The 72089-nt window shown below is 37.6% G+C and overlaps 3 protein-coding genes across 3 annotated transcripts in view; 1 reads left to right on the top strand and 2 right to left on the bottom strand.

Moving 5' to 3' along the window:
- LOC140827619 (pollen-specific leucine-rich repeat extensin-like protein 3) overlaps positions 1 to 1762 on the bottom strand; it is a 2759-nt gene extending 997 nt beyond the window's left edge. Inside the window, exon 1 of the mRNA XM_073190372.1 lies at positions 1 to 1762. This exon is cut by the window's left edge and continues 997 nt beyond it. Within this exon, the coding sequence (XP_073046473.1) occupies positions 1 to 1536 (1536 nt within the window). The 5' untranslated portion in view covers positions 1537 to 1762.
- Positions 1763 to 29720: 27958 nt separating this feature from the next.
- On the bottom strand, positions 29721 to 30841 carry LOC140814315 (uncharacterized). Its single transcript, XM_073173262.1, has 2 exons — positions 30485 to 30841; positions 29721 to 30253 (listed from the first exon to the last, which is right to left on the bottom strand). Exons 1-2 carry the CDS (start codon positions 30675 to 30677, stop codon positions 29721 to 29723), a joined length of 726 nt encoding a protein of 241 aa, XP_073029363.1. The 5' UTR covers positions 30678 to 30841.
- Positions 30842 to 43099: 12258 nt separating this feature from the next.
- On the top strand, positions 43100 to 70080 carry LOC140827610 (allene oxide synthase 3-like). The gene is made up of 2 exons (XM_073190361.1): positions 43100 to 43103; positions 68484 to 70080. Exon 2 carries the CDS (start codon positions 68495 to 68497, stop codon positions 69920 to 69922), a length of 1428 nt encoding a protein of 475 aa, XP_073046462.1. The 5' UTR covers positions 43100 to 43103; positions 68484 to 68494; the 3' UTR covers positions 69923 to 70080.
- The last annotated feature ends 2009 nt before the right edge of the window (positions 70081 to 72089 follow it).

Genomic DNA, 72089 nt, shown 5'->3' with positions numbered 1-72089 from the left:
TGGCCGTGAAGGCGAAAAAGGCTTTGGTTTTGGCGTTGGCTTAGGAGTTGAGGTTGATGGGGCATGTTTCGGTTTTAATGGCTGAATTTTCGGAAGATTGACAATCTTTGGTGGTTGTGGGGTCTCTGATTTGGGACCCTTTGAAATAGTTGGTGCAGGGGAAACCTTCGGTGAAATGGGTCGAGGTTTGGGATTTGGTTTTGGCTTTGGTGGTTGTGGTTTTGGTGTTGATGGAGTGGTCATCGATGGCGTATTCGGGCTAACTTTTGGTGGAGGTTTCGGCTTCGCGTTTGGTTTAGATGGTGTTTCTTCTTTCGGGTGCTTCGGCCCTTTTCCCTCATTCGAACCTCTGCATCCCGTTGAGCTGCAATCAACCTCCTCACTCAAGGCTGCTTCGCACTCCTTTTCCGATCTCTGCTCCAAGTCCTGAGTGAAACAGTTTTCCTTTCCATTGACCACAAGCCCCGGCATCACATTAGGATTGCATTGTGGATCCTTGGAATCAAAATAATTGGAAAAGAACGTAAAATTCTTCAAACTTGGTAATGTGCACACACTTTCAGAGACCTTACCCCTCAACTTATTCTTTTCAATGTTGAATATTTCCAGGCTTTGCAAGTATTCCATACCTTGAGGCAAGTCTCCAACAAACCTATTACTACTAATGTCGAAAATGGTGGTGGTGTTCAACAATGTGATTTCTTCTGGCAAACAACCAGAAAGATCGTTTTTCAATGCAATGAATTCGTCTAATTTTCCAGCCATCTCGCCGATGCTTTTTGGAATGCATCCCTTCAGCTTATTATTTGAGATCACCAAGACTGAGGCCGGGGAGTTGCCTATATTTTCCGGGATGCTAGAATAGAACCGGTTGTTGTTCAAGAAAATCGCATCGAGCTGCTTATCAAACAATTGTGATGGCAATGCGCCTTCAAAATCGTTGAACCTCAGATCAAGATACTTGAGGTCAGGAAGCTCCAACACAACATCCGGGAAAGGTCCCACAAATCGATTATTACTCAAGTCGAGCTCGTGCAGAATCGACAACTGTTTGATCGTAGGGGGGACAATTCCACAGAACCTATTTGAGTTAAGATGCAAAAGGCTGATATCTGCCAAGTACCCCAACTCAGCCGGCAAGTGTCCTGCAATGTCTGCATGGTTCAAGTCGACACCAGCAACTACAGTAACACTGTCATCATCGAGCGCCTGTTCGCAGAAAACACCGTTGTAAGAACATACATCAGGCCCATCCCATTTACTGGTGAAGTTGAATGGGTCGGAATAAATAGCATTCTTCCATGCCTGTAGAGCGATATAAGCCTTTTTGAGCCTAGAATTGGCGAAAACGAGGCCGTCGTCAATTTGGAAATCATATTCAAAAGAAAAACCGCTGCCCCTCGACAGAGTCAAAAGCTGCCGACGTGCAATGTAAGCCGCTTCTACATCCGTTATGGCCTTACAGAACGACACGAAATAGACTAAGGAAATAAAAAGAACGTAGCCGAAAGCGTTATTTTTTCGAGGGTTTGCCATTGCTACCCCCTAGGACATGCCCAAAGGACAAAGAAATAAAGGTTATTTACACCACCGCTGGATTTTGTGGAGGCGTTAGGGTGCTGGGGATATCATATTTTACGGGGCAAATTTCTTTTAACGCCTCTGGATTTTGTGTAACTTTTGTGCACAAAATGTAGGAGGCTTTGCATGAATTTCGATGGCTTTGTGCGGATGAATGAGGCCAAAAGTGCTAAAAATAGAGATGGGAGCTCATTTGTCGGAGTATTTTGACATTGAATATCATTATAAATTCGTGGCTGAAATATAACATATACATAAAATATTGGAATAAAATTTCTATCAAGCAAGCACTAATGGAAAAAAAATGAAGTAATATCAAATATACAGTCAATTAAAATCCTGCAAGATTAATATTATTCTTAAAACTAAGGTAGAGACTCAAATTCCAACCATTTCCTCCTCGGCCATTATTGAAAAGTAGGATTCATCCAGCAGATTACTAGTAGTTGGCAACAAATGAGAGAAAAAAGTGAACGAGGATTCCAACTTGGTAACATGTAAAATTTGTACGTAGAAGTTATGAAAAACTGGTCACGACAGAGTATAATGTGAAAAAAACTAATAAAAACTAGTTACTCTATACACACGATGCGCGTGTATACAGTCTTTTTTGTGATAATAAAACTTCTAAATCATTGGCTTTTCTCACTAAAAGCTTGGCAAAATATTATAGAAATTGAAAAAAGAAAGAAAAGTATTCGAAATTCAAAAATTCGAATGATTTAAGGAAACACGAACTCGCGGCGAATGCATCAGACCGGAAAAATGAGAACCAAGTAAATTTTATTATTTTAAAATTTCAAGATTTGTGGGACGAATTTTTATTTTATTTCCAAATTTTTATTTTCTGCACATTTTTATATACTGCACTTTTTAGGTTTCCCGGTAGGAATTGATTGAAGTATATAATAAGAAATAAGCTCGAGTGGAGAGAGCTAGAGACGTGTGATATTTCTTGAGTTTTAATTATAATAATAATAATTGTTATTGATAATTTCGTCTTCTAAATTTATATTTTTTGAGTTTTAATTTCACTCACGCGAAACTTAAGGAGATTGACTTCTGTGAGCAAAAGCAAGGCTTTGTTCGCCGGTTAGTTTTTAAAATGATATTACTTTTTCCTATAAAACTTTTAATTCAATATTTAATATTTAAAAATATTGTAGGAAAAATTACATTTTTTCAATAACAGTATTTTTTCATTTTTTTTTCATGTTATCAGAATTTACGGTTTGCAAATTTTTTTTTCAATTTCAATTTTCTTTCACCTGAGTGCTAACATAACATCGAACACATCATCATTTTTTTATTTTCAAATCATGATGTTCATATAGCTCAAACTAAACAAAACTAAAACTAAAAAAAACAAAAATTAATAAAATAAGATCGTAAATTGATCAACAAAAGACAGAAAATATAATTATCTCAAATATTATATATTGTCTAACAAAAAAAAAAAAAAACTATTTTAAGTTTTGGGACAGTTTGAGATAAGACCCTAGTCAAATATATTTTGTAAAGAGAAGCAATAGTTAGGGGGCGCCTAGGATTTTTCCCGCGTGACCCCTTGACACTCAAGTCAGGTCTCGACTCAAGGTGAAAGGGAATCAATTAAGTGCGGTATGTAAAGTAGTGCTAAGTGAAGTAATGTGTGAATGAATCAAACAATTAGCCATATCTGGGTTATTATATACGTTGAGATGACTAGTTATAATACCGAGAAAAAGTCGAACTTACTTAGGTTTCCTATTTAAAATTCTTATCAAAGCCCTGTAAATTAAAATATATCCTGAATATTTTGGTATATATTTAATCACATCGCTAGATTCTCAAGATTTCTGTCACGCCCCGGGACGGGGGTTGGTTGACACCGGCGTTGCTCTCAAATATTCATTTGAAAACAACAAGCCTCAGAAGTACAGAATCTCGTAAACCAGTCTTTTATTCATAATACGAAATAAATCAATTGTCTGTTACAACTCGAATACTGATGTTTTACAGCGGAAATGTAAAACCAAATATTACAGTATCTTAACAGATGCAGCGGAATAAAATAAACATAAACTGAGAACAACAGTCTTCTTCACCAGCCCCAGAACTGGATCTGTTCCTCTTCTTCTAACATTTCTTCAGTACTCTTATCTGAGATGGGTTTGGTGGGTGAGTGACTCAGTAAGCAGGGGCGGGAATAACTCCCAGTTTTCGAAAATCATTTTAATACAGAACAATATTTCAAGAATATACAGAAACTCTTACTTTCAGAACAGGAATCAGTATTCAGAAATCAGTAATCAGTAATCAGTATTCAGTAATCAGAAATCAGAAGTTTAACAAGTAAGCACTGAGCACATTCGTGAATTTCATGGCTAAACTGATATCAGTCCCCTATATGTTCTCTCCTCTAAGGGGTGAGGCCAGTAATCAGTAATCAGAATTCAGTAATGTTCAGAATATATATTCCTACCATTAGTTCACTAAGTTTCAGTGCTTCAAAATCAGAAATCGAGAATATACTTTGCTTTAAAACAGAAATCATCAAACGGGTTCTAAGATATTTATATATAAGCCCACTTACCGTAATTTGCTAAAAGTATTTCGGTTGAAATCTGAAGTCTGCTTGTTCTTGCTACTGGTTTCTGCTGCTCGAAAATCAGCACTCTCTTAGCTCAAATATTTCAAGTGACAACTCAAGATTTTGGTAAACCAATTCAGGTGTTTGAGGGTGATATTTATAGGCAATGTTTCTGACTGTTAGACTCTCAATTAATGGCCATAATCTACCATTAACAACCTTTATTCCATGTTAATGCTTCAGTTACAAGTCTAAGCTGAATCAGTAACTGTCTGCTGGAATCTTGCGCTGCTGAATTCTTCTGCTGCTGGATTCTATATGCTAGAATTGTGTCTGCTGGAAAAATATCATCTTCTGAATTATTGACTGCTGCTGGAATTGTTAGCTTCTACTGAAATTTTCCATTGCTACTGAATAATGCTGCTGGAAATTCGGGTTCTCACATCCCTCCCTCCTTATGAGAAGTTTCGTCCTCGAAACTTGGCTATACATGATTCTCAAAGATATGAGGGTATTGAGCTCGCATCTTTTCTTCCAATTCCCAAGTAGCTTCTTTTTCGGTGTGATTGGACCATTGTACTTTGACATATGGAATAGTTCTTCGTCTTAGTACTTGGTCTTTGAAATCCACAATTCGAATCGGAATTTCTTCATACTTCAGCTCTTCATTTAGATTGCTCTCAACCAGAAGTGGTCCAGCTTCCAGTATGTGACTTGGATCAGGAATATATCTCCTCAGCTGCGAGACGTGGAATACATTATGAATTCTTGACATGTCGGGTGGAAGTGCTAATCTATAAGCAAGCGTTCCCACTTTCTCAAGAATTTCAAATGGTCCGACGTATCTAGGATTCAATTTCCCAGCCTTATTGAATCGGATTACACCCTTCATGGGTGACACTTTCACATATGCCTTCTCTCCAACTTCGAATTCAACAGGTCTTCTTTTCCAGTCAGCCCAACTTTTCTGTCGATCTTGTGCAGCTTTTAGTCGCTCTTTGATCATAGCAACTTTATCCACTGTTTCTTGGATCAGTTCAGGTCCAACGATGGCTTTTTCTCCTACTTCATCCCAATACAGTGGTGATCGACATTTTCGTCCATACATAGCTTCGTATGGTGCCATTTCAATGCTGCTGTGGTAACTATTATTGTATGCGAACTCGATTAAGGGCAGATGTTCGCTCCAATTACCACTGAAGTCCAAGGCACATGCTCTCAGCATATCTTCTAGAGTTTGTATTGTCCTCTCAGTTTGGCCATCAGTCTGCGGATGGTAGGCCGTGCTAAGAGTAACCTTAGTCCCCATAGCTTGTTGAAAGCTCTTCCAAAATCGAGATGTAAATCTAGGATCTCTATCTGACAGTATGCTAGCTGGAACTCCATGCAATCGTACGATCTCATTCATGTACAATGTGGCTAGCTTGTCCAAATTATAATTCATGCGGACAGGTAAGAAATGTGCAGATTTTGTGAGTCTATCCACGATTACCCATATTCCGTCATGACTTTGTCTCGACTTTGGTAAACCAACTACAAAATCCATGGAAATATGTTCCCATTTCCATTCCGGGATTTCTAATGGTTGAAGAAGTCCACCAGGTATTTGGTGCTCTGTCTTGACTTGCTGACACACGTGACACTTGGAAACAAATATTGCCACATCTTTCTTCATTCCACTCCACCAAAAATTTTTCTTCAAATCTCTGTACATCTTGGTACTGCCCGGATGGACTGAAAATTTCGACTTATGTGCCTCAGACATTACTTCTTGTCGAAGATTATCGATGTCTGGTACGCACAATCGTCCTTTCATCCACAATGTTCCTTTGTTATCCGTCTCGAAATCTGGTGATTTCCCTTCTTTAACTTGCTCTTTTAGTTTCACCAAAGCGGGATCTCTATCTTGACTCATCTTGGTTGTCTCTCGAAGACATGGTTGTGCTGAAAGTGATGTCAGGATCACCTTACTCATATTCTTTCGACTTAAAGCATCTGCTACTTTGTTGGCTTTGCCTGGATGGTAGCTTATTGTCAAGTCGTAATCCTTCATGAGTTCGATCCATCGTCTTTGTCTCATATTTAGTTCCTTTTGAGTGAACAAATATTTGAGACTTTGGTGATCGGTGAAAATCTCACACTTGGCTCCATAAAGATAGTGTCTCCAAATCTTTAGTGCGAACACCACTGCAGCTAATTCAAGGTCATGTGTTGGGTAATTCTGTTCATACGGCTTCAACTGTCTTGACGCGTATGCAATCACCCTTCCCTCTTGCATGAGTACACATCCTAAACCTTCTTTGGATGCATCACTATAGACGGTGTAGTCCTTACCTTCCATAGGTAATACTAGCACTGGTGTGGATGTAAGCTTCTTCTTCAAGGTCTCGAAGCTTTGCTCACATTTTTCACTCCATTGAAACTTAGAGTTCTTCTGTGTGAGCTTGGTGAGAGGTATGGCTATTGAGGAAAATCCTTCAACAAATTTTCGGTAATAGCCTGCTAGTCCCAAGAAGCTTCGTACCTCTGTCACATTCTTTGGTGTAGGCCAATCCGAGATTGCCTCCACTTTCTTAGGGTCCACAGATACTCCCGCTGCTGATATTATGTGTCCCAAGAATGCGACGCTCTCTAGCCAGAATTCGCATTTCTTGAACTTGGCGTATAGTTCTTTTTCTCTCAACTTCTGTAGGGTGAGACGAAGATGTTCTTTGTGGTCTTCTACACTTGACGAATATACTAGAATATCGTCGATGAATACCACAACAAACTTGTCTAAAAATGGTTTAAACACTCTGTTCATGAGATCCATGAATACTGCCGGAGCGTTTGTTAATCCGAATGGCATCACTGTGAACTCATAGTGTCCATACCTTGTTCTGAAGGCTGTCTTCGGAATGTCGTCTGTCTTAACCTTGAGTTGGTGATAGCCTGACCTTAAGTCGAGCTTGGAAAAGACTGAAGCTCCTTTGAGTTGGTCAAACAAGTCATCTATCCGTGGAAGCGGATACTTGTTTTTGATTGTGATCTTGTTCAGCTCTCTGTAATCGATACACATCCTCATGCTTCCGTCCTTCTTCTTTACAAACAGGACAGAAGCTCCCCACGGAGATGCGCTTGGTCGGATTTGCTTCTTGTTCAACAACTCTTGAAGTTGCTCTTTGAGTTCTTTTAACTCTGCTGGAGTCATTCGGTATGGTGCTTTTGAGATTGGTGTAGCATTGGGCACTAGGTTAATCTCAAATTCCACTTCGCGATCAGGAAGTTCGCCAGGGAGTTCTTCTGGAAAGACATCTGGAAATTCTTGTACTACTGGAATCTCTTCAAGCGTGAGTGTTGTTTCTTTCTTTACCTCGCTTAGCATAGCTAGGTAAACTTCTTCTCCACTTTTCATGGCTGCCCAAGCTTGAGAAGCAGAAAGAAGAGTCTTTCGTTCTTTGGTCTTGCCATGAAATAACAGTTTCTTTTGGTGTGGAGTTTGGATAGTTACCGTCTTTCCATGACAGTCTACTACGGCATGATTCTTGGCTAACCAATCCATTCAAAGAATTACGTCGAATTCCACCATGTTTAGTTGAATCAGGTTTGCCTTGAAATTCTGATCTTCTATAAGAACACCAATATTCCGATATAGAGTGCGAGTTTTTAAAATTCGATTGGCAGGAGTTGCTACTCTATATGGTTCTTCTAAGTTATCAGGCTTAGCTCCTAACCTCTTGGAAAATCTCTTAGACATGAATGAATGCGTAGCACCACAATCAAATAACACATAAGCAGATATATTATTGATTAGAATGGTACCGGCTACGACATCATTTGAGTTGTCCGCCTCTTCTTGAGTTATAGCATAGACTCGAGCATTTGACTTGTTCTCCTTAGGCTTATTTGGAGTTGCTCCGCCTGCTGGACCATTTCTCGGATCTGGAAAAGGGCATTGAGCAATGCGATGACCCATCTTTCCACAACGGAAACAAGCTCCCAAATTCTTACGGCATTCACCCGTGTGAGTGAATCCACAATTTTGGCACTTGACTCCCTCTTTGCTTGATGGGGAAGAAGTGGTTCCTTTGGCTGGATCACTGGTAAATTGGTTGCTTGAAAACCTAGGCCTTTTGAATTGTTGGCCCTGTTGGTACTGACTTGACGGAGGACGTTTGAGTTTGTTCTCGCCTTCACGCCTCTTAATATCATTCTCAGCCCTGATGGCTGCTCCCATCAATTCATCAAAACTGTTGGGCTCGATAACGGCAAGGGCAGATTGAATACGGCTGTTCAATCCCTTCTTGAAGCGATGCATCTTCAAAGCTTCGTCTCCCATGATGGTTGGGGAGTAAGTTCCCAATGAGTGGAACTTGGATGAGTACTCCACCACTGTCATATTTGGTTCTTGCACCAAGCTTTCGAATTCTGACAGCTTCTGCACTCGAACTGCTGTCGGAAAGTATTGCCTCAGAAATGCCTCTCGGAACCTTTGCCAAGTGATAGGTCCCGCCTCTATCATAGCTGGTGAGACTCCTTCCCACCATTTGGCAGCTTTATCCACAAGGAAAGGTGTAATCACCTCTACTCTGACCCTTTGGGGAACCTCAAGTAGTCGAAGATGGTTTTCTACTTCTTTCATCCAATTCTGTCCCACTTCTGGATCGGTGCTTCCATCGAAGTTAGGGACTCTTGCTCTTCGGAGAGCCTCATAGTGCTGCTTCGTTCCATTCTGAGCTGGAGGTGGTGGCGGTGGTTGATTAGCATTTGGGTTGACAAACCCTTGCATCGTAGTTGCCACGATCGTGGCTATGGCCATCAAATCGGCCTGACTGAGGCCAACTGCTGGTGGTGGTTGAGGTGGTTGTTGTTGTTGTGCTTCCTCATCGTTGCGGTTATTGTTGCGGTTGCCGTAACGAGGATTGCGATTGTTTCTAACTGGTCTTCCGTCCATTTCCTACAGTTATGAAAGTTCTAAGATTGATGGCAGAATAGAGACTAAACAAAAGAAACACAATGTTTATGTAATTTCCCGAGAATTAAATATGAAACCAATTGATCGAAAGAGATTTCATTAATTTCCCAAGAAATTGCAATTACAACGAAATATCGAAATTGTTAACAAGAAGATATATGGAACAAGTGTTATTACAAAGAAAACAACTACTGATAAACTAATCTACTACTTCTCCTAATCCCAAATCCATAAGATCCTCTCCAACTTCTTCTTCCTCTTCTGGTTCTTCTTCAGGTTCATCTTGGTTGGCTATTACTGTTTGTAGATGTTCAATATGACCATGCAGAACTGCATTCTGGTCGCTAAGAACTTCAACAGTACTCTGCAACTCATGAATTTGAGCATCGGTCTGCTCACTATACTGATTATGCTGGTGCACAAGTTGGTGATTCTGATCCTTGAGTATTTGGATCTTGTCAACAAGTGTATCACGTAGCTCGATGAACTCTGCCACAGTCTCTTGGGATATTTCAAACTCCTCTTGAATCTTCCAATTCCTCTCTTCTGCTTCATGCATATAGTGAGCATAACGTTGAACATCACCCTCTAAGTGCTCTGCTCGACGCTCTAACTCATCTTTGTCCAACTTTAAACAGTAGTTATTCCCCTTGAGCTTTTCTAGTTTCCTTTCTAAGCTCTTAATGTAGCTACTTTGGTCCGCCATATCCTACATCCAAAAGCATAAGGGTAAAGGTTCAGAAATGATCTCAAGAATATAGGTCGAGTTATAGACAAATACTGGAATGAATAGAGTCAGTAAGCCTATAACATTCAATAGCAGAAAAATAGCTCAAAAAATTTCGGTCTCAGAATGGCGTGAAAAATTTACTAAAAATCGTTCACATCAAGAATATGAATGGTACCAAGTTTGGTGCAAAAATACTAAGCCATTTGGAAATGAAAATTCCTCAAAGTTTCGAAAAGTTGGAAAATTTTACGGAAATGATGATATCACTATCTAAACGATGGATTTTGGGCTTCGTCGGTGGTGCTAGAACGATGGTTGGTTGACACCGGCGTAAATTAAAATATATCCTGAATATTTTGGTATATATTTAATCACATCGCTAGATTCTCAAGATTTCTGTCACGCCCCGGGACGGGGGTTGGTTGACACCGGCGTTGCTCTCAAATATTCATTTGAAAACAACAAGCCTCAGAAGTACAGAATCTCGTAAACCAGTCTTTTATTCATAATACGAAATAAATCAATTGTCTGTTACAACTCGAATACTGATGTTTTACAGCGGAAATGTAAAACCAAATATTACAGTATCTTAACAGATGCAGCGGAATAAAATAAACATAAACTGAGAACAACAGTCTTCTTCACCAGCCCCAGAACTGGATCTGTTCCTCTTCTTCTAACATTTCTTCAGTACTCTTATCTGAGATGAGTTTGGTGGGTGAGTGACTCAGTAAGCAGGGGCGGGAATAACTCTCAGTTTTCGAAAATCATTTTAATACACAACAGTATTTCAAGAATATACAGAAACTCCTACTTTCAGAACAGGAATCAGTATTCAGAAATCAGTAATCAGTATTCAGTAATCAGAAATCAGAAGTTTAACAAGTAAGCACTGAGCACATTCGTGAATTTCATGGCTAAACTGATATCAGTCCCCTATATGTTCTCTCCTCTAAGGGGTGAGGCCAGTAATCAGTAATCAGAATTCAGTAATGTTCATAATATATATTCCTACCATTAGTTCAATAAGTTTTAGTGCTTCAGAATCAGAAATCGAGAATATACTTTGCTTTAAAACAGAAATCATCAAACGGGTTCTAAGATATTTATATATAAGTCCACTTACCGTAATTTGCTAAAAGTATTTCGGTTGAAATCTGAAGTCTGCTTGTTCTTGCTACTGGTTTCTGCTGCTCGAAAATCAGCACTCTCTTAGCTCAAATATTTCAAGTGACAACTCAAGATTTTGGTAAACCAATTCAGGTGTTTGAGGGTGATATTTATAGGCAATGTTTCTGATTGTTAGACTCTCAATTAATGGCCATAATCTGCCATTAACAGCCTTTATTCCATGTTAATGCTTCAGTTACAAGTCTAAGCTGAATCAGTAACTGTCTGCTGGAATCTTGCGCTGCTGAATTCTTCTGCTGCTGGATTCTATATGCTGGAATTGTGTCTGCTGGAAAAATATCATCTTCTGAATTATTGACTGCTGCTGGAATTGTTAGCTTCTACTGAAATTTTCCATTGCTACTGAATAATGCTGCTGGAAATTCGGGTTCTCACAATTTCCCTGGATTTAAAAGATCAAGCATGTATTCTACATCTGATAAGGTTCTTAAGGTAGAACCGAACACTTATATCAGTAGTGGGTCTTAGCTTGTAGCATCGCCCTATATTCAATCATTCTACTTGTTGTGAAAACTTGGATCCAATCTCAACTTGATTTGAACTAAGATTTGGCCGTGAATCGAATTAAGAGCAAAGCACAGAAGATTACCAAAACAATAACAAAAGAAAAACGAACACGAGATTTACGTGGTTCGATCAAGAATGTGATCTACATCCACGGGAGGTGATTTTCATTGATGAATCAGTATACAAATGAACAATTTGAATTGCAATCGATTTCCTCCACTCCACCGTTTTTCTCTTCTATGGATTACAAAGAAAAACCTCTCGTGCCTAATGTGTGAAAACGTGTTGCTTCTTGTTCACTTTCTTTTCTGGATAATCCAACTATCTGTTTGGGCACTCCACCTGCATCTATATATATATGCACTGCTATGAGGCAACTCTCCAGTAGGATCTCTTTGGTGACCGAGTGAATATCTCTATCTACTCCACCTTATCCAACTAACCGATAGTTGTATTAACTGATTCTTCAACTGCCAACTTTGAGTACAGACTTGGTTGCTGAAATACTACAATTCTCCACCTTGTCTGCACCCAAGTTTTCCATGAACACACCTCCTCCTGCCCCTTATCTTAAGGCAGCCTGCATCTGGTCACATTGACCAGCTCTCTACACTTCTCAAACTTCTTTGTCCCTAACACCTTGGTACACATATCAGCCGGGTTATCTTCGGTACTTATCTTTAGCACTTGAACATCACCACATTCTATTACTTCACGAACAAAGTGTAACCTTATATCTATATGCTTTGTTCTCTCATGAAAAACTTGATGTTTTGACAGATGTATGGCGCTTTGATTGTCACAGTACACATTTACAGACTTTTGCTTGTAGCCTAGCTCTTCCATGTAGCCTTTCATCCATTTAGCTTCCTTAAATGCTTCAGTGACTGCAACATATTCTGCTTCTGTGGTTGAAAGTGCTACCACTGGCTGTAGGTTTGCCTTCCAACTCACTGCAGTGCCATTTATTGTGAAGACATAGCCAGTTAGTGACTTTCTTGTGTCAATGCTACCAGCATAATCAGAGTCAACATATCCTGCTATCATGTTATCAGCATCTCTTGTGTCTTTGAATATTATACCGGTGTCAATGGTTCCTTTGAGATACCTTAGAATCCATTTGACAGCTTTCCAGTGCTCTTCACCAGGATTTGCCATGAATCTACTCACTAAACTTACTGAGTAAGCAAGGTCAGGCCTGGTACATACCATTAAATACATTAGACTACCAACAGCACTGGCATAAGGTACTTTCTGCATGTATTCTCTTTCTGTTTCTGTGTTTGGTGCTTGGTTTATTGAGAGTTTGAAGTGATGAGCCAATGGTCCTGCTACTGGTTTAGCATTTTCCATTTCAAATCTCTTTAATACTTTCAACACATAACCCTGTTGTACCAAGATCAATTCCCTGTTGTGTCTGTTTCTTTTGATTTCCATGCCCAGAATTCTTTTGACTTGTCCCAGGTCTTTCATCTCAAATTCCCTGCTTAATTCAACCTTCAATTATAGAATTTCATTGATATCTGGGCAAGCAATTAGCATATCTCATTGTATCCACAAATACCGAATAGGTACTTGGGAGGGCATTTAGGAGAATAATGGATTTGTCTTCTTCCTCAATTTCGATTCCAATGTTTTCCAAATCAAGAATGAGTTTATTATATTCATCAAGATTTTCACAGATAGTTTTCGAGTCATCCATTTTGAAAGCGAAAAATTTACCTTTAAGATAAATCCTATCTTGTAGCGATCTTGTCATATAAAGTGATTCAAGTTTTGCCCAGATCCCTGCGGCTGTTTTCTCTGAGGCTACTTCGCGAAGAACTTTATCACTTAGGTGGAGAGTGAGCGAACTGAACGCTGTCTCCATGATATCCACCTTCTAATCAGCAGTGAGAGATTCTGTTAGAACTTTTTCCCCGCCTAATGCTTTAGCAACTTTCTGTTGGACTAAAATGGCATGCATCCTTCTACGCCATAGCAAGAAGTCTCCAGTTCCATAAAAGCGATCAACCTCAATCTTGGAACCCATTCGAGAGTTTCTTGATAGCCAAGAACCTGGCTCTGATACCAGTTGTTGTGAAAACTTGGATCCAACCTCAACTTGATTTGAACTAAGATTTGGCCGTGAATCGAATTAAGAGCAAAGCACAAAAGATTACCAAAACAATAACAAAAGAAAAACGAACACGAGATTTACGTGGTTCGATCAAGAATGTGATCTACATCCACGGGAGGTGATTTTCATTGATGAATCAGTATACAAATGAACAATTTGAATTGCAATCGATTTCCTCCACTCCACCGTTTTTCTCTTCTATGGATTACAAAGAAAAACCTCTCGTGCCTAATGTGTGAAACGTGTTGCTTCTTGTTCACTTTCTTTTCTGGATAATCCAACTATCTGTTTGGGCACTCCACCTGCATCTATATATATATATATGCACTGCTATGAGGCAACCCTCCAGTAGGATCTCTTTGGTGACCGAGTGAATATCTCTATCTACTCCACCTTATCCAACTAACCGATAGTTGTATTAACTGATTCTTCAACTGCCAACTTTGAGTACAGACTTGGTTGCTGACATACTACACTACTTATACTTATACAATATTTTATTACATACACCTGACACCTCCAAATCTAAAGCCCGAGGTAGTGGGGCTTCGTACGTAAACATCGGGCTATATCGAAATCAGATCAAGTACATGGCTAGGCTCTGCGTAAACGGGACTCGACTGAGTAGGAAGGGCCTCGACTTAGCCGAGCATGGCTCAGGGTCTCGATAATGGTTAAGTTTTGGGGAATCAAAACTTTATTCATGTTATGAAAAAGTAAAAATTTATGGTAAAAAAGTAAAAATATCAAACTCTCAAAATTATCAAACTACACGCTTTATAATATTTTTCTCTCAATTCAATTATGAATTTCTTCACAAATGGTGAGACTATTTATAGAATTTCTTAGGTAATAATCCAAAAAATAAATTACATCATTACCTTTATCATCACATACAAATTTCTATTTTTTACAACTCTTATTTTCAACATTCAAATATTCAATACACCTATTATGAATATTAATTTTCAACACTCCCCTTGTGATGATGATCATAATGATTGTCCTCATTACGTGTTTTATACTACATCGTTAAAAACCTTACTAGGAAAAACCCATTGGGATAAAAATCATAGTAAGGGAAAAAGAGTGCAGTAACGTAAAATCCCCCCATGTTGACACGAACAATTCTTCACAAATTTCGTAGATTGCACATCCCAATATTATATATATGATTTCTGAATATTATCGTAAGAAGTGTCTTTGTGAAGAGATCTGATGAGTTTTCACTTGATTGAATGTGACGAACATTAATATATTTATTCTTCTCAAGCTCCTTGGTGAATGCGAAGAACTTAGGAGGAATATGTTTTCCGTCGTTTTTTTTGTATCCTTCTTTCATTTGAGCAACACATGCAGCATTATCTTCATATAGTATCAGAGGCTTCTCGTCAAATGATAATCCGCTGAGATTTGGTGGATATGTTGGGTCATTGATTTTAACCACACACATTCACGGCTTGCTTCATGTAGTACAATAATCTTGGCATGATTTGATGAAGTTGTTACGAGTGTTTGTTTATGTGAACACCAAGAAATTGCAGTGCCTCCACGAGTAAATACATATCTAGTTTGGGAACGTTTCTTGTGTGGATCAGATAATTAACCAGTATCCTCATAATCAGTTATACTTGGATTAGCATCTTTTGAATACAAAAGTCCTAAGTATGTCGTTCCTGTTAGATAACGGAATATCTGTTTAATTCTGTTCCAGTATCTCTTTGTTGGATATATGCTAAATCTTGCCAATAAATTTACGACAAAAGATATATCAGGCCTTGTACAATTTGTAAGATACGTAAGGGCACCGATAGCACTCAGATATGGTACTTCTGGACCAAGAATATCTTCATCATCTTCACATGGACGGAATGAATCCTTTTCTATGTTTAATGATCTAACAACTATTGGAGTACTTAAATGATTTGATTTATCCATATTAAAACCTTTAAGGATCTTTTCTTTATAATTTGTCTGGTGAAAAAATATTCTACATTCTTTTTCATTTTTCTCATTTTAGCTTTCGAATAAAAACTAATTTGTATCCAAGAGGTTTTACACCTTCAGGTGTAAGGACTATAGGTCAAAAACATTACGTTTATTTAGTGAATCCAATTCAACCTGGATGACATCTTTCCATTTTTATCCAATCCTGCCGATTTTTATATTCACCAAAAGATTTTGGTTCATGATCTACATTATCATTTATGATGTCGATTGTCACATTATAAGAAAATATTTATCAATTTTTTCTATATCTTTTCGGTTCCATATTTTTTCAGTATTAATATAATTGATAGAGATTTCCCGATTCTCGTCACTTTGTGGTTCTGACAGGACATTTTCATCATCGTGTGTTTTTTCAGGAACATCATTCTCTATTTTGTGATCATCGTGTTTCTCTATGAATTGTTTTTTCAGGGATTTTTATCCTTGGAACCGACTGGTCTTCCACGCTTCAGGCGTTTTATTACATTATGAGTTTTTTCAATTTGTTTCTTTGGAATTTCAATTCGAGCAGGAGCATTTACATCATGTATATATGATTTAGTTACCTTTTTTGCATCTGTAAATGGATCTGGTATTTGATTTGCTATTCTTCGCAAGTGCATATTTTGTTGTACATCTTTTTTCACATTGCTTTGTTCTTGGATCCAGATGTAACAATGATGATACATATCATGTAATTCCTTTACAATATGTTTCTTTTCTCTCCCTAATATTGGGAAAATTTTCTCATTAAAATGACAATCAGCAAAACGTGATGTGAACACGTCGTCTGTCTGAGGTTCAAGATATCGAATGATTGATGAACTATCATAACCGATATAAATTCCAATCTTTCTTTGAGGTCTCATTTTCTTTAATTGAAGTGGTGCAATAGGCACATACACCATACATCCAAAAACTCTCAGATGAGAAATGTCTGGTTCTTTACAAAATGTAAGCTGCAATGGGGAGTATTTATGATATGTACTTGGTATGATGCGAATTAATGCAGCGGCATATAAAATTGCATGTCCCCATATAGAAATAGGTAGTTTTGTTTTCATAATCATTGGTCTTGCTATCAGTGGCAGACGTTTAATCAATGATTCAGCCAATCCATTCTGTGTATGCACATTATCAACATGATGCTCAACAGTGGTTCCCATAGACATACAATAATCATTGAAAGTCTGGGAAGTAAATTCACGAGTATTATCAAGTCTAATTTTCATGATTGTATGATCGGGAAATTGATTCCTCTATTTTATTATTTGAACAAATAATCTTGCAAATACAAAATTTCGAGTTGACAATAAAAATACATGTGATCATCTGCTGGAGGCATCAATCAATACCATAAAATATCTAAATGGTCCACATGGTGGATGAAATGGTCCACAAATATCACCATGTATACGTTGAAGAAAGATTGGTGATTCAGTTTGGATTTTGGCTGGTGATAGTCTTATAATAAGTTTTCTAAGAGAACATGCTTTACATTGAAACTTATTATTCTGAAAAATCTTCTGGTCTTTCAGCGGATGACCGTGTGTATTTTCTATAATTCTTCGCATCATTGTTGAAACAGAATGTCCTAATCGATCATGCCAATTGGTTAATATTGAAGAATTATCAACTGACATGTTTGATTCAATGAGACTTATATGTGTATAATGCAATCCAGTAGGGAGCATTGGTAGTTTTTCAATCACATATTTCTTGATTTATATGTGGTAAGACACACATATTTCTCATTCCCTTAATTCATTGTTTGAGTATCATAACAATGTGAATATATATCATTAAGATTCAACAAATTTCTTTTCGATTGTGGTGAATACAAAGCATCATTGATCAAAAATTTTGTACCATTAGGTAACAAAAATTGTGCTTTACCACAACCTTTAATCAAATCTATAGAACCTGATATTGTATTCACCAATGTTTTTGTTGGTTTTAGTTCCAAGAAATATCTTTTATCTCGGATGATAGTGTGCGTTGTACCACTGACAGGTGTGCAAACTTCAGCTTTGTTCATAGCATTTTCCATGTTTGAACTTAAAAAAAATGCAATGAAATAAAATTACTGACAATGCATTTATAAAAATAAAATTTAATACAATACACATAAAAAAATATAACACACGATAAAACATTAACATACGAGTACATGGAAAAATAAAATATTTTACATATCTATTACACCAGAAAATTGATCATTGTCCGAGAAATCAATCAGAAAATCTACAGTATCAAAATGAGTTGAATCACTTAAAGGTTCACTGTGTTCAGTGAAGTTGGTCTCCTTTTCTTTGCTCTTTATTGATTCTTTATAAAGTTTACAAAAGTGCTCAGGAGCTCGACAAATACGGGACCAATATCCTGGAGTACTACATCTAAAACCAGAACTTTCAAATCTTTTAAGTGATTCTCATTAATACTCATATTCCCATGATTTCTTTTCAGTGGATGGTTTGGGATGTTTTTTTGAGATGAGTTATAGAAGTAACTATCTCGATTATTTTCAAAATCACGGCCGCATCCACGACCACTTCCACGTCCACGTCCACGTCCAAGACCACGACCTCGATTTCGTCCTCGACCAAAATCTTGTCTATAACTTTTATTTTGGTTTCCAGATTTAAATTCATTTTTGCTTATGAAATTTACTTCAAGAAATGCCGTTGAACCAGTGGGTCGTGTCTGATGATTTCTCATTAATAGCTCGTTATTCTTTTCCACCACAAGGAGACGGGAGATAAGTTCAGAATATCTCGAAAATCCACGCACTATATATTGTTGTTGTAGAGTTATATTCGATGCGTGAAAATTGGAAAATGTTTTTTCAAGCATTTCCAATTCAGTAATCTCATGCCCACAAAATTTCAATTGTGAGATTATTCGATAAATAACCGAGTTGTAATCACTGACTTTCTTAAAATCTTGAAATCTCAACGTATTTCATTCATTCCGGGCGGTCGGAAATATAACTTTTCTTATATGTTCGAATATTTCTTTTAATTCCTTGCACAAAGCCTTGTGATCTTTTTCAATTAGACATTCACATTTAATCCCTCATCGAGATATCGACGCAAAAATATCATGACTTTTGTCTTTTCTTGTGATGTGGATATGCCATTTTCTTTTATGGTCTCATTTAGACCCAATGACTCAAGATGCATTTCTACATCGAGAGTCCATGACATATAATTTTTCCCCGTAATATCAAGAGCAATGAATTCGAGCTTTGCCAAGTTTAACATGGTGGTACTAAAAAAAATTATGATGCATTTTATTAGTTAATGAATATTGCAATATAAAGTAATGGATAAACAACAAGTACACACATTCGTAAAATAAAGAAAACACACGAGGAGGATATTCTCTGATAAATACAAGATTCGTGAGTATTATAACCAAAATAATTAAAAATAACCTTGAGAAAGATATCTTCTTTTTTCTTCGAAAATTTGATGAAGAATAATTTTTAAAGAAGAAGAGAAAGTTGGAGTGATTGAATGTGTTTGTGAGATCATATTTATAGCGTGAAAACTAGTCGTTATGTTACCGTTTATGACCATTGGTGTACAAAAAAATAAATGTATGTATTTGTGTAATTTTATGGTAATAATATGGTGTATATAATATTAGTTAGGTTTAAATAATTATATATATCATATCACATTATTATAATGAGGTGTCATAAGGACACCTACATTGATGTTCAAACCAATTGGTTTGAACACTGTTGTAACAAATTGCAAGAAAGATTAACGTAAAGAATCATTACACAGAATTACGTGGTTCACTAACAATGTGTTAGCTATGTCCACAGGCAGAGAAGAGGATGCTTTATTGCTTTTAGGTATTCAGAAATTACAGGGTATATCTCTAGGTTACAGAATAAGCAGTATTTATGCTGCTCAAAAAACCCTAGACCAGAAAGTGCCAGATTAGGCCCATAATCAGACAGCCCAAAGCCCAACATAACGAGACCCCCGTTAAGGGTCGCAGTAGGGGCTAGACGGTTCAAGGCATATTCTAAAAAATCTCCACCTTGACTTGAATCCTCTGAACAACAGGATCAGATGCACCATAACAGTACCAGACGACTCCTCTGCCTCAGAATTTTGCCCTGAAAAGGGCAACTAACAGCTTCTAAAATTCAGCAAGTCCAAACAATGTTTAAACTTGCTATGTGGAACCGGCTTGGTAAACATATCGGCGGGATTATCAGCAGTACCCACTTTGTTCACCTTAATTCTTTTCTCACTTCTCAGAAAATGATACCTGACATCAATGTGCTTAGTTCTCTCATGGTGAACTTGATCCTTGGCTAAGCATATTGCACTAAGGCTGTCACAATATACTATAGCCTGATCATGGTGTAGACCAAAATCATTAACCAGCCCTTTCAACCAGATTCCCTCTTTTGCAGCTTCTGTCAATGCTATATACTCTGATTCCGTAGTCGACAAAGTTACTGTGGGTTGCAAAGTAGCTTTCCAACTAACAACAGAACCACTAAGAGTGAACACATAACCAGTCATAGAACTTCTACTGTCAACATCTCCTGCATAATCAGCATCTGAATAGCCTGTGACTAAACACTGTGTATCACTTCCATAAATGAGACCAACATCAGATGTACCTCTAAGGTATCGAAAAATTCTCTTCACAGCTTGCCAGTGCTCCTTTCCAGGCTGTGCCATAAATCTGCTGACAACACTAACAGCCTGTGCAAGATCAGGTCTAGTGCAGACCATAGCATACATCAAGCTTCCTACTGCACTAGCATAGGGAACTCGAGACATGTACTCATTCTCTTCAGCAGATTTAGGTGCAAACGCAGTAGACAAATGAATATTTGCAGCACTTGGAGTATCTATGGGTTTTGATGTAGACATACCAAATCTGTATAATATCTTCTGAATATAACCCTTTTGTGATAAGAAAAGTTTCTTTTGATTCCTATCCCTGTAGATCTCCATGCCTAGAATTTTTCGTGCAGCACCCAAATCTTTCATCTCGAATTCAGCACTCAGAAGGCCCTTCAACTTCTGAATATCAGACTTGTTCTGTGCAGTTATCAACATATCATCAACATATAAGACCAAGTAAATGTAAGAACCATTTTTTTAGCTTGTTGTAGTACACACAACAATCGTACGAACTTCTGCTGTAATCAATATGTATCATGTAGCTATCAAACCTCTTGTACCATTGCCTTGGAGACTGCTTTAGTCCATATAAGGACTTCTTCAACTTGCAAACATAGTTTTCTTTTCCAGGAACTTGGTAACCATCTGGCTGAGTCATATATATAACTTCTTCCAACTCCCCATGTAGAAAAGCTGTCTTCACATCGAGTTGTTCGAGCTCCAGATTCTGATGTGCAACCATTGCTAGTAACACCCTGATAGAGGTATGTCTGACCACTGGCGAGAAAATCTCATTGTAATCTACTCCCTCTTTCTGATGAATCCCTCTTGCAACTAATCGAGCCTTATATTTGATACCCTCAGTAGGTGTCATTCCTTCCTTCTTCTTGAAAACCCATTTACAAGCTATGATCTTTCTCTCTGGAGGCCTTTGCACAAGATCCCAAGTTTTATTCTTATGAAGTGACTCCATCTCATCTCCCATTGCACTAAGCCATTTGGTTGACTCTGTACATGTGACTGCTTCCTTGTAGGTGGATGGCTCGTTAGTATCTACCTCTTCAGCAACTTGAAGTGCATAAGCCACCATATCCTCAAACCCATACCTATTTGGAGGCTTTCCAAAATTCAGCCTCACATTCCGATCACGAGCCAAACTGTGCTGATTAACTGATGACGGTGAGGCATCTGGTGGTGCAGTTTCTGAATATGAGTGTTGATTTTCTTCTTCTTGATGAAATTGACTCTCGTCTTGAATGACTTGCTGCTCCGCCTGTTTCTCAACACTACTATTTTCTGATACAACAGTAGACTTCACAGTGGGGTTAAACATAGAGTTTTCATCAAAGACTACATTTCTGCTTAGTATAACTCTGTTCTCTGATGGTGACCAGATTCTATATCCTTTAACTCCTTCCCCATAGCCCACAAATACTCCTTTTTTAGCTCTTGGCTCTAATTTACCTTCATTACATGATAATAAACTGTACAACCAAATGCTCTCAAATTGGAGTAATTCGCAGATTTACCAGACCACACCTCATAAGGTGTTTTGAGATTAATACCGGTGTGAGGTCCACGGTTTATCAAGAAACATGACGTTCTAACCGCTTCTGCCCAAAACCTTCTAGGTAAAGCAGCGTTAGAGAGCATGCACCTTGCTCTCTCCAGAAGTGTCTGATTCATCCGTTCTGCTACACCATTCTGTTGCGGTGTATTTCTGACTGTATAATGCCTACCAATACCTTCATTCTTGCAGAACTCATCAAAATCTGACAAACAGAATTCCAGACCATTATCTGTACGCAGTCTTTTGATCTTCTTCCCTGTTTGATTTTCCACTAATGCCTTCCACTGCATGAAGCTCTTGAAAGCTTCACTTTTATGCTTCATCATAACCACCCAAGTCATTCTTGAAAAATCGTCGATAAAAGACACAAAATATCTGTAACCTTCTAAAGATTCGACGCGAGAAGGACCCCAACAATCAGAATGGATATAATCAAGCGTGCCTTTTTTTCTATGAATTGCTTTAGGAAACTTGCTGCGATGTAGTTTCCTGAGGAAACAGTGTTCACAGAATCCCAGATCTTTTACCTTGTGCCCACCAAGAAGATCTCCTTTTGACAGAACCTGCATCCCTTTTTCACTCATATGACCAAGCCTCTTGTGCCATAGTTTGGTCATATCATCCTTGTGAACCTCCGATGATGCGATAGCAGAAACACCTGACAGCGTTGAACCTTGCAGAAAATACAGAGTACCCCGTTTGACACCTTTCAGAATCACTTTAGAACCCTTGCAGACACATAGAGCTCCACCTTCACCTTTGAAATCGAATCCTTTACTGTCTAGTAGACTAAGCGATATCAGATTCTTCGTCATGAGTGGAACATTCCTAACATCGTTCAATGTACAGAATTTGCCATCATGTGTCCGTAATTTTATTGAGCCAATTCCAACTGCCTTGCATACAGCACTGTTGGCCATATAAACATTGCCCCCATCTATCTGCTCATAAGTTGTAAACCACTCTCTGTGCGGACATATATGGTAAGATGCCCTTGAATCAAGAACCCACACATCGTTGTGATATGTTTGTTCATCAGCAACTAAGGCTATATCATCTTCGGAGTTGGTGCCAGATTCTGCAACAGCAGCAGTACCCGATTTTTCTTGCTGCTTCTTTTTCTTCGGACAATCATTTTTCCAATGTCCCTTTTCTTTACAGTAGTTACAGGTATCATCGTGTTTAGGGCCCTTAGAAGCTGGTTTCTTGAATTTCTTCTTTCCCGAATTTCCCTGACCCTTACTCCCACTGGCCACTAACCCAGTAGCATGATTACCCAAACCCATACCAGTCGTCTTATGTCGCAGTTCTCTAGTATGAAGGGATGATCTAACCTCTTCCAGAGACACAGTATCTTTACCAACAATAAAAGACTGAACAAAATTCTCATACGACAATGGTAAAGAGACTAACAGAATTAGGGCACCATCCTCATCTTCAACTTTCACATCGATATTACGCAATTCTAATAAAGTTGTGTTCAATTGATCTAAGTGATCTCTAAGTTGAGTACCTTCAGGCATTCGCAGACTAAACAGACGTTGCTTCAAAAGCAACTTGTTGGTTAAGGACTTTGTCATATACAGACTTTCGAGTTTTAACCACAAACCAGATGCAGTTTCCTCCTCTGCGATTTCGGTGATGATATCGTCTGCGAGACATAGCAGAATAGTCGAATGTGCCTTTTCTTCCATAGTGGCCATCTCAGCGGTTTCAGGATCCGATGCCTTCTTCGACAACGCGCCCACAGCCCTTGTTGCTTCAACATGGCTCGCATCTTGATCTGCCATAAACTGAAACTGTTCTTCCCCGTGAATTTGTCGATCTTCACATTCATAGCAGACATCTTTCTCACCAGATTTCAAATTCGGCTCTGATACTAGTTTGTTGTAACAAATTGCAAGAAAGATTAACGTAAAGAATCAACACACAGAATTACGTGGTTCACTAACAATGTGTTAGCTACGTCCACGGGCAGAGAAGAGGATGTTTTATTGCTTTTAAGTATTCAGAAATTACAGGGTATATCTCTAGGTTACAGAATAAGCAGTATTTATGCTGCTCAAAAAATCCTAGACCAGAAAGTGCCAGATTAGGCCCATAATCAGACAGCCCAAAGCCCAACATAGCGAGACCCCCGTTAAGGGTCGCAGTAGGAGCTAGACGGTTCAAGGCATATTCTAACAAACACCAATGAGGTTGTAATATGAATGTGGGTGAGTGTTCATCACCCATCCACTTGTACAATATGATGTGGGTGTTCAAATGTTTGAACGCCCACATGATTTAATTTTTTTTTAAATATTTTTTTTTTGAATTTCAAAATGTGAAAGAATGGTCCTCATTACATGTATTTTTATATATATAATTTATATTTATATTATTTAATTTAATAATTTATTTAAATAGTCAAAATAAAGATTATTTATTTTTAATAATATAAAAATAGTAACGGTTAGTTTTATTTCAAATATTAAAAAATATTTTAACGGCTAGTTAACGTTTACTATAATAAAAAAATTAAATATTCATCTATAAATACTCACACATTCCACAAATTATTTCAAACATCCAAACACATTATTCTACATCATAAATCACTAAAAAAATCTTCTCTCTTCTATTTTCCCCATATCAATATTATTTGAATTTTTTTCCTAAATCTTACCTTGTGTTATACAATTCTCTATTCTACAAACATATCATTTGGCAAACACATAGACTTGAATTTGTTTACTCCAAAATGTTTGAATATATTCCAGTAGTTGTAGCTCTAGCTCGACAAGTGAAAACGAAGTTTAAGTTGAAGTTGATGATGAAGATTATGATCCGGGGAAAGAGCTAATGTCATTGATACTTCAACAAAGCCGAGAAATAGTTAAAGCATATCAAAGTAATAACGTGATGCGACGAAAAATAAGGTTCATCCAAAGAAATCGTGAAGCCGGACATGCGAGGCTATTCAATGATTATTTCTCCACAAACTCGGTGTATCCAGATCAAATATTTCGAAGACGATTTCGCATGCGAAGAGAGTTATTCTTTCGAATAGTGAATGCACTTGAGAATCGTTCACCATATTTTCAGCAAATGGACGATGCTGCGAGAAGAAAAGGCTTGTCACCACTACAAAAATGCACGGCTGCAATTCGTCAATTGGCGTATGGAGTCCCGACCGACCATCTTGATGAGTACCTACGCATGGGTGAATCAACTGCCATCAAGTGTCTTTTCAAGTTCTGCGGGTATGTGGTTGAACTATTTAGTGATCGATATTTGAGAAGGCCAAATGCTGATGATGTTCAACGTCTTCTTCAAATGCATGATGAGAGGCACGTGTTCCCTGGAATGTTGGGCAGCCTTGATTGCATACACTAGGAATGGAAAAATTGCCCAGTTGCTTGAAAAGGCCAGTTTACAAGAGGCCATGAGTCACCAACAATATTGCTTGAAGCGGTCGCGTCTCAAGACTTGTGTATATGACATGCATTCTTTGGTGTTGTCGGTTCACGTAATGACCTTAACGTGTTGTACGAATCTCCCATATTCAATAACGTCTTGCAAGGAAATGCCCCAGAGATTAATTTCATGGTAACCGTGTAGTGACCCGTTCCAGAATCACCTACTAATCAAGATTTAAGCATGCAATTAACTTAATTAATTACAATCAGAGATAATGACGGAAAAGGTCAACAAACGATAGATATACAACCCAATCGAAGTCCAGAATAATACAAACAACAAATAAATGGTACAACTGTCTCGAAACAAAGCAGTACTGATAACTAAAACAAATGGCTACTCAACGTCCTCCTCCTCCTCCTGAGCCCTCCAACCTGAGACCTGCCCCGTGGGAATGGGGTGTCCAAGATAAAGAAAAACGAGGACGTGAGCGATAAGAACGCCCAGTACAAAAGCATGAGTATACAAGCCTATATGAAATGCACATTCTATGATATGATACCAGGGTAGTCAAGAAACAGAAGTCACCAAAAGATCTCAATATGCTCAGTCTAGAGGCGCCAAGTGGATAGTGCCGCGCGGTACTCCTCTGGGTCACTGCATCCACTACAAGATCAGACGTGGACCTAAAATGTCCCGGATCACCGAAGCCCTCCGGACCCGTCGGCCACTGTGTACTCTCGGTGTCCATGCGCCCACAAGACAGGGCTGAGCGGCCCCACAAGATATAGCTTATCTCGAAAGAGATACAGCTCAACAATAAAGGCTATCTCGAAAGAGATACGGCTCAAGATGAATTGCAACATGCAGCAATAAGCGTGACATAATATCATGCATCATATGACATATATCAATGCAGCAAATAATCATGCAACACATATAAGAATGTATACTCAACCAGGATATCTCGGATAGTACTTTCGTACCTCTAGTAAAGCAATCCTAGTCCACAGGAAATCCTATCAATCGGGTCTAGTCCGTCGTCAGCCCTGACAATATTGAGCTCCCTGACTGACCTTCTCGGACCGTCGGCTATGCCCGGCTGCTCTGTCCCGGGCTGCTCTTCCCTTCCCGGGCTGATCTTCCCTTCCCGGGCTGCTCTTCCCTTTCTGGCTGCTCTTCCCTTCCCGGGCTGATCTTCCCTTCCTGGCTGCTCTTCCCTTCCCGGGCTGATCTTCCTTTCCCGGGCTGCTCTTCCCTTTCTGGGCTGCTCTAGAGAGCTAAAACTTGCATTTAAACACACAGTACCCCCTCCACAATGAGAAATCCCATGGCCTATTTATAGACCTCAGTCTGCATGAACGTGTCAACCAAATCCCATGCATCCGGACATCTGTCGCTAGACAGCATGCACAAAGACACCTCACCTTACATGCATGAACGTGTCAACAATTACCATGCACTTGACACCTGCCCGGCAGGCGTGTCAACCAAATACTATTCCCGGGCTGCTCTTCCTTTCCCGGGCTGATCTTCCCTTCCCGGGCTGCTCTTCCCTTTCTGGCTACACCTCGGCTTACTCACACGAACTCTAAAGCCAAATTACACATGATTTACTTAATTAAAGATACTTAATCATGTTTATTTAAATAAATAGGATTCGGGCTACTACATTCTCCCCCACTTAAAAAGATTTCGTCCTCGAAATCAGACTAGAAGAAGAACGAAACGAAATCACAGCAACGATAAACAGCTCAAATACTGTTGAATACAACCGATGTTTGGTTTACAACGGAAAAACACACGTACATCCATAGTACAACTACAGTACAACTCAAAAGAGCTCTGGATGCTCTGAACGCATACGGCTCTCTAACTCCCAAGTGGCTTCTTCAGTGCCTCTGCGCTGCCACTGAATTAAGACAAGAGGAATGATCTTATTCCGCAACACCTTGTCTTTGCGATCGAGAATCCGAACTGGTCGTTCCACGTAAGACAAATCTGAATCAAGTTGAACTTCAGAGGGATGTAATATGTGAGACTCATCTGCTACATATCGTCTCAACAAAGATACGTGGAACACATCATGAATACTTGATAGGTACGGCGGCAATGCAAGTCTGTAAGCCAAATCTCCCACGCTTTCCAATATCTCAAAGGGACCAATAAATCTTGGAGATAGCTTACCCTTGAGACCAAACCTCAAAATCCTGCGAAAAGGCGAAACTCGGAGAAACACTTTCTCACCTGGCTGAAATTGAAGAGGTCGACGCTTGGTGTTCGCATAACTAGCCTGTCGATCCTGAGCAGTCTTAATCCGCTTCTTGATTACTGCAACCTTATCAATAGCTTGCTGGACTAACTCTGGTCCCTCAACATGTCGTTCCCCAACTTCGTCCCAGAATAATGGAGTACGACAACGTCGCCCATACAACGCCTCAAATGGTGCCATACCAATACTACGAGGATAGCTGTTGTTGTACGCGAACTCAATCAAAGGCAAATGATCCTGCCAAGCGGTTCCGAAATCCATAACACAAGCTCGCAACATATCCTCAAGTGTACGGATAGTCCTCTCTGTCTGACCGTCGGTCTCTGGATGATAAGCCGTACTCAAACTTAGTGAAGTACCCAATGCTGACTGGAAACTACCCCAAAATCGTGAAGTAAAACGAGGATCTCTGTCACTAACAATACTGACTGGCACTCCATGCAAACGTAAAATCTCTTGAATATACAATCGAGCCATACGATCGAAAGTGAAATCACGGTTATATGGCAGAAAATGAGCAGACTTGGTGAGTCGATCCACCACTACCCAAATAGCATCACTGTTCCTCGAAGACAATGGCAAGTGAGTAATGAAGTCCATCGCGATATGCTCCCACTTCCATTCAGGAATAGGTAAGTTCAACAATAATCCTCCCGGTCGACGGTGCTCTGCCTTAACCTGCTGACAAACTAGACACTTGGAGACAAACTGATAAATGATGCGCTTCATCCCTTTCCACCAAAATCGTGTCCTCAAATCTTTATACATCTTATTGCTTCCCGGATGAACACTTAACTTGCTTCGATGAGCCTGAGACAAGATCTCTTCCCTCAAAGTATCATCCTCTGGTACTACAACCCGATTAGACAAACACAGAAGACCATTAGACTGATAATGGAAATTGCTATCTCCACCAACTAACCGAGCTAATCTCTGAGTCTTGAGATCAGACATCTGAGCATCTCGAATCCGATTGAACAAAGTTGGCTCAGATAAAATAGTAGCAACACGAATGCTCTCCATACCTTTCCGATGTTTAAATTTAAACCCCAACGAACAACAATCCTGTACAGCACTAGACATAGCACTGGTTTGAAGTGCAGAGGCTCTCACCTTGCGACTAAGAGCATCGGCTGTGAGATTCGCAGAACCTAGATGGTACTTGATCACACAGTCATAATCCTTAAGTAGATCCATCCAACGACGTTGTCTCATGTTCAACTCAGCCTGAGTGAACAGATACTTCAGACTCTTATGGTCAGTAAAGATTTCAAACTGAACACCGTACAAATAATGACGCCAGATCTTCAGCGCAAACACAATAGCTGCCAATTCTAGATCATGAATAGGATACTTTTCCTCGTGAGATTTTAACTGTCTAGAAGCCTAAGCGATCACATGACCATTCTGCGTCAACACACACCCTAAGCCTTGAAAGGAGGCATCGGTGTAAAGACGGAAACCATTAGATCCTGACGGTAACGCCAAAACAGGTGCAGAAGTCAGAAGTCGACGAAGCTCTCTGAAACTATCTTTGCACTCAGATGACCACTCAAATGGAACATCCTTCCGAGTAAGCTGCGTCAATGGTCTAGCTACCTGAGAGAAATTCACGATGAAGCGACGATAATACCCTGCCAGACCTAGAAAACTACGAATCTCGGCCACTGTGGTCGGACGTGACCAATTCAGCACTGCCTCAATCTTGCTAGGATCCACAGAAACTCCTTCCTTGGAAATCACATGACCAAGGAATACTACACGATTAATCCAGAACTCGCACTTACTCAGCTTAGCATACAATTGCTTCTCGCGAAGAATCTGCAACACAATCCTCAAGTGATGGGTATGCTCTTCCACACTGTGAGAATAAATCAAGATATCGTCGATGAAAACCACAACAAACTGATCTAGAAAATTCCGAAAGACTCGGTTCATCAGATCCATGAACACCGCTGGCGCATTTGTCAATCCGAATGGCATAACTAGAAACTCGTAATGCCCATATCGAGTACGAAATGCAGTCTTGGAAATATCATCGTCTCTGACTCTCATCTGATGATAACCCGATCGCAAGTCAATCTCGGAGTAAACAGAGGTACCCTGAAGCTGATCGAACAAGTCATCAATACGAGGTAATGGATACTTGTTTTTGATCGTCACACGATTCAGCTAGCGATAATCAATACACAATCGCATCGATCCATCCTTTTTCTTGACAAACAAGACTGGAGCTCCCCAAGGTGAAACACTCGGGCGAATATAACCTTTATCAAGAAGATCCTGCAATTGCTGCTTCAATTCCCTCATCTCTGATGGAGCAAGACGATAGGGGGCACGAGAAATCGGTGTAGTCCCTGGTATTAACTCGATGCCAAATTCCACCTCTCTAATCGGAGGAAAACCAGGAATCTCATCTGGGAAAACATCAGGAAACTCACAAACCACTGGAATATCATCTGTACCAACACTACTTGTGGATGAATCAATCGCATAGATGAGGTAGCCTTCCCCGCCCGACTCTAAAGCACGACAGGCTTTCAGAGCAGATACCACTGGCATCGGAGGTCGCGCTCCCTCACCATAGAAAAACCAACTAGAGCTCTCAGTCGTACGAAACTGAACAAGCTTCTGGTAACAATCCACAGTAGCTCGGTAGGTAGTCAACAGGTCTATACCCAGAATACAATCAAAATCTTCCATCTCTAGGATCATAAGATTCGCAGTCAACTCGTTACCCTCAAAATCTAAAGGACAACCCATCACTAGACGCTTTGCTAACACCGAATGACCCATCGGAGTAAAAACGGAAAGAATGACGTCTAGAGAAACATACGGTAACTTATGACGCTTAACAAATCGTGCAGAAATGAATGATTGTGATGCTCCGGTATCAATAAGAACAAAAGCAGGAATACCGCATAAACAAAAAGTACCTGCTATGACTCTCCCTGTCTCATCTGCAGCCTGATCCTGGTTCAGCGCAAATACCTGACCTTGGGCACGAGGTCGAAGATTTGAACCGCCCACTGCCTGACCTTGTGTCCTCTGCTGAACAGTCGTCTGAGATCCGGAACCAGATCCTGCTCCACCTCGCAACTGAGGACAATTCTTCTTAAGATGACCCATCTCTCCGCACTGAAAACAAGCTCCCGCGGCTGATCGGCACTGCTCCGATGGATGGTTCTTCCCACAATGCACACAAGAAACCTTCTTCTTACCAAAGCGAAAAACACCGCTAGACCGAGATCCAGATCCAGAAGAAGAAGAACCTGACTTCTTGAAAGACTGAGATCGAGGACTCGAAGTATTCGGAGGTCTAGAAGAAAGAATAGACCTACCACGCTGGAGACTGATCTCTGCCTGGCGACACCGGTTTACTAACCCATCATAAGAAGTAGGATTATCGCAGACAGTGACTCGATAAAAGATCTCCTGGTTAAGACCCTGAAGGAAATGGTCATACTTGGCCTCAGAACTGCCACTAATATGAGGAGCAAAGGGTAACAACTCGAAGAACTTTTGCTGATATGCATCAACAGACATACTCCCTTGCTTAAGATTCAGAAGTTCAATCGTCTTTTCCTGGCGAAGGGCTGGAGGAAAATGTAGCTGCATGAAAGCTGCACGGAATTCGGCCCAAGTCACCCTACCCTGAGACTGGACTATCGGCGCAGAAGTCGATCGCCACCACTTGCGCGCACGGCCCTCGAGAAGAAAACCAAGGGTCTCCATCTACTGCTCTTCGGTGCATTGGAATGCACGGAAACAACTCTCCATGCGCTCTAACCAATCCTCAGCAACATCGGGAGTCTCACCATCGACTAAAGGCTTAGGCCCCATCTGAATGAAACGGTGCATCTCAAAACGCCTAGGCCCATCACGACGATGACGATGTTCACGATGACGCCTACGATCGCCCTGGTCACCCCAACGACCTACACTCCCCTGACTACTCTCATCACCAAGGTGGTCAGCCATCGCTACAAGATAGAATGGGGAAAAATGGTAAAATGGTCAACGAAAATCCCAAAACAGAATCTATATCCCAAAATCATAAGCATGCTCTGATACCATAAATGTAGTGACCCGTTCCAGAATCACCTACTAATCAAGATTTAAGCATGCAATTAACTTAATTAATTACAATCAGAGATAATGACGGAAAAGGTCAACAAACGATAGATATACAATCCAATCGAAGTCCAGAATAATACAAACAACAAATAAATGGTACAACTATCTCGAAACAAAGCAGTACTGATAACTAAAACAAATGGCTACTCAACATCCTCCTCCTCCTCCTGAGCCCTCCAACCTGAGACCTGCCCCGTGGGAATGGGGTGTCCAAGATAAAGAAAAACGAGGACGTGAGCGATAAGAACGCCCAGTACAAAAGCATGAGTATACAAGCCTATATGAAATGCACATGCTATGATATGATACCAGGGTAGTCAAGAAACAGAAGTCACCAAAAGATCTCAATATGCTCAGTCTAGAGGCGCCAAGTGGATAGTGCCGTGCGGTACTCCTCTGGGTCACTGCATCCACTACAAGATCAGACGTGGACCTAAAATGTCCCGGATCACCGAAGCCCTCCGGACCCGTCGGCCACTGTGTACTCTCGGTGTCCATGCGTCCACAAGACAGGGCTGAGCAGCCCCACAAGATATAGCTTATCTCGAAAGAGATACAGCTCAACAATAAAGGCTATCTCGAAAGAGATACGGCTCAAGATGAATTGCAACATGCAGCAATAAGCGTGACATAATAACATGCATCATATGACATATATCAATGCAGCAAATAATCATGCAACACATATAAGAATGTATACTCAACCAGGATATCTCAGATAGTACTTTCGTACCTCTAGTAAAGCAATCCTAATCCACAGGAAATCCTATCAATCGGGTCTAGTCCGTCGTCAGCCCTGACAATATTGAGCTCCCTGACTGACCTTCTCGGACCGTCGGCTATGCCCGGCTGCTCTGTCCCGGGCTGCTCTTCCCTTCCCGGGCTGATCTTCCCTTCTCGGGCTGCTCTTCCCTTCCCGGGCTGATCTTCCCTTCCTGGCTGCTCTTCCCTTCCCGGGCTGATCTTCCCTTCCCGGGCTGCTCTTCCCTTTCTGGGCTGCTCTAGAGAGCTAAAACTTGCATTTAAACACACAGTACCCCCTCCACAATGAGAAATCCCATGGCCTATTTATAGACCTCAGTCTGCATGAACGTGTCAACCAAATCCCATGCATCCGGACATCTGTCGCTAGACAGCATGCACAAAGACACCTCACCTTACATGCATGAACGTGTCAACAATTACCATGCACTTGACACCTGCCCGGCAGGCGTGTCAACCAAATACTATTCTCGGGCTGCTCTTCCCTTCCCAGGCTGATCTTCCCTTCCCGGGCTGATCTTCCCTTCCCGGGCTGCTCTTCCCTTTCTGGCTACACCTCGGCTTACTCACACGAACTCTAAAGCCAAATTACACATGATTTACTTAATTAAAGATACTTAATCATGTTTATTTAAATAAATAGGATTCGGGCTACTACACAACGAGACTCAATATACAAAAAGGTATTATTTAACAGATGGAATATATCCGGAATGGTCCACTTTCGTTAAGGCTTTTTCTTGCCCGGAAGATCCAAAGAGGAGGCTTTTTAAGGAAAGACAAGAGTCTGCAAGAAAGATGTTGAACGAGCATTTGGGGTGCTCCAAGCTCGATGGGTAATTGTCAGAGGTCCAGCTCATTACTGGTACAGAAAAAATTTAAAACATATTATGTTACATGCATTATTTTACATAACATGATTGTTGAATATGAGGAGGTTCACGTGACAAATTGGTATAATGATGAAGATGACGAACCCGCACAACCCATCCAGAGCTCAAACCGAGGATTTCATGAATATCTCTGAACAAATTGCGAAATACGTGATACTCATGTACATGATCACCAACTCCGTGCCAACTTAGTTGAACATATTTGGTCACAATACAAGAACAACCCTTGAATTAGTATTTTACATTTTCTCTTACATTTAATTTTTTTTTAATTTTATGCGAGTGTTATTTATTTTTATATGTTGTCATGTTTCATTTTAAGTTTATAATAAAATTTAATTTTAAATAAATGACATTTAGAAAATAAGATAAAATTACGTACTAAATATATAAAAACATAATATTATTTAAATAAAATAATAATATTTTAAATTTTGTAAATAATTTGAAATTAAATTTATTTATTTTTAAATAAAAATAAGATGAATGAGTGGACAGCGAGACCTACAAATAATGAGTGCTAATATTAAATGAATGTGAGAGAATAAATGTGTTAATATAATGTGTATGTGGCATGTGGACCCTACGATTTTTGATGAGGTGGTGAGTGTTATAACGGTAACGAATGCGGATGTCTTAAGGTATTTTGTATAAAAACCTTATAGGTTTTATACTTGTCGTATCTCTTACCGGAAGTGTGGGATATCGTCTTAACATCATCCCAAGAATTATAACAAGTTTTTTGAAAAATTTATTTTTATTATTTCTGATCTTTATTATATAATAACATTATATTATATATTAAATATATACACAATAAATAAATAAGCATTAAAATAAATATTATTACTTTTGTTATATTTTTCTTTTGGTTTGGAGCTTGGAAAAATATGGAGGAATTTTAGAGCTTCGTGCTGATAACGTGTTATGAACAAGTAAAAATTTATGGTAAAAAAAATAAAAATATCAAACTCTCAAAATTATCAAACTACACACTTTATATTATTTTTCTCTTAACTCAATTGTGAATTTCTTCACCAATGACGAGATTATTTATAGAATTTTTTTGGTAATAATCCAAAAAATAAATTACATCATTATCTTCATCATCACACACAATTTTCTAATTTTTACAACTCTTATTTTCAACATTCAAATATTCAATTCACGAATATTAATTTTCAACCATTCCCATTTTATTTGCTGCATTATTTTTTCTTCTTTTCAGTTCACATAAGCCAAAATAGCACCCAATAATTTCGTGAATGACTAAGCTTAGGCGATAGAACATGCCTAGTGGTCCCTCTGCTTGTATAATTACAAAGGCCAAAAGTTTCAATTCTAAATCATTTTAAATTCTACAACCTAACAAAATTTGATATTCTAGATATATACGTGTTATTTTCTCGAGAGAAATCTATAAAATTGATCTCGTCAAAAAAAAAAAAACTTTTGATTATTTAATTATATAAAATTTAGTCCTAAATCTAATATAATAAATTGATTCTTTTTTTTTAAATCTAAGCTGATTTTCATTGGCTTGGCATGACGTCGATTCATAATTAATAACAATAAAAGATACACACGCATTGCGTATGTTATTATTTTTAATTTGATCAAATAATACTAAATAAATAACACGGTATTATTTTCAATTTAGAAGAGTTGTTCGATTTAAAATAGAAGTTTTTTTTCGATTTTTTATATGTAAAATATAGATAAACTTGAGGAGGTTTTAGTAAGATAATTATGTAATTAAATATTTTGGTGTCTTCTAAATTAGTTACTCTAAGAATTTCACACTTAATAATATTTTCATCAATTGTAACTATTAAACGACGCCCAACTTAGACGACTTTTTTCAAATTTTCCCTATATAATCTGATATTGCGTTTATATTGCGAATTTATGATATCCATATATTTGATGGACACAACAATATATTTACTAAAAAATGCAGCGAATCGTAAAAATAGGAAGAAAAAGAATTTGGTTTTTTACCCATTAAGTTTTTGAAACTTGGTTTCGACATACCAACTTTTAATTTTCGGATATCGTGAAAAAAAAAATGAGAAATGAATGAAATTAAATTATTTTTAATAATCGATTAAATTTTTAATTTAAAAATTAAAAATAATGGTTACTGGTACGATAATTTTCTAATATTAATTTTCTTGTTGTTTCTTGTTATTGGGACTAATTTTATTACTATTATTAATAATTTATTATAAGACGATGGATTAAGGTTTAGGTTGATGATTATTTAATGAATAATAAATATAATCAAGGTTAATCTTATAAAAACAAATAAATTGACGAGGCAGGCAGGGAACGTGTAATATCAATGTAGGTGGGAGATATTATTATTCTCATAAATATGAAAATAGACATTCCAATAGAAATTTCTTCATGCTTGGTATATTATATGGATGAGAATGCGATGGGGACGTACGTAAAGCAATCATAACGTGATTTTTGAACTGAAATACGATTTAAAATATTTGAGTTGCATAATTACCATCAAACATAGATTTTGTTAAAGCAGCAAACACTAGATTCTACAATTGGTTTCAAAGTCAACGTCACGAGTTCGATTTTCATTAATTGCAAATTGTGCAGTTACTGAGATGATGCGACGCTTTGACTGCTATACATAATAAAAAATTTGAATTGCACAATTACCACCAACTTTGGTTTTGATAAAACGATAAACGCTCGATCATTTTTTCATCCAAATCCGTCGAAAAATCCCCCAAATTTGGCAACTCTAGCGAGTATAGACAAATTAAAAATAAACGTAAACATAAACATGCACGCAGCTTATTTTGACGACAATTTACAGAGTGATCGAACGTCAACTGTATATATACATTTCACCGTGTTTCCATTGACCCTTGATTTGTACTGTGGGCAGGAAAAGATCAGGCTGAATGCAATTTCCTTGAATATACTTTATACATATCCGCGTCCATCGAGCAATGGGACCACGTAAAGTATGGCCATCCATGCCCTTTATTTCACAATTATTTGCCCTCCGATTACATATAATTCCTCCTATATATAGATATATCTTCATGATTCAATGCACTCTCATCTCTACTATTATCAAGATCTGTAAATTATTGAAGCACTACTTCATCAAGGAACAAGAAATGGCTGCTGTAGCTGATGTGTGCATGGGAGAGATAACAAAGCTCGGGTCGAAGGTTCTCAGAGCAAGAAATCCGATGTTCTTTGCGAGATCCAAGAAAAGGGATTCCGCAGAGGAAGTAGAAAAATGTAAAGATTTGAAAGAAGGGTCTTCTTCTTTGTCTGAGAGCCTGAAATCTGCAGCAAGGGAGAGCAGAAATGAGGATGCCATACCTGATTCGGTGACGTTTCTACTCATGGACCGGTTTGCTCCGTGTTGAAATCAAGAATCTTGTATATATAAATGGAACGAAGAGTATATATATGTTTGTATATAATTAAGCTTTATTCATATGATGTTGAAGCATATGTGTTACTTCAATTAGTTTTGTGGTATTACAAGTTCAACGAATTAAAAAGATTTTCAGTACTACAGATCTTGAGGAAGAGCCCCAGCATTCCGGGTAAAATCCTGTTGGTGAATTACTCTTCTGATCCTCCCAAAAAAGTGGTTTAAGTCTTTTCTTGTACTTGTATAGATGAGACCATTTTTGATGAGGGAATCAAATTTCTCCGTTGGGTGAGAGGTTGAGACGAATTAAAGGAAAATTAAGGTTTTGGACTGTAAGTTGTCTTGTTTTGTATTTAAGTTTTGTAAATTTTAGTTATAGTAAGTTGTCTTGTTTTGTATTTAAGTTTTGTAAATGGTCAAATTTAAGTTTTAATCCAATATTTTTTATTTGTTTTCTTTTAACTTTTGTTTCCCTCAAGATTATTAAATCCAATTATTATTTATTTGACATCGATGTTTGATAATGAAATATATATTGTATATATTAAATTTTACTTAAACAAAATGAAAATGTTAAGAACTCAAATTTTTGGGATGTAATTATTTATTTATATATATATATATATTTGAATTATGATATTATTGTAAAAATAATAAATTCAAAAATATTAAATAATATATGATATTTGAAATTTAAAGTCAATAAATACATGACATTCAAAATCTAATGCAAGACATATATTTATTTCAAGAATTAAGGTTGAGATATTCACCAATTTTTTTTTTAAATATTATATACAAGTACAGTTTTTCACAACAAAGAAGCATATTAAAATTAAAATTATAGAAGAAGCATATCGTGATTTTTGAAAGGATACCATCTCAATTATGGAAAGATTTTCACCTCACCACTTATAATATCATACATAGGGATGGCAATGGTCCGGGGCGGGGGCGGGTTTGCCATCCCCATCCCCATCCCCGAATGCCATCCTCACCCCCATCCCAGTCCCAATCCCCGCTTTTTCGGGTTCGGGGAATCCCCAAACCCGAAACTTCGGGGATTAACTTCCCATCCCCGCCCCCATCCTCGTTTCAAAAATATTAATATGGTAAGACGATGACGGATTCGGAGATTTTCTCAAACCAAAAATTATTATTATCGATTATTATTATAGATAATTTTAATATTAATATCAATATCAATATTAATAATAATAATATTATTATTATTATTATATTATTAATACTAATAATACTATTATTTTATTATTGATAATATATTTTCGGGGCGGGTTCGGGGATTTCGGGGATGGGAATAGTAATCCCATACCCGCCTCGAACTACATCGGGGATTTTTTTAAATCCCCGAACCCGAACCCGAAAAAATCGGGGATCCCCATCCCCGTTTCGGGTTTTCCCCGCGGGGCCCCAAACCCATGGGGAAAATTGTCATCCCTAATCATACATATGTCATTCGAAAATTACACCATTCAATCACTCCGCATTTTTCGAATTCTTACTTTCTAAGTTCTGTCGAGTACCGAAACTCTGCTGCAATTTAGGTCCAAGGAAGATCTGAAAAGCCTAGCCAATTAGCAATGTTCACGTTTTTTTTTTCAAAAAATACTAACGTAAGTGGATTTTTTTTATAAAATATGTTGTGTGTGAATTATTTCGTTTTTTCGAAGATCATGTGTAGTTGTTATGTATATGCTCGAACGTCCTCCACTTACTGAGTGACAAACATATCACCTACCTCTTACTCTACTCTTCCTAGATAATTCAGAAGAGAAAATCGAGGAAGATGAACAATACCAGTTTTGGGGCTGATAATAGATTAATCAAGAAGTTTATTTTTTTCCGCTTATTTAAGTATTTTATTTCATTTTGTAAATACATCCGCATATTTTTATCGTTTTAAAAATCTACGTTTTAAAGATAATTATATGATTGATTATGAGTAATAAACTGTTTTTTTTGTTTATATTACTACGAAGCTTGTTGTCTTCAATTGTGTGATTGTAAAACAACGTCGGCTTCGATTAACTCCGGTCTCGGGACATGACAAAAACGTTCTAATATATTTTTCCCTTTATTTTTAATCAGATGGATTTAATGTGTGTAACATAAGCTTTATCTGCACCATATGAGTTACGTAAGAGAGAATCGGTGCCAAATAAGCAATTTTAGTCAGACTTAGTGATTTCCGAGATAAAAACAATCCAATTTGCTGGATGAAAACTAATTTTTGACAAGTTACACGATTAAAATCCAAAACTAGCCAACTTGCACTACCATAATCCTAATTTTTGACGAGTTAATAAAATAAAATAAAATAAAATAGTTAGTAAATAATGGGAAAAAAGCTCATAAAGGTTATGAAACGACAGTTATATCAGTAGATACATTGCTTTGGACATAAAAAAATGATAGATGTCATCTCAATTTCAAAATAATAAAAATGCAAACAGATGCAGTAATTGAATATGTTATAATGGTAGAGGTAGTTTGTTTTTATGGAAACAACTCAAGCCAATCCTAGTTATTGTTTTAACAGAAAAAGATGCTATAAAAAATTAGTCATTTCAAACATTACACATTATATTTTCACAACAAGAGAACATAGTGAAGGAAAATAAAATTTCTGTATTAAATTTATTTCTAAAGATTAATTTTTTCTTGTTGAAATAATTTTGAATATTTAAATATGGTTTTGCATATCTAAATAATGTGATAATTATGCTAAGATTTTTGTGAAATGATATCTTTGTTTAAAAAAATTTTGTTTCTAATAAAATTCTACTTTTCATATTGTATAGGTTTCCTTGTTGATAAACCCTAGGGCTATAAATAAGAAGATTCATATCATGCAAAGAGAGGTGATTTATGCAGAAGCATATACATACTATTGCACGCCGTGTGCTTTAAGAGAAGATAATTCTCAAGGACGTTGTTGTTTTGAAGAGTGATGTTTCACGTGTTGCCGTGATTATTGGAGATATCTGCAGACAACATCTGTAAAGGAGTTGACTGAAGATTTGTTTTTGTTGATCCAGTTTTTAGCTTCACGTTTTTGCTTTCATAATTGTGTTTTAGTGTTGTTGATTGTTTAAAAAGCATTTTATGTATTGAGAAAATTAATTTTTGATCATTAAGATCACTAGTATTAGTTTTTCTGTAAACTCGTTGGTTTTCTAGTGATTATACTCATACAATTATAATCATTACTGTTAAACAAAATAGGTCTCAAACCTTACACATAATCTATATCTATATCTATTATATCTATATTCTATATAAATAAATATCTATATAAATATATGAATGTGAATTGTGAATTTACATAAATATCCTTACCTTCATTTAATAATAATCGTTAAAACATTTTTATTTTTCATATATTCTTTTAATAATAATCATTAATACATTTTTATTTTTAAATTTAAAATTTACCTTTTTCATATATTCTTTTAATAATAATCTATATCTATATCTCTATTATCTATCTATATCTATATATGAATGTGAATTGTGAATTTACATAAATATCATTACCTTCATTTAATAATAATTATTAATACATGTTTTCTTTTTCATATATTCTTTTAATAATAATCTATATCTATATCTATATTATCTATCTATATCTATATATGAATGTGAATTGTGAATTTACATAAATATCCTTATCTTCATTTAATAATAATCATTAATACATATTTTCTTTTTCATATATTCTTTTAATAATAATCATTAATACATTTTTATTTTTAAATTTAAAATTTACATAAATTAATACATTTTTTCTTTTTCATATATTCTTTTAAGTAAAAACTTGTGTGAGACGGTCTCACGGGTCGTATTTTGTGAGACTGATCTTTATTTGGATAATCCATGAAAAAGTATTACTTTTTATGTTAAGAGTATTAATTTTTATTGTGAATATGGGTAGGGTTGACCCGTATCACAGATTGTGATCCGTGAGACGGTCTCACATGAGACCTACTCATTCTTTTAATAATAATCTATATCTATATAAATATATGAATGTGAATTGTGAATCTAAATATATCTACAATTCACATTCGAGATCAAATTCACAGAAAATCACTATCATAATATTGTAAATTGTTAGTATTACGAACATTAAGGTAATAATGAGAAGACGAATAGAGATGAGTGTGATTGAATAAAATTAAATTACTAATAAATATTAAGGTCATATAACACATTTTTTTCTCATTTAGAATGTAGATATATTTAGATTACTTATGTATCAACAAAAATACGTGATTGGTAGAAAATATTTGTATGTAACTGATTTCATTGCAAACATTTAAGTTATTTAATCAATTTTCAATATATGATGCTAAATACATATTACTAAATAATATATTATCTATTAATCTATTAAATATATGACTTTCATTTGTGAGCTTACTATTATATTATTTTTTTTGTTTTAAAATTTGTCATGTTAATGGTGTTATTTAAGTCATTTTTTTATCTTAGTTTAATAAGATCATTAATAGTGTATTTAACTCAATCAAACTAATTATTATTTTAATTTACTTTTAATTTTAATTTTAATTACTTAAATTTATACATTGCCGTCAAATAATAATAGGAAGACAAAGAGAGATGAGTCGGATTGAATAAAAATAAATTATTAATAAATATTTATTCAATTTTTTTATAAATGCTGCTAAATAAATATTACTAAATAATATGCTCCATTTGACCATTTTTTATTCTTACAATGAGAAGAGTTTTTTTACCCTAGCGTTAACATGTTTGATTGTTATATGTCATTTGTATTGATCATGTAATTGTGTTTGGATTGTTCATGTAATTTGTTTGTTTGCACAAAGAAAAGAGAAAACAAAATCAAATATCCAACAAAAATGGTTATTTTTTAATTTTTTATTGTTGAGATATTTTGTTAATTTTTAAACACATAATGCATGTTTTCTGTTTGCTTAGATTACTTGGTTTGAAGTGACTTAGAAAATGTTAAAAAAATTGAAATACTTCTTCGTTTTTACCTAATGTATCAGAATATCAAGAGATAATATTTTTTATTTATTGGGGCAAATGTATTTCCAAACTTCTATCTATAAATCAATATTTAAAATTTGTACGACATTATTATATTCTCTAATCAATTTGTTTTACTTAGATTGATAGAAGGTATTTTAGTTTGAGTTTTTATGTATTTGATTATATTATTTTTGTAATATTATTTATTATGAAAATAATAGGTGAACTACAAAATTTGGTAGGTCTGAGAGTCCTCTGGTGAACGACAAATATGGATAAATTATTAAAATATATAATATCCAGTAGATTTTTGGCATGCGATTTTGTTCTAATTCAATGATTATGCATGATTCTAAATTTTAATTATATCACAAGTTAACACATGCCTAATATTTTTCTATGGTTTAAGAAAAATTGTGTGACTTCCTCCAATATTATCTCGATATATTTCGAGGTGACAACAAGATTGTTTTTGTCTTTTTTTTAGTCAAAGTGTCTAACCAGCTAATTCATAACATATATGATGGTAGCATAGAAAACCCCTCGTCAAATAAATTCACTTAGCCAAATATTGAAATTCAAATAAAATTCTACAATATTTCATCAAACTAATTTTGACTATCATAAAATGCTCATAAAATCTAAATGGTTATATTAATTATTAGATGAGATATTGAATAAGACAAATACTTTGACATATATTTGAATGATATCTCATATGCATATCTTAATTACATTATTCGTATCTCTTCTCAAGATTTTTAAAATACAATAATTAATTTTGTATATCGTTCCACAAGATATAAAATATTATAAAACAAAATATAAACTCGATAGAAGAAAATTTGTTTAATTAGTTTCAATGAATAATATAATATTATGTTCTAAACGCAACAAATGAGATTGAAACTATATCATCCTCATGACATGATGCACGCAATCATTATTTCAAAGCTTTCAAAAAATGACGATCAAGATGACTTTCTTGAATTGCGTCAAATTAAATGAGGACACAATTATAAGATATAGCCATTTGAAGAGATTTCAAGTATTTTTCTCACAGTGATTGAGAAATAGTTGTTAAAAATTTATTAACCTTATAGATATATGTTGATAATATTGATACTAAATATATAAAAATGATATCACAAATATCACAATATTTGAAGAAGGTGCAACATCATTCATTGGTTATGTTGTTGAAAAATATATAGGTTATACATACTTTTAGTCACAAGTGAAAACGTATCACGAGTAAAAGCATTTTTTCTTAAGAGTTATAGTTGGTGATTGTCAAAAGCTGAAAAATCATTTAACAATAAAAAAATAATCGGAAAAATAAGATTATCAGATAAAAACAATGTAGAAAACAGAAAAAATGGCGTGATAAAGAAGCAAACTACGAGCATGTCAGATCCCGGATAAGGATTGTAAATAACATAATAGATGTTAAAGACGATCAGATACTTGCTGAACATACCAAAATAGTTATATGCATATTATAACAAACTATGATAAAGAGTTGTTGAGTTGTTAAAATCAACCAAGAAGCATATTGGAAAATGTGTCAAGTGGATAAGATAATTTATCTGATTCATATACCGTCTATGGTCATGATTTTTTATTTTTTATGGCTTAGTTTGTTTCAGTTGATAAATGTTATTAACCATGTTTTAATTCATTTAAATATTATCAAAATTTCGTACATATATTTTCAACAGTTTAGATTTTTACGTGCAACGCATGTACATTTTTCTAGTATTTACAAAATATGTGTTTCTTACCATAAACCACAACACAAAACAATTACACGGGTTCGTTTATTTTTACGCCTTCGTTCTTATTTTTGCTTCTGGAAATTTCAGCATCACCTGTAAGTTGCATATGGAGAAGGTAAACCGACGTATCTTGGAAATGGATTTTGGTCATCATACCTTTGTCTACGAAAACAAGGCTATCGTTGCCATTGTCCAGTAGCTCCTGTTGTAATTGCTTCGCTGAATCAATTGTGGTGAAGTGCGATTCAATTCTCTCGAGTGGAGAATATCCCTTGGAAGCTCTTCAAGATATCCATCAATAATCTCCAACACTGTTAGACGTTCCAAATTCATAAATCTGTAACTTTTAAGTTCTATTCATGTTATAGCTTTAAACCACGGGAAAGAATGAGTATTAATGTTCCACCAAGAAATGATGGAAACAGGCACTGTTAACTTTAGGCCAGAGAATATACGTCCAAATGAAAAGAAAGATAAGGATTCACAGATGCACTTTGAGGAGAAAATGAACTCTATTCGTGGTGTATAAAACTACTGAATTACATAGCATTTTATACTAAATAAAGCTTAACGGAAAGATCATAAAAAAGAAAACTAAATCAAAAGATACGCTAATCAAAACAGAAAGATAACAAGGAACAGAGGTAAATAGCTTGGGTTGTTTCCGCCTTTCACTGGATCGGGATTTGGGCTATCTTAGCTTGATTTTGTCTGGATTATCTGCTCACATTACTCCCCCTAATCCTGACTTGGCTCCAAATCTCGAACTCCGAGTAGTTGACGCATGGTAGCTAACTTCACTCCAGACAACGCTTTTGTCAATGAATCAGCCCGCTGTTCTCTAGTGTTAACAAACTCCACCACAATCTGCCCGTTCTCAACACATTCTCTGATAAAATGAAACCTTGTATCTATGTGCTTGCTGCGACCATGAAATACTGGATTCTTCATAAGGGCTATAGCAGATTTGTTATCAACAAATAAAGTTACCGGCTTCGGCTCAATATCGGTTAACTCACCAACAAGACTCCTTAACCACAGTGCTTGGCAGGCTGCATCTGTTGCTACCATGAACTCAGCCTCACAAGATGAAAGTGCCACCGTTTTCTGCTTCTGTGAGTTCCAGGACACCAAATTTTCATTAAAGTAGAAAGCCATTCCACTTGTGCTTTTTCTCCCATCACGATCACCGGCTAAGTCACTGTCCGAGTAGCCGAATATACCAAATTCCTGGGGTCCCTTCACATAAGCAAGTCCAAAATGAATTGTGCCTCTCAAATACCTGAGAGTCTGCTTCACCACCTTGTGATGCATTATTGTAGGCCTGTCCATGTATCTGCTTGCCATTCCTACTACGTATGAGATGTTTGGTCGAGTATGCAATAAGTACCTGAGACAACCAATAATACGTCTAAACTCCGTGGCATCAACTGGAGTTCCTTCCAAGTCTTTGTGGAGCCGTGTCTTGGGCTCCATTGGATACTTTGTTGCATTGCAATCTGCCATTTTGAACTCAGACAAGATTCTCCTTGCATAGGCTGATTGTTTAAGTAATATTCGACCCTTCTGTTGTTCCACCTCGAACCCTAAGTAATAAGAAAGAAGGCTCAAGTCACTCATTTCAAATTGTGTCATCATTTGCTGCTTGAAACTATAGATTTCTTCGACGCTTCTTCCTGTTACAATTAGGTCATCAACATATACTCCAACAATCACTCTTGCTTCTCCTTTACTTCTTATGTACACTGCCTGTTCTTGAGTACATTTTCTGAAGCCTAGCTCTTTTAGACTCCTATCCAAACGAATGTTCCAAGCTCGTGGAGCTTGCCGTAAACCATAGAGGGCCTTTGACAGCCTATACACCTTATGCTTCTGGTTTTGTACCTCAAACCCTTCTGGTTGGGTGACATATACTTCTTCTTCTAACTCCCCATTGAGAAATGCTGACTTCACATCTAGATGGTGTACCTCCCAGCTTTGATTTGCAGCAAGTGCAAGGATGACTCGAATAGTATCAAGTCTAGCTACAGGTGCAAAAACCTCTTCGAAATCGATGCCTTGCTTTTGTACGTAGCCTTTAGCCACCATTCTTGCTTTGTTCTTAACGACCTGCCCATATGAATCTTTCTTTAGCTTGAACACCCACTTTAGGCCAATGGGTGTGTGGCCTAATGGGAGCTCAGTTAGGGTCCATGTGTTGTTTTTTTCAATGCATTTCAGCTCCTCCTTCATTGCTTCGTACCAGCAGGTTTCGATTGCAGCTTCTTGGTAACAGGTTGGTTCTTCAAACACCACCATCATCACCTCATTCTCTTCTTCATCGATAGCAACCACTTCCTCAGTATTGGCGTAAATCTCATCAATTGACCTAAAACGGACAGGCCTGTTTCTGGACTCAGGGGTGATTGTCACCAGGGGCGGTGTAGCCTCATGGGCGTTTGGGGGCGGTGTATCCTCATGGGCGTTTGACTGAAGTATAGGTGAACCTAACATTTCTGTCCCTGGTGATGTGACATATTCAGCGTCTGCATTATCAATTGATTCATCAGAATAGAATGCATCCAACATGATGAACTCTGACGATGGCCTTTCATTGCTAGCACCTGTATCCCATGACCACTTGAGACTTTCTTGAAAAATGACATCTCTGCTTACCTGTAGCTTGCTATGGCTTGGGTCAAACAGGCGACGAGCTTTGCAACCTTCCTCTACACCCAAATATACCATGGGCGAGCTTCTGTCATCAAGTTTCTTGAGATGAGGAACTGTGTTTTTCGCATAGGCCACACAGCCGAACACTCTCAAGTGTGCGAGGTGAGGCTTTCTTCCCATCCATGCTTCAAATGGTGTGCGCTCTCCCAGTGCCTTGGTTGGGAGACGATTCAGCAGATACACGGCATGTCTAACTGCCTCTCCCCAGAATTTTGCAGGTACATGCATGCTTTTGAGTAGAGATCTTGTCATGGCCATCACTGTGCGGTTACGGCGTTCCACAATGCCATTCTGTTGCGGTGTGTAGGGAGCTGTGAGGTGCCTCTCAATCCCTTCTTCTTCACAGAAACGGGTGAATTCAGTGGATAGGAACTCGCCACCGCGGTCCGTCCGGAGTGTTTTGATTTTGTACTCAGTCTTGTTCTCTGTCAGAGACTTGAATTTTTTGAATGTCATGAAAGCATCATTCTTTGCTGTCAAAACATACACCCACATCCACCTAGTGAAATCATCAACAATTAAAAGAAAATACTTATTACCACCGAGTGTACATGGTGAGATTGGCCCACAAATATCAGCATGGAGGAGTTCCAATGGCTTCTCTGCTCTGTATTTTGTTTGGTACGGGAACGTCAACCTTGAATGCTTGGCTATCACACACGCCTCACATAACTTGTTTGGCTGGGATAACGATGGGACACCTACTGCCATTTTCTTCTCCCCCAAGAGCTTCAAGTCAAGGAAGTTGACATGGCCGAGTCTCGCATGCCATAACCACGCTGGGTCATCTAGGCTTGCTAGGAGGCAAACCTGCTTGAACGTTTTCAACTTTATCTTGTACAAGCGATTTTGTGTTCGTTTTACCAACATCAAGAGCTTCCCACTCCTGTCAAACACCTTCATGGTATCTCCTCCCATGTGTACCTCGTTCCCGGCTTTTGTCATTTATCCAAGACTTATAATATTACTACAAAGTTTGGGAATGTAGTATACCTCTTGGAGAACTTTCTGATCGCCATTCTTGCAATTAAACACAACCGTCCCTTTTCCCATGATCTGGATAGTTGATCCATCGCCGAACTTCACCCTCCCGGTGACAGCTTCATCCAATTCTTGGAACTTCTCGCGATGTCCGGTCATGTGATTGCTTGCACCGTTGTCAAGGTACCAGACGTCTTCGTTTTCTCCATTCTTGTCACCACGGTACATTTCTGGCACTAACCTATCTTCGCTGAGTAGTATAGCATCCTGCTGCTCATGCCTAGTGTGCGTCACCTCCTGGGATACGGCCATCATCAATGCTGGCTCTTCATCAGTGGCGCGAGTGAGATGTGCTTCATCTTCACGACGCTTGCTGCGGCATTTAGACGCATAGTGTCCCATTTTCTCACAATTGAAACACTTTATGTGACTCTTATCACGAGTACCACTGCCAGTGTTGTTAGTTCCTCCTGTATCATCTTTGCGCAGCCCACCACGACCACGACCGCGCCCTCGTCCACGCCATTTGGCACGATCAGGGCCGCTGGACCCACGCCCCTTTCCTCCTAACGAGGTGTCACCGTTACTCCCCTTCTGTCTCGCTTGCCACTCGGCATGAGTGAATAAAAGTTGACCCTCATTACCGTTGGTGTTGCCACGTAATCGCATTGTTCGTTCCTCAAACGCCTTTAATCGCCCTATAGCTTCTTCAAATGGCATGGTCTCGAGGTCGTAAAACTGTTCGATCCCAGCCACGATGGGGAAGAATTTTTCAGGAACGGAGTCGATCAGCTTCTTGACCAGAGAGGAGTCTTCAAGTGTATCACCAAGAGTGGAAAACTTGCTGGTTAATGCACTGAGTTTTCCAGCGAATTCATCAATCGTCTCGGTCTCCTTCATCCGAAGGGAATCGAATTCGCTCTTTAGTGTCTGTACACGCGCTTTCTTGACTCGATCACCACCCAGGTACCTCGTCTTGAGACTAACCCAGGTTTCCTTTGCTGACTTCTTCTTTGCGATCTGGAGCAGGATGTCTTCTGGAACACACTGCAAGATGTATGCCCGCGCTGTCTTATCCTTTTTTCCATCCACTCGTGCTCCTTCCGTCGGCTCCACCGCCTCCCAAACTCCTTGAGCATCAAGGATCTCCTCTGTCTTTATTGCCCATGTTGCGTAATTGTGGGGGGTCAGCATTGGATAGTGAAACGACATTCCGCCGTTTTCTTTCGCTGTATTCTGGTGGGTAATCGACATTTTAGTGAAGCTGTGAATGCTTGGACGTTTCTACACCTGAAGCTGTGATACCAATTGTTAACTTTAGGCCAGAGAATATACGTCCAAATGAAAAGAAAGATAAGGATTCACAGATGCACTTTGAGGAGAAAATGAACTCTATTCGTGGTGTATAAAACTACTGAATTACATAGCCTTTTATACTAAATAAAGCTTAACAGAAAGATCATAAAAAAGAAAACTAAATCAAAAGATACGCTTATCAAAACAGAAAGATAACAAGGAACATAGGTAAATAGCTTGGGTTGTTTCCGCCTTTCACTGGATCGGGATTTGGGCTATCTTAGCTTGATTTTGTCTGGATTATCTGCTCACAGGCACGTCGACATTTGCTCATAAATTTTTCATTTTCCTTTTCTGTCATCCATTTCAAATTCTTGTGAAATACCCAAAAAAAAAGTGTTTGTTTCTTGGATTCTCTCAAGAAAATGTATCTCAACATATCATGGATGAAGCATGTCTTAAACCTACCATCATACCTTCTTCTGTTCACCTGAACAAGATTTGTGCCAATAAGGTCCTCCAAATGATTCTCGGTCACTTCTTCCAAGCTCTTTAGCCTTCTAGGTCGGATTAATCCAAAACCATATCAAATTCTTAGCGGGAATCTTCTGGAAAAAGTCCGATATAAAGGAAACAGAGTTTCAGATGCTCGGGCAAATGATTATGACTCAAAGCAAATATGTTTTGACATTATCCTGTTCTTCCATCACAACTGAACACACTTTCTGCAATTTTTTTCCACGCTTACAGTGTCATGTTCATCTTTGATCATAGGCCTGCTAGCTACGACAACTATTGCAAGAGGTAGTCTTGGACACTTAAATGCTATTTGCTCGCCAATTGGCTCGAATTCAGGAGGGTGTATACAACTCATTAATCGGGATTTTGGAACAAAGTAGCTACTTCCCAACATTCATCTGGGCTCAAGCGAGGCAAGAATTGGGATTGAGTATCTGGACTTGGAAATTATGAAACATTTGTTTTGTTTGGTTTCACATAAAAAAGGAAAAGAAAATTCAGGTACAAATATTTTATTTAGCTCCCAACACGCTAATTCATATATCAGTAGCAACAAATTTCATGAAAAATATTATCCATCGCAACAAATTTATTATTATTATTAAATATGTTGCGATTGAAATTAAATTAATAATTATAGGTTAAATAGAAAATAAATAATGTAAATTTAATAATAGAATGAAAATATTATAATACAGCGTAAGTTTCATCGATACTATTCTAAAGTTAAACCTCTTATTAGTGTATTGATAAAAATCTACTATTTTTATTCTCCTTAATTTTCTCTCTTCAATCCTCTCACATCTCTTTAATTTTCTCATTTCAATCCTCTTATATCTCTAATTTTTCAATCATCCAACTAAATAATACAAAATATTTAATAATTAACATATATTATAGATATTTATATTTTATATTTTTCATTCGAATTAAATTAATAATTAAAAATTATAATAAATAATAGTAATAATAATAATATATTTGAATTAAATTAAATATTTAAAATAATAATAAAGAATATAATAATAATAATAATAATAATAATAAGCTTATGTGGACAAGTGTCCATCACAAAATAATAATAAATAATAATAGTGCTTGTACACGTCTGTAAGCGTGGACGAGCGCGAGCGTCCGCGCTTTGTCCACGATTTGTGAACGCAGATTATAGTAGTTTTGAAAAAAAAAATTAAATTTTTTTTTAAATTTTTTTTTACATTAATTATAAAAAAAACCCTGTAATCTCGACCTCTGTATGCCACGAAACTGCTCATCCATTCTTTGTCATAACCATGGTTCGCCGGAACAGGAACGGAACGGCCGGAACGGATGCAACCTTGACGAGGTTCCGGGGTGTGTAGGTTGATGGCTTGTATCGGCGTTTCATATACCGAAAACGGGGATTTAACGGCGGAACGGAACGGGACACGCGGAACGGCACAGAACGGAAGGGATTTGTAGGTTGATGGCTCGTATATAAATGTTTGTTTTCATCAACTTATATTTCATTTATCATTATTATTTTATTATCACATGATATGAGTAATTTATTAAGCTTAATATTAATTTCACTATGAACTTTGGAAAGCAAAGCACATCGGTTGATGTGAGATGGTGAATCTTGAGGCTTCTTCCCGCTGCATCCATCAATGAAAGACTAATAAAGAAGAGAGCACAAGTCAACTATTTATATTGAGAAATTTTCATTACAAAGTGTGAAAAAACTAAGTTAATTATAAAATATTTCTATTTTAATTGATGTTAAATAATTTGTAACTTCACTTTATATAAAATTTGATGCTTATTATTAGTCCATCACTCTAAATTGATTCAAATTTGTGCGAACTTATATATATATCCAATCGAAAATATTTTAAAGTTTTAATTAATTAAATACAAATAATTTTTAATAGTATATTTAATTTTTGATATGGTTGGAAATATTATAATATAATGACGATATAAATTGTGTTCAATAAATTGTTAATAAAATTTTAAAAATATTTTAAGTTCTTATTTACATCAAATAATCAATTTAAATGATATTTATTTTAATTTTCATATTTCTAAATATTTTTCAAAATTTTTAATTTTTATATATTTATAATTTTTTTTTTAAATACTCGTTCCGCGAAATTTCATTGTAACTGGAACGATAGCATCCGTTCCGATCTCCGTGACCGCGACAGCGAACCATGGTCATAACCCTGTCCCGAGGAGTCAAGGAGTCCATCATACTGAGGTAATCGTACATAATCTGGATGTCTCCTTTCCTGAAGTGCTGCTCGGAGTCGCATGTATGCTAGTGGGAGCTAGAGATCATTCAACAGCAAGACCTACAAGACAACTGTACCTTTGAAACAATGTAGTTTCGAGCTCTGCAAGCCGTATCTTGAAACTGCTTGGCAGTGTTTTATCATAAGCGAGCCAAGACTCCAACCACTCGACTTGGTCGTGCATAGTTCGAATAAACAACATAAAACCTTTTCCCCGAGCCAAAGTCACATCATGGAAGAACAACATCACATGCAGAACCAGCAACATCGACGCCAACAAATTAAGTTCCCCACATCATTTTCTTCCAATACAACCGGATCTATTTGAATGATGTTATGAGCCCAGGTCAGTTGGGTCCAGTTAGTGCAGATTCCAAGAGCCCAGAAGTTGTTGACAGTGAAAGGCCCAAGCCCAAGATTATGAACGTGTATGTTAGGAAGAGGAAGGGAAATACACGGTGAGAATAGGTTGTAAAATATGAGGGGTTGGATACAGAAAACATTCAGTTATTGGTCTTGTTGAGTGAGTTATTAGCATTCTGCTAAGGAGAGTGAGATTGTACAGATCAATTATTCTCTGGATTTCTTATTTCACTTAATACAATATTTCATTTCTCGTGATTAACCCTTCTTCTCTATTTGAATTGCATATTATTGTGCGAGTCATAACAAATGAGTATGGACATTCATTCAAAAATGAGAACTTGCAAGTTGCAAAACATTTCTTTCTCCTGCATTATACCACTATTCTCAAATGTTCTGTATCATAAGATAATCTGTATTCAAAGCAAGAACCAAATCAAGAAATTATTTCTCAAATAAAGTTTTCTTTGTCAACAAATCCTACAAAATGGCCATTAGTTTTATTATCGTTATATTTATTGATGCATATCTAGCTCTGAATATTCAATAGAATAGTCGAGTACCTGTAATACATGCAAAGACAAGTTGATATAGTACAAAAAATTAGTTTTTGTTATCCTCTAAACTAAAAGATGTAACAATTTTTTTTTTTTGGTGAAAACAAGATTTAAGCCCCGGAAACATCATATACATTTAATGAAAGCTGAATTTAACCGAGATAATGAATTTCATTGTCATAATTAAAAGGAAAACAGTAAAACATAATACACTTACATGCATAAAAGTAAAACATATACTACCTTCTAAATCAAGAGTTTCCTCCACCTCCTGGTCCACCTCATCTTCAGTCACCCTTCTTCTAGCTTCATCTTGTCTCTGTCTGGCCTTTTCCTTCTTTCACTGTTCTTCCCCTTTTTTGGCATCACTATTTTGAAATGATCTAGCATTTCTTGTAGTTAGGTGCCGAGGATATCTTGAAGATCGTCAATGCGAGCCCCAATTCATTGTTCAGTTTGAGTTAATTGTCCAAGCAGTGTGACTATTGCATCGTTGGTGTGCTTTTTCGAAGATTTGAACTCATCCATGAATAATTTGATGTCTAGTTTGAGTTCAGACACACTTTGCATCATAGCTTGGCAAAGATCAGACACACCAACACCAGAGGCTATCCGAATAGCATCAAAGTCGACCATGAGGTTGAATACTTTCTCAAGACATGGGAATTCACCTCTGTAAAGTGTGCATCGTCCTCAATTTGAGCATTGGTGCGTGAAGGTCCAGCTTCATCATCGTTGATTTCGATCGATAATATCCACTTTTGGTGTCCATCTCTACATTTTCCATATCATCGGCTCCAGATGTGCCCTCGCGGTTATTGTGAAAACCCAACTAGGCAACTTCAAGTTGATGAGTTATTAATTTTAGGTGTACATATTTTAAGTGGGATTATTTTTAATATAACATTTTGAATATACAAATCTTGAATATGCAAGGGATTTTTTTGTGGTACTTTGGAAATACAATCTTTGATATCTCTACTCATGAATATGCATATATATTTTCGAAAATATGCAAGGAAGTTAACAAGATTTGGAATATCATGCAATTAGATGGAATAAGGCATGCACAATTCAAACAAATTTCGAAAATCACCCACAAAATATTCTTGCCTAAATATTGTGCTGCCTAAATATTGGATTATATTCAAGCTTAAGCTACAAGAAAGGAAGCAAATCCTCCCCTCCTTTGCACCTCATTTTCGAGCCATTAGATTAAGATGGTGGGGAACTCGATTTGGTAGAAAAATCAGCAGCCATGGAATGATTTTTGGAGCCAAAAATGTGAGATTTAGGCCAATTTTGGGCATGATTTGAGTGCCATAATTAATTCCCTTCTCCTTCCCTATAAATACCACACCATACCTAGCCATTCCACACACTAGAAATCCAAAAATCCCTTGCTGAATTCGAAATTCAGCAACTCCCCCTAGCCGAAACTCTACCCAAATATCGTCCCGAAAATCGTCCAAGAAATCGAGCCGGAGCGCTACCCGGACGAGGAACGCGAAGTGATCCAAACCAAACCGTACACTCCACGTTTTTAGTACATCCAAACACTGTAATTGGGCTGTTTTAAAGGTTTAAAATTTCGGATATATGCATATATGATTTTTCTGTATTTTTGAAAATACAGTCGAGTACATGTTCTTTTCTACTCCTTTTCTTGTGTCGAATTGTCGTATTGTTTTAAGCACTGTGAGGAGTCGACTGTATGTGGATGAAAATCCCAACCATGACGTACCATTACGCGGTGGAGGATATAACCTCTATACGGCCTCGCCCCCTTAGAGGAGTAAAAATTAGGGACTGACGTCAGTAAACCATAGAAAGTTAGATAAATCACAGTGGCTGGTAAATGCTATGCATGTTTATGAAGTATGTATGCAAGTCATGTGTTTCGAAATTTATGCATGTTGTTTTTATTGTGCTCGATATTCCCTCACTTGCTGAGTATTCCCAAATACTCACCCCCCTTACAACCCTCCCCAGATAAGCCCGAAGAACAGATTGAGGAGGAAGAATCCGAGCAGTTTTGGGGATGGTGAATGCTCAAGGAATTCGGTCATGTTTAATTTTTTATTATTTAGACTTACGTTTCCGCATTTAACTCTGTCGTCTTTTTGAGATTTCGGTTTTGTAAGGACAATGTTTATTTCGTTGAAATTATGATATATAAACTGGTTCGGTTTATACTGTGCTACGAAAGCCTTGTTGTTTCGATTGTGTGATTGTTAAACAACGTCGGTGTCAATCTCGAGTTTCGGGCGTGACATTTAAGTGGTATCAGAGCCGCCAGGTTCATAATCCGAGTGGGAAAAAATCGATTTTCAAAAAAAAAATCGTCGGTGGAATTTTAACTCGAGGCCGATGCTATCCCCTCCAAAACGGCCCAACGAACGAGATTCATGACCCTAAAGTCGTGAGGTAGGGCCTGAAATCGCGAAATTCCTCCGTTTAGGCCTCCGAAACGTCGTTTTTGCCGTTTTAGGAAATATTCGTAGACCCTATAACTTCTCGTAGGAAATTCCGAATTTGATTCCGTCAATTGTTCTGGAATTCTCTCGACATATGCTTCGAACCTATATGTCAAATTCCAAACTTTCCATTTTTGGAAAAAAATATATATTTATTTAAATTTCGAAAATTTCATATATATTGCATATTCTCACTTGTTATATACTGTCTATTTCGGATTCTGAGCATTTCCATTCTTTTGATTTCAGGAAATGGCTCCATCTACCCCTATGCGACCCCACACCCGTGCCCAAGCTGCCATTCGTCTGAAGGAGCTTGCCCTTCACTATCAGTCCTGTTAGATTCGGCGACTTAGAGCCAGATTGAGTGATAGGAGGAGTGGGGTCAAAACCTTAGCCGCTGAGAAAGAGGAGATTCAGGTCCGCCTTAACCAGTCGATCTATCAGGGCGAGCTAGTTAGGGGTGATAACATGGATCTAAGAGATGTCATAGAACAGTGCAAGTATCAGCATGGGAAGCTACGAGAGGATGCGGAACGCTATCGCAAGGAGCTGGAGGAAGAGAAACAACAGAATGCCAAAGGTAAGAGGAGGGTGGAATATTCGTGTGAGGCCATGAACAGCCTCGCATATGTAAACCAACAGCTGGAAGCTCTAAAGGACCAACTCAAACAGAAGAAACAGTATCAACTGCAGTATCAGCAGCATTGGAACGATGAGATGGAAGTGGCTGAGGCAGAGATTCAGGGACTTAAGGCTTAGGTGACACAGCTCACAAAAGAGAACGCCCGGCTCACCCACATGGTGGAGATACTACAAGAGGAAGAGCCGGAGGAGGAGCCGGAATAAGAGGAGCCGATAGAGATCGATGAGCCTATAGCTGCCATAGGAGATGGAGAGATAGATGATTAGAGTTTCTTAGTGACCTTTCCTTATTACTAGGAGTTTATCTTTCCATTGTTGCTATTTTATTTCAGTCAGTATGATTTATTTCCATTCAGTACACTTAGTTCATTCAGTTGTTTCTTTACATTCAAAAATTAGTAAAATTATGATTATTTATTAATCTCAGTCGTTCATCTATATTCAAGTTATGTTTACTTATTAACTTTAGTTGTTCCAGCATAACTCATTTATCCAATCTTTACGTTATGCACGTCAAATTCTTAGAAGCGTTTAACTTGTAGGAAATGGTCGGTAGACTACCAAGACAAAACCGCAATCCCCGTTATGCTAACAACAACAACAGTGCCAACGACGAAGGCAACGTACCTCCACCTCAGTTCAGTCTTAATCAAGCATACTTGATGGCCATAGCCACGATCGGGGCGACAACACTGCAAGGGTTAGTGAACCCGAACTCCAATCAACCACCACCACCTCCACCGCAGCACGGAGTCAAGTTCCACTATGAGTCACTGCGCAAGAACAGGTGTCCAACTTTCAATGGCGCTGCTGACCCTGAAGTTATCCAGAGTTGGCTAAAAAGCGTGGAGACTCAGTTGAGACTGTTGGAACTCCCGGATGCACTAAAAGTGGACGTGATAGTGCCGTTCCTAGAAGATTGAGCAGGCAAGTGGTGGGAAGCAATCTCGCCAGCCATGACAGCTGCAGGACCAATCACGTGGCAACGTTTTAGAGAAGCTTTCCTTCCTGAAACAGTATTATCCAGCCGAGGTCAGACTGTAGAAACTGAGCGAGTTTGAAAATTTCAGTCAAGCTCCAGATATGTCAGTTGTGGAGTACACCTCTCAGTTCAATGCCCTTGGCTCTTATGCTCCAGCAATTATAGCGGTTGAAGTTCTGAAATTGCACCGCTTTAAGAAGGGGTTGAACAGCAGGATCCAATCAGCTCTAGCGGTCTACCAACCTGCCAACTTTTCAGACTTGATGGGTGCGGCTATCCGATCCGAAACTGATATTCGTTGGAGAGAAAGGAAAACAGGAACAAGCGACCCCCTGTCAGCCAACCTTCTCAGGGCATACCAATGTTCAAGAGGCCCAATCAGTCGGGTGGACCTCCCTCAGGGCAATTCCCCACCAATAACCATCAAGGGCTCAAGCCATGCCCAACTTCCGCCTTCAAGCACTCCGGGGAATGCCGAAGGGCCAGCGGTATATGCTTTGGATGTGGAAAATCGGGGCACAGGATTGCAGAATGTCCTTTCGCCGCCAACCGACCAGCAGGGCCGAACAGAGGAACTGGGCCAATTGCGGGAGCAGGGCCTAGTAAATCAAAGAAGGACAAACCGAATGCCAGGGTGTGTGCCATCACGCAAGAGGAGGCAGACGACGCGAATGATGTCGTGTCAGGTACCATATTTTTTCAGCAAGTGCCTGCTTATGTGTTATTTGACTGTGGTGCTACACATTCCTTTATGTCTAAGAGATTTGCTAAGAAGCTAAAACGTAAGCCCGTTAAGCTAACTGAATTCTTCCGAATAGCCACACCTACTAGTAGAGCTACTGAAACTGACGAGATTTACAGAGATTGTAAAATCAGTATTAGTGATCAGACTTTTACCGCCGACTTGATATAGTTGGTCATGGTCGATTTCGACGTAATCTTAGGAATGTATTGGTTAGTGAGAAACAGTGCGATGGTAGATTGTAAAGGAAAGAGAGTCAAACTCCAAACCCCAGATCAGGAAGAAGTCGTGTTTCACGGCAAATCCAAAGACCGGAAGTTGCTGCTCTCCGTATCTCAAGCTTGGAGAACCATGAAATCCGGGGAAGGCATCTACCTAGCAATGGTCAGTGAAGTAAGAGAAGAAGTCGAGCTGAAACTGGAGGACATCCTGAGAGTGAGAGAGTTCCCATATGTTTTTTCAGAAGAACTCTCGGGGACGGTCCCGAACCGCGAAGTGGAGTTCGAGATCAATCTGGTTCCCGGTGCTGCTCCAATCTCTAAGGCACCCTACAGAATGGCACCAGCTGAACTCAAGGAGCTGAAAGAACAACTCCAAGAATTGCTAGATAAAAAAGGCAAATTCGACCGAGTGTGTCCCCGTGGGGAGCTCCAGTCCTCTTCGTGAAAAAGAAAGACGGGAGTATGAGATTGTGCATCGACTACAGAGAATTGAACAAGATCACAATCAAGAACATGCACCCTTTACCTCGGATAGACGATATGTTTGATCAGCTTAAAGGAGTCGTCGTCTTTTCTAAACTGGATCTGAGGACAGATTATCACCAGTTGAAGGTCAGGGCTGAAGATATCCCCAAGACAGCCTTTTGGACAAGGTATGGGCATTATAAATTCACAATGATGCCTTTTGGTCTGACCAACGCACCGGCATCATTCATGGATTTGATGAACAGAGTATTCAATCCATTCCTGGATCAGTGCATAGTGGTATTCATCGACGATATTCTCGTCTATTCGCCCGACGAGATGAGCCATGAAGAGCACCTCCACCTTGCTCTGTAGACTTTAAGAGAGAATAAGCTCTATGCTAAGTTCAGCAAGTGTGAATTCTGGCTAAGGAGTGTGTCATTTCTGGGACACGTGATCTCGAGAGAAGGAGTGTCAGTGGATCCAAGAAAAGTAAAGGCAATTACCGAGTGGCCGAAACCTAAGAACGCCACCGACATCAGAAGCTTTCTTGGATTGGCAGGTTACTACCAGAAATTTGTCGAAGGGTTCTCCTCGATAGCCGTGCCACTGACGAGACTCACACAGAAGAATTCTAAATTCATCTGGAATGAGGATTGCGAGAAGAGTTTCCAGACACTGAAATAGAAACTCGCGTCCACACCAGTGTTGATCTTGCCAGCAGAGAATAAAGATTTCACTATCTACAGTGACGCCTCTAAAGACGGTTTAGGATGCGTACTCATGCAAGAGGGAAGAGTGATTGCTTATGCATCAAGGCAGTTGAAACCGCACGAGCAGAACTACCATACTCGTGATCTGAAACTAGCAGCGGTTGTCTTCGCCTTAAAGATTTGGAGGCACTACCTCTATGGTGCTAAATGTGAAATCTTCACAGACCATCAGAGCCTAAAGTACTTGTTCACCCAAAAGGAACTGAACATGAGGCAACGGCGATGGATCGAACTCCTGAAGGACTATGACTTGACCATAAGTTACCATCCGGGTAAATCAACCAAAGTGGCCGATGCGCTAAGTCGGAAGGGCCCAAGCAAGATAACTCTAGCTTCCCTCTCGGCACAGCCATGTCTGCAATATACCGTCAAGTTAAACCAAGATCGAGACCCGGTACTGACCAGATTTAAGGAACAAGTCAGAGAAGAGAAGTCTCAGGTTCCATCAGATTGATGACAAGGGAATTTTGTGGATGAAAGGAAGGCTATGTAAGCCCGACAGCGACAACCTTCGCCAAGAGATAATGACAGAGGAGCACAAGTCAAAATTCTCAGTCCATCCAGGCAGTACAAAAATGTACAGGGACCTCAAGAATAGTTTCTGGTGGAATGATATGAAAAGAGATGTAGCGGAATTCGTCTCCAAATGTCAGGTATGCCAGCAGGTCAAAGCAGAACACCAGCGGCCTGGAGGATTACTGCAACCTCTGGAAATTCCCGAGTGGAAATGGGAGCATACTTCCATGGACTTTGTGGTAGGATTGCCAAAGTCTAGCCAAAGCCACGACGGTATATGAGTGATCGTGGACAGACTCACGAAGACCGCACACTTCCTACCCGTCCGCATGAATTACAATCTCGACAAATTGGCTTCACTGTACATGGACAACATTGTGAGGCTGCATGGAGTGCCAGTGAGCATCCTATCTGATAGAGACTCGAGGTTCGTCTCGCGCTTTTGGAAGAGCTTTCAAGAGGCCATGGGAACGAAAGTTACCCTAAGTACGGCCTATCATCCGCAAACCGATGGGCAAACGAAAAGAACCATACAGACCTTAGAAGATATGCTGCGAGCATGCGCTCTTGAATTCAGTAGTAACTGGAGCACTCATTTACCCTTAATTGAGTTCGCTTACAACAACAGCTATCATCGCAACATTGAAATGGCTCCATACGAAGCTCTGTATGGAAGGAAATGTCGATCACCACTTTATTGGGATGAAGTGGGAGAGAAAGCTATAGTGGGACCCGAATTAGTACAGATGACAGTAGACAAGGTCAAAATTATTCGAGAAAAGCTCAAGGCAGCTCAAGACCGACAGAAGAGCTGGGCAGATCTTAAAAGAAGGCCTGTAGAGTTCATTGTGGGCGAGAAGGCTTATGTGAAAGTCTCGCCTATGAGAGGAGTTGTCAGATTCAGTAAAGCCGGGAAGCTGAACCTTCGATATGTTGGACCCTTTGAAATCTTAGAAAAAGTGGGCACGCTAGCATGCAGACTGGCACTGCCACCGAACATGTCAAGAATCCACAACGTGTTCCATGTGTCCCAACTGAGGAGGTACGTTCCAGACCCAAGTCATGTGTTGGAGGTAGAACCACTCTTAATCGAAGGGAACTTGGGAGAAGAACTGAAATACGAGGAAGTCCTCATCAGAATTGTGGACACCAAAGAACGAGTTCTTAGGAGACATATCATTCCCTACGTCAAGGTACAGTGGTCCAACCACACAGAGCGAGAAGCAACTTGGGAAGTTGAAGAAAATATGCGAAAGGAATATCCTTACCTGTTCGGGGACCTAGCCAACTCAAGTTTCGAAGACAAAACTCCTTATAAGGAGGGAGGGATGTGAAAACCCAACTAGACAACTTTAAGTTGATGGGTTATTAATTTTAGGTGTACATATTTTAAGTGGGATTATTTTTAATATAACATTTTGAATATACAAATCTTGAATATGCAAGGGATTATTTTGTGATACTTTGGAAATACAATCTTTGATATCTCTACTCGTGAATATGCATATTTTCGAAAATATGCAAGGAAGTTAACAAGATTTGGAATATCATGCAATTAGATTGAATAAGGCATGCACAATTCTAGCAAATTTCGAAAATCACCCACAAAATATTCTTGCCTAAATATTATGGTGCCTAAATATTGGATAATATTCAAGTTTAAGCTACAAGAAAGGAAGCAAATCCTCCCCTCCTTTGCACCTCATTTTCGAGCCATTAGATTAAGATGGTGGAGAACTCGATTTGGTAGAAAACTCAGCAGCCATGGAAGGATTTTTGGAGCCAAAAATGTGAGATTTAGGCCAATTTTGGGCATGATTTGGTGCCATAATTAATTCCCTTCTCCTCCCCTAAAAATACCACACCATACCTAGCCATTCCACGCACTAGAAATACGAAAATCCCTTGCTGAATTTTGAAATTCAGCAACTCCCCCTAGCCGAAACTCTACCCAAATATCGTCCCGAAAATCGTCCAAGAAATCGAGCCGGAGCGCTACCCGGACGAGGAACGCGAAGTGATCCAAACCAAGCCGTACACTCCACGTTTTTAGTACATCCAAACATTGTAAGTGAGCTGTTTTAAAGGTTTAAAATTTCGGATATATGCATATATGATTTTTCTGTATTTTTGAAAATACAGTCGAGTACATGTTCTTTTCTACTCCTTTTCTTGTGTCGAATTGTCGTATTGTTTTAAGCACTGTGAGGAGTCGACTGTATGTGGGTGAAAATCCCAATCATGACGTACCATTACGCAGTGGGGGATATAACCTCTATACGGCCTCGCCCCCTTAGAGGAGTAAAAATTAGGGACTGACGTCAGTAAACCATAGAAAGTTAGATAAATCACAGTGGCTGGTAAATGCTATGCATGTTTATGAAGTATGTATGCAAGTCATGTGTTTCGAAATTTATGCATGTTGTTTTTATTGTGCTCGATATTCCCTCACTTGCTGAGTATTCCCAAATACTCACCCCCCTTACAACCTTCCTCAGATAAGCCCGAAGAACAGATTGAGGAGGAAGAATCCGAGCAGTTTTAGGGATGGTGAATGCTCAAGGAATTCGGTCATGTTTAATTTTTTATTATTTAGACTTACGTTTCCGCATTTAACTCTGTCGTCTTTTTGAGATTTCGGTTTTGTAAGGACAATGTTTATTTCGTTGAAATTATGATATATAAACTGGTTCGGTTTATACTGTACTACGAAAGGCTTGTTGTTTCGATTGTGTGATTGTTAAACAACGCCGGTGTCAATCCCGAGTTTCGGGACGTGACAGTTAGGAAGAATGGAAGATGCATCTTTCGGGATATCAAACTCGACCGATTGAGGAGAAAGAACAAAAGAGTCTTCTTGTTCAGCGATTGACTGAGAAGGTGATGATTTCGGAGCATCTTATTCAAAAATTGTCTAAGGAGTTGTACTTTTGGGATCGGTTGTCTTGAGCAGTGTCCATGTAAATGGACCAGTCACCAAAGAGGTCGAAGTTCGTCATAGACTTCAGCATATCAACCAGTGAGTTCAGAAAGACCTCAAGTAATGATGTATTCATACCAACAGTAGAAGATAAAGGACCCATTCCAATTTTGTTCGAGATAGGAGAGGAGAAAAGTACCTCTGGCTGGGGCTACTCAGCAACAGTCAAAGGTTCACTGTCGTCATTCAACCGGTTAGAGCCAATAGGATTTATGGCAGTTGCTTCAACTTCTTTTGTTGTTTCTTCTTCCTCGGCCTCTTTTATTCTTCCACGCCATCTCGTTGAGCATGGCAAGAGCTTCACTAGCTTAAATCTCAATTGTTTTGGTTAAATGTTGCTTGAGCATCTCAAACTCCCTAATCTTATTTTGAATTTTGGAGGCGATGGTTAGAAAATCAAATTCTAACAAGGAGATGATTGCAAAATCAGGAGTGTTTTGACTTGTAGGATCAAAATTTGTTTGCTTATGAATGATGATCAGTCGCAGAAGGCTTACCCTAATCTGGAATTCAATAAAAACCGCTGGCCAAGAACTGCCTCAGTTTCAACAGTCTCAGCCTAGTCCATCATCTGGCCTTCAAGATTGGCCAGTTCCTCAAGTAGATCTTCCACATGGATATGGTCCTGAACAAGACAGAGGTGCGATATTCATACCACATGTCATATTTCTTCATCTTCCGAGCCACAGCCTTCATCGCTTGAGGCAGTGTTAGAAAGACATAGGCCCGGATAGCTGTAAGAGGCTTTGTGGGCAGTTGCACATTCCCTTTTTCCTTGTCCTTGGTGTCACCGGTGGGACAACAGAGGCGGTGAAAGGCGACTTCACCTTTAATGATGTGAATTCTAGCCATCGGTCGTGTGGGATGGACTTCTGGGATTGGCTCTGGTTGTGCTACTTAAGATAGATTCTTCATGAACTTGATTTTCTTCTGGCCGCTTATCTTCCACTGACCGCTTTTGGTCTTCAACATTTGATCATTTGGATGTAGCGGTTGGAGTCTTTGGTTTGGTAAACATTTGTTAAGAGGGACGTTCTCCTGATTATCCTCATTGTCGCTCACAATGCAAACCATCTTCATTTTTACCGGTGCCCTAGTTGGTGCTTATTTCTTCTTTTGGGTTCTTCTTTAACACCTTTCTCCACCTTAATCTGCATCAAATAAACTGCGGTTCAGAAAGTCAGTAATGGTCTCAACATCAAACCATTTCTTCGGGTGCAATGACTCAGTAATGCCAAATGTAACATTCAAGAGGCCAAGTAGATAAAAGATCCGAACCCATTATATTGACCCTTTTCCCTTGGTTATATCAAAGTGAGTGCAACACCTATCCTTGAAGCAACCTCTTCCATGTATTGGAACTTCTCATAGGTGATTTTGTCGTATGCCCCAACTTTGACCAATAGTATATACTGCGTCTTTAGGTCGTGCTTCTATCCTAGTTTTGAAATAGGACTATCGGCCAAAGAAAACTCAGTACTCCAAATATCAACATTCTTATCTGGAAGATGAGAGACTTTTGCCAAACCGATGGTAGGAAATTCCACTCTTTCCCCGAAAAACTGTTGGGAAATGATGTAGTTGCTTCCTCTGATGGTGCAGATGATGTTGTCGTGCTCCATCCTGGTGGAAGCAAAGAACTGATTGACAAAGCGAGGTTGAAGACAGAGCCATAAGTGAGAAACTTCCTCGGATCGGAAGCTTCGAGCATTTCCAGAACAGAGTAAACGGACTCATTCTTCATAGAGAAAAGGGCTTTGAAGTTGATGGCAAGACAAGTCTTCTTTATTGACATCTTGACAAGTCTTCCAGATTGACATCTTGGATCTGTTAGAAGAATGCTAAGAACAAGTAAAAATCACGAAATATTTTGGAGAGTAAGAAGACAAATTTGTGAGCGTAAATAGTTTCAAACGATGAAGATGAAATATATATGATTTCATGAGACAACCACAACAGAACACGTGGTAGCACAGTTGTAGTTTGATTTTCGAACTTTTTATAACGTTCTGCCGAAGTGGTTAAAATTAAGGCAAAAACTTGTGTGAGACGGTCTCACGGGTCGTATTTTGTGAGACGGATCTTTATTTGGATAATCCATGGAAAAGTATTACTTTTTATGCTAAGAGTATTACTTTTATTGTGAATATGGGTAGGGTTGACCCGTCTCACAGATTGTGATCCGTGAGACGGTCTCACATGAGACCTACTCTAAAATTAATCGCATGTTTAAGGGTCTTAAATACACGATTAATGCATTAAAGAGTAATTGCTGGTTAAAAATAAATAAGAACAATTTTTCCCTCGAATCAATTTAAAAATATTAAAGAAGACATTAAGTGACAGCGGTCGGATAAAATTTGTTTTAAAAGTTGGTCACTTTGAGACTTTGACCTTGGTTTTATTATTGACAAAAACTTGTGTGAGACGGTGTCACGGGTCATATTTGTAAAACGAATATATTATTTGGGTCATCCATGAAAAAGTATTACTTTTATGCTAAGAGTATTACTTTTTATTGTGAATATCGGTAGTGTTGACCCGTCTCACAGATTAAGATCTGTGGGACGGTCTCACATGAGACTCACTCTTTCTTATTTTATTACTAATTTATCTACTTAAAAATAGTGTATTTTTAAATTTATAAAAATTGTTTTGGTATTTCGATATAATACCGAAATTTTCATATAGATATCATACCAACAATTTCGGTATCATTATCATATTATACCAAAATTAACGAATAGCGGGAATCAACAATTTCGACACGGTAAAGTCGAGATATCGAAGTTCCCAATAGTTTTCAACCCCTAATTATTCATACAATTAAATGTTGACACATTATAGCAAATATATTGTGTAATTATATTATTTATGTATTTAGACTGAGTGTGAAAAAAATCTCGGTACCCTGGAATGGAATATACAAATATGGTTATCAGTTTCTCATGTCAGTATCGTACATCACTATCATTTCTTCAGTCATTATATAATAAAATCCAATACCATCACCTATCATATTTTAACTTTGGCCTATAATATATATATATATATATATATATATATATATATATATATATATATATATATATTATACCAGTTATCGTATTAATATATTAAAAATTCAATATCACTCCCCCATAATCATAATTTTTACAATATATACTTGTGTTTTATAGCCATCGTTTTATAATTAATAGATAATAATTTATATTACGCCGTAGGGATGAGGTTGGTCGACACCGACATTGATTTCTAATTTACATTCGAAAACAACAAGCCTCATATATATATGTATGTATATCAGTTATCGTATTAATAATTAAAAAATTCAATATCATCCCCCTATCATATTTTTAATATATACTTGTGTTTATGCACATGAGTATAAAATAATGATAATAATTTATGTCACGCCGTAGGGACGAGGTTGGTCGACACCGGCATTACTCTCTAATTTACATTCGAAAACAACAAGCCTCAGAAAGTACAAAAACTCAGAAATCAGTCTTTTTATTCATAATACTGAATGTTTCATCGTTTGATACAAACTCAAATAACAAATGTTTTACAGCGAAAATGTAAAACCAGACATATCAAACTAAAATATATATTCCTACCATTAGTTCACTATGTTTCAGTAATTCAAAAATCAGATATCATAAATCAAAAATACATATATTTTGCTTCAACACGGAAATTATCAAACTGGTTTTAAGATATTTATACATAAGTCCACTTACCGTAATTTGCTAGAAAGTTTCGGTTGAAGTCTGAAATCTGCTTGTTCTCGCTACTGGATTTTTTTGCTCCAAAAAAGGCACTCTCTTAGCACGGATTTCAAATGATAACTCAAGATTTGTGTAACACCAATTCACAGATTTGATGGTGTTATTTATAGGTAAAATTCTGACTGTTAGCCTCCCAATTAATAGCCATAATTTGTCATGATATGTCATTAACAGCTTTTATTTTATATTAAATACTTCAGTTACAAATCATAAGCTGAATCAATAACTCTCTGCTGGAATCTCGCGTTACTGAACTCTTCTGTTACTGGATTATAGCTGCTGAAAAAATATCAGCTTCTAAAATATTAGTTGCTGCTGAGGTTGTTAGCTTCTGCTTTGCATTGCTGGTGAATATTGCTAGATGCCGCTGGAAATTCAGATCCTCACAATTTATATAAGTAAAATGATATTATTATTATTTTTTAATTTCATAAAATATTAAATTTATGTCTTTTTCTCTAATTATAAATGCACGTGATAAATTTGAGTAAAAGTTTGTACGAAAAATTTAATAAGAATTGATAATGAGTAAAATTGATAAATAATTTAGATAAAAACTAAATAAACATGTGAATGTTAGCATCATTTATTACGCCATTGAATATATAATTAAAAGAATACAACAAAGAAAATCGTTTTCAAATTCTTACACTATCTCAGGCTGCCAGCACTCAGACTCGGCAGATATACCTATGGGTAGTATAACCAAAAAAATTTTTTATCCAAAAACTTAGATTTTTATAATAAATCTCCAATATATTATTTTTCGTAACAAAACCTTCTACATTTGTGAACAATGAAAATTTTAATTTTCGAGAGAGTAGGTTTTTTGTGAGACGATATTATGAATCTTTATTTATGAGACGGGTCAACCATACAAATATTTACAATAAAAAATAATACTCTTAGCATAAAAAATAATACTCATGGATGGCCCAAAAAAGAGATCTGTCTAACAAAATACGACCTCGTGAGACCGTCTCCCACAAGTTTTTGTCTTTTTGAAGATGCTTTTAGAAAAATATTTTTAGAGAAAAATAATATTAATATAAAACAATTGAGTTTATTTATAAATAAATATTCTAAGTTATGTATTTGAATCCAAAAAAATCAAAACTATATGTTTATATCACATATCATTATAGTTCTTTACTTGAAAATAAACATATTAATCAATAATTTCTCATAATTATGTTATAGTTTAGATTAAGTAAATAATTTATGAATTATAATTCATTTGATTAATTATATAAATTCTTTTAGGTGTTTACTATATTGTTTCAAATAATTTATGTTATAAATAATATAAATATAAATAATTTCTAATTAAGAACAAAATTTTCATTTTCCTACTAAAATGAGGATAATATAATAGATAAAAAAATAAATTGTGGTATAGCCAATCGCGAAATTTTAATATTGTTCATATTCGATTCTATAATATAAATGCTAAATATTATTCGGTTACGTGTCAACTATATCAAATTCAAAAACTAATTAAAAAACATTATGAAACTCGAAAAGATGTTTTTTCTTTTTTTAAAAAGTGACAACCATGAATCTTCAAAATTCATTCCGTCCAAAAATTTTAGCCACGTTTTTATCCCCATTATAATTTAAGTCATGGTATTCGAAGTATGTATGATGTGAGACGATATTACAGATTTATTTCGATGAGATGTATCGGTCTGCTTCATAAATAAATCACAAAATAATATTTTCGACATAAAAAATAATATTTTGTCATGAGTCAGATATAAGATATGTCTCACAAAATTGACCTATGAGACGATCTCATAAGATTTTTTTATATATATTATTAAATGGTTCCAGCACTACCACATGAAAGCAACGACAAATTTTTCGATAAGGAAATAATATTAGGCTCTTTCAACTAAAAATTGATTGGATATTTTGAATTTTAATGGCCATTTTATTTTAGAAAAAATAATTTCTAGCTGTACATCGTCAAACACAAAATAATTTATCGAGCACATCATATTTTTTTAAAATTATTGTCAAATACTGTGCTATTATTTTGAACCCAAAATTATACTTTAATAATTGTAATAAAAAAATTGATACTTTAATAAACATGTGATAAATGTGGGCTGCAATGAATAGGAGATTATACACCGACGAGAAACTTAAAACTATTGGATAAAAAAATAACACAAAAATTCAAAAAATATTATTTCATGAATCGATTTTGTAAAATAAATTTAAAATCTAATTTTATTATTAATAAAAAATATTATTTTTCAATTATCATGAGTCTCCGTTTCATGGGCTACTCAAATAATGAAATTATGATAAAAATTGAAATTTATTCATAAATAATTTATTTTCGAAGTGTACCGCAGAGCAATTATTGTTGCCAGCCTAAGTATTGAAGTTATCTGCACGTACAATTATTGTTGCCTCTGCGCGCATGAATTAATCGTGCATATATAAATTATTTAATATATAGATATATATATATATATATATATATATATATATATATATATATTTTAGGTAACTCAAGCTAGAAATTGGAGCACTATATATACATTCACAAATTCAGCAATCTTTCATAAACACTTGATCAATTATCCCATTGAAGCCCGAAGAAATATGTCTTCTGAGAATCCTTCGAAGCTCCCATTGAAAGAAATACCAGGAAGCTATGGCGTACCCTTCTTCGGGCCGATTAAGGACCGTCTAGACTACTACTACAATGAGGGCACGGATGAGTTCTTCAAGGCCCGGATGAAGAAATACAACTCCACGGTGTTTAGGATGAACAGCCCTCCAGGGCCGTTCAATGCCCATGATTCTAAAGTCATCGTTATACTTGATGCAGTTAGCTTCCCTGTCCTTTTCGACACGTCGAAAGTCGAAAAGAGAAACATTTTTACGGGCACTTACATGCCATCCACTCATTTCAATGGTGGATATCGTGTTTGTTCATACCTCGATCCTTCGGAAAGCAAACACGAAATCCTCAAGGGATTCTTTTTATCATTACTGGGGAGGTTGCACAAGCAAATTATACCCACATTCCGGATCTCGGTTTCGAGGCTTTTCACTGACCTCGAGACCGAGCTATCTGATAAAGGGCAAGCAAGTTTCAATACCATTAGTGATAAGATGTCATTCGATCTCTTGTTCCGCTTGTTTGCGAATACGAGCTCGTACGATACTAGTGTTGCGGCAGATGGTAACACAAATCTTGATAAGTGGCTGTTTTTCCAGCTTGCACCTTTGGTGCCATTAAACTTGAAGTTTTTACCGAAGTTCATGGAGGATTTCCTGCTCCACACATTCCCTTTGCCTTCTTTCCTCGTGAAATCGGGGTACGAAAAAGTTCGACAGGCCTTCAATAAGGCGGCCAAGGAGTTACTCGATGAGGCGGAGAAAGACGGGATCAGCAGGGAGGAGGCTTCTCATAACTTACTTTTTCTCACAGGGTTCAATGCATATGGTGGCACCAAGATTTTGTTCCCAGCGTTGCTAAAGTACGTCGGGACCGGTGGATCGGATTTACACAAGCGGCTAGCTGATGAGATCCGGGGCGTCGTAGCGGATGAAGGTGGGATAACCTTAGCGGGGATAAACAAGATGAGCTTGGCAAAATCAGTGGTATGGGAGGCTTTGAGGATCGAGCCTCCTGTCACATCTCAATATGGTAAGGCTAAAGAGGACATAACGATCACGAGTCACGACGCATCGTATATCGTAAAAAAAGAGGAAATTATTTTCGGGTATCAACCCATTGCGACCAAGGACCCCAAGATATTCGTGAACCCTGAAGAGTTCGTAGCTGATAGGTTCGTCGGAGACGGGGAGAAGTTGATCAAGTACGTTTATTGGTCGAACGGGAGAGAAACCGATGACCCAACTGCTAGCGACAAGCAATGCCCGGGTAAGGACATGGTGGTGTTGTTCTCAAGATTGATGCTTGTTGAATTTTTCCTACGATATGATACGTTTAAGATCGAAGTCGGGAAGCTCCTTCTAGGGTCATCTGTCACCTTCAAATCCTTGACAAAAGCCGCTTAATATATCATATATATATATATATAGATATATATATCGTTTAAATTTGTTTGCCATGTTTTATTTGAGTGCTTGTTTGTACGATGTGGAAGAAAATAAGAAGCTGGAGATGTAATATATTCCGCTTTTGTCTGAGCAAAACGATTCTGTGTTTTCAGTGAGCAATTTTCCGACATCAATCATGTAATGATAATTTCTTGAATTAATCAAAACTTGGTCTTAGTGAAATAAATTGAGAATTTTTGTTTAGTTTTTTTTTACTATATGTCACGCGATAAAAATTTAAATTTACCATAACAAAGACAGCCGAATTAGAATATCAAAGTCCAAAATATTTTGTTAAATACTTAGTTGCTAATGCAAGTGAGAGTTTACATAATATATTTTGATAGTGGCTGTATTTTTTTTTTTATTAAAAAAATTTGAGGTGCAAAATACTATTGAGTTATTTGATATATAAATAAAATTTAAGAAAATAGTATTATCTTGGAGAAACAGTGTCCAAAGATATTTCGGATTTATCATTAAATTTTATATATTTTATAATTTTTTTTTATTTCATTTTAAAATAGCTTTATTTACATGAAAAAATATTTTCTAAGGTGCTTGTAATGTTCTCATAATTAATTTTAATTTCAAAACTATTTTTGTCAACCTTTTCAAACATACACTTGTTTTTTTTTTTTTTTTTGAGTAAGTCCCCAGCCGGAGTCTCTTCAAAATTAGACTTACGAGACTCTTCAACAAGATTCTCCAACCGGCTGGTCTCCAATAACTTCTTCTATGAGAGAAATCATTGTTGGACTAAAAGGCCTATTGGGCTTGTATTTTGTGAATGGGAAATTGGACAAGCAATGCCCAATAGTTGGTAAGTGGGAAATGTCCCACATAGGAAAATAAACATAGCATTGGTGAGCTTATATTGAGTTGCACTTTATGGAGGTGTAACAATGATTGGTCAAGAGGTTCTCTCTCGCGTGCACAAGCGCATGGGGGGGCAAATTAAATTATGGAACAGTTTCAGTTGGCCTTTGGAATTCCAACTGAAAATGACCTCTGGTGTTTCGACTGGAACAGTTTCAGTTGGCCTTTGGAGTTCCAACTGAAATGGTCTTTGGTGTTTCAGCTGGCCAGTGTTTCGACTGGAACAGTTTCAGTTGGCCTTTGGAGTTCCAACTGAAATGGCCTTTGGTGTTTCAGCTGGCCAGACCTTTGGCATCCACGTTCATCCTCGCAGCACACACCGGAGGGGACGAATCTATTTTAAGGACAGTGTATTTCATAGAACAGTTTCAGTTGGCCTTTGGAATTCCAACTGAAAATGACCTTTGGTGTTTCGACTGAAACAGTTTCAGTTGGCCTTTGGAGTTCCAACTGAAATGGCCTTTGGTGTTTCAGCTGGCCAGACCTTTGGCATCCACGTTCATCCTCGCAGCACACACCGGAGGGGAAGAATCTGTTTTAAGGACACTGTATTTAATACAGGTCTCGGTTTGCTTTATTTTTGCATTGTCCTATTGTTTTGTTTATTGCAATACTAGTTCTCTTTTACGTGTACCTTTCTGTTTGTGCGTGTACATTTGTATACATTTTGATTAACAATCATCTCCTCAATAGTTTCTTCGGTCTGCACCACAACCGGGACTTCTACCAATTGCAACTTCTTCCGCATAAGCTTTACGATGGCATGGTCAGCCCGACGGTCCGGCTGAGAGAGTCAAAGTTATATTTATTCTTCATTATGATGACTCTCAATATACTTTCCCTGAGCTGCAAGTCAATAAAATCCCTTCGAGCCAAAGCTTCATATATGACTTCAATCTTGGCCTAGTGTAGAATCTTGTCTTCAAGTTTGGCCACTGGCTTGAGACTTTTTTCAAGGACGGTTGAGAAGTGGATAGTTGTGCGGTAGTCTGTCCATCCATCAAAATTGTAAGGTTCAAAATGTGATAACGTAAACCAACTGCATGCAAATATATGAAAAATGATAAATGCCTAATTAAATCATATTATTTGCATTAATTAAATGTGATAGACATATTTCAATGTTTAAAATATGATTTTCTATTAGAATGCATAAAACAGTGTCTTCAAGGGTTATTCAAAGTACGACCGAGGAACGGAAACTGAGAACCGTAAAAGAAAATATTTTTATTAAATGATTATTTTT

Source organism: Primulina eburnea, chromosome 1 (assembly GCF_022965805.1).
Source record: "Primulina eburnea isolate SZY01 chromosome 1, ASM2296580v1, whole genome shotgun sequence".
Taxonomy (NCBI): Eukaryota; Viridiplantae; Streptophyta; class Magnoliopsida; order Lamiales; family Gesneriaceae; genus Primulina; species Primulina eburnea.
Note: the sequence above shows the minus strand (reverse complement) of the source record. Positions and strands in the feature narration are given on the sequence as shown.

Coding starts and splice junctions, on each gene's coding strand:
- LOC140814315 (XM_073173262.1), bottom strand. CDS start 30,677: ATGGGTCATCTTAAGAAGAATTGTCCTCAGTTGCGAGGTGGAGCAGGA. Junction 30,254..30,484: donor GACAGGGAGAGTCATAGCAG/GTACTTTTTGTT, acceptor TTATGATCCTAG/AGATGGAAGATTTTGATTGT.
- LOC140827610 (XM_073190361.1), top strand. CDS start 68,495: ATGTCTTCTGAGAATCCTTCGAAGCTCCCATTGAAAGAAATACCAGGA.